Below are 72,089 nucleotides of genomic sequence, written 5' to 3'. Positions count from 1 at the left end.
CCGCATTCGCAGATTATCCTCTCCAAATAATCATGGTAACCTTACACACAATATACTGTTAATTTTCTTTATATGCATATTCAAGTACATACTTACATTCGATTCTACCTTTAGATCTTGATCGAGTCTTGGATTGTACGGGTTCCTGTCACAAGAGCACACGGGTTTAAGTTCAAGTATTTACCTCCTCATACTTGATTTCTCTCAAACCGGGGCTCTGATACCAACTTGTAAGGTGTAACATTTGTGTTTGTAATCATTAGGAACAGTTCAATTAACAATAAAACAATGTTATTTTATCCCAATGATTGTTTGATTGTGTTTTACATTTTTCATATTTTAACTTTTGTCAATTTCAAACTCTACATCGCTTTCTGGAGAATTATACGCAAACTAGTACGTAAACGTACTCAGTTTAATGCGACAAATACTCCGGAACATCAACATATACTCAACATACCTTAAATAACCTTTACATAACTTAGAAATAAGTTTTGAAGGCTTTGGTATGGCAAAAACAAGTTAATTCGCTTACAGGGACTAAACTTGACAAACTGCGAAAGTATGCCAATTTAAACTGTAACGAACATTCCGGAACATGTCCATAAGTTAAACATACCATAAATATCCTTTACATAGCTTAGAAATAGGCTTTGAGGGGTTTGGTATGCTAAAACAAACTTTTGGATCACTCAGGGGCTAAAAGTGTCAAAAAGTGCACAAGTTTGCACTTTCGCGCATAACTTACGTTCTGAATACATCCGGACATCCAATAATTTATGTAAGCATCCTAGTATTATGCCTTAGTGTTTGGCATGATAAAAATCCATTCGTCGCGCAATTTGGACCGTCTTTCGCGCTTATGCGCATTCCGTCGTAATTAACCGAACATCGCGACCGTACGGCCAAACGAACCGACATATTTTTGAGCACATTTTCAGTTCCCTATACTTTAACATCATTTTAGAGCTTTGAAATGAGGTTAACGGGGCTTAAACGTGCCAAAAACGCATCAAATACCAAGTTTTGGTGCTGCAGGGACCAAAACTGTAAATCTGCCAAACTAGGGGCTTACGGACCGTAAGCCAAAGCCCATACGGTCCGTAAGGGGTCCCTGGTACAGCAGAACCCACATTTAATGCTGATTGGCTCTTCAAATGGCGAAAGGTCCAATTGCCTTTTCACCCAATCAAAGGCCAAGGGCCATATTCAGTGAATCTAGTAATGTAACACATGTACGCACAAGATCGTGGCACGATATTCGATAAAACGATCCTAACGGTTCCACTTTTTATAAATACCCCCCCCCCCATTTTGCTCAAAACCCACACAATCTGATCTTAAGGCTCTAGGTTGGAACCATTGTTTCATACCTGAGCCATTTTGGTCTAGATTAGCATTCGGGGACCCTCCGTAAGTATTCTTTCGTTCTTTTATTCGCTTTTCGAGTCCGAAAGTCGACGTTTTGTTGACCTTCTGCATTGACCAGCTTATGGTCGATGCGAAGTTCATTAGAACTTCATAACGTGAGCGTGATCACGATGGTTATAGTCCGTAGTGACTATACCTACTGATCACCACGTTATCTAGGCTCAGTGACGAGTCGTAGTTTCGGCCAAAATGTGCATTCTTGCATATTTTGTAACCAAACTACTCTTGAGCATCAAAACCGTTTGCTTTGATGCCAAACCTGTTTTCTAAACTTAGTTAAGCATGTTCTAACATGCTTAGCTCGTCACTTTTAGTTTAGTGCGTATATAGGGTCGTAAGGTAAGCGATCTAAACCATCGCTTATACTTTCGAACCCGACCCACTTGGTCGATCATTAGGATCCAACCAAACACATTAGGTGACCATAGCTATAACCTTCCGAGGTTATACCTTGTGGTCACGATGTTAGGCGTTCCAGACACGTTCTACGCGAACGACGCGTAAGGTAGCATAAGCTACCTAAACGGGTCGTGATGGGTCGCAAGCACTTAGGTTAGGTTTCATTTTAGTATGTAGGCTTTGTTAAACCATGTTACACGAGTCTCTATGCTCGTTTGGTTTACGAACCCGCATACTATCCGATCCTTCCGATTTGGTCCGGTATATTGACATAGCTACCTATTAGGTGCCGTTTGATATTCCGTGATTTTTAGCATTATCTGGTTTTTATACAAGAACTCCAAAGCAATCTTAGGTGAGTACATAGAACCCCATCTTTTACTGTTTTCCAAACTGTTTTGGGGTGAAACACATGTGCCTATCTGTTACTTTCATGCTTTCCATGTTTTCACATCATATGCCTGCTATGTTGTTAGTACATTATAGTACACGATTTCATTACATTTCATGCTACGTATGCCCATTGTGTGCGTACTTAGTACATTTGATTTACATTACATTTCTGTTGCATATGTTTACTCAGCATATGGACACATTGATTTACATGAACATTTCTGTTGCATATGTTTACTCAGCATATGGACACATTGATTTACATGAACATTTCTGTTGCATATGTTTACTCAGCATATGGACACATTGATTTACATTACATTTCTGTTGCATATGTTTACTCAGCATATGGACACATTGATTTACATGAACATTTCTGTTGCATATGTTTACTCAGCATATGGACACATTGATTTACATGAATATTTGATGTGTGTAAAATGCAACATATAAATCACATCAATTAAGGCATAAAACTAACCCTTTTTAAGTACTAATGTTGGAAAAAGAGTGTTTTTGTCTTCCTTTTGTATTTTCAGGATGAAATGAGCTCAAAATCACAAAAGAAGCAAAAAGACTACTAATTCTACCATAAATACAAGAAAAGGAACAAAAGTGGACTGCCCGGACCCTCAACGGCACCTCCCAAGGCAAAGGAGAAGAAACAGAGTCTGAACACGCCCCGTGTCCAGCGAACACGGGGGCGTGCCCAGGAAGCAGCAGAAAAGACAAACCAGTAGAAGCTTCCATTGCCCACCACGGGGCCGTGTCCAGCGGGCACGGGGGCGTGGTGAAAGTACAGCAGGCGCATTAATTGTAATTCGCAATTACAATTAATGAAGAGAGAGAGTGTCAGGCGGGCACGGGGCCGTGTCCAGCGGACACGGGGCCGTGTCCAGCCTTCTGTTCAGCCTATAAATAGAGGAGCTTGGCTTCATTCTCTCTCATCCCTTGGCACACCACCTCTCTCACACTTCATCCACCACCCACCACCACCATAACACCATCATCCACCACCATCATCCATTGTCCATCGTAGAGTGTGTGAGTCGTCTCGGGATCCAAGATTGATCGTAAGAGTTCTTGACAATCAAGGCCATGTTTGCCTAAGTCTCTTACATGTACAAGTGTTTAGTATAATACTTTTTATTTTTAATCTTTTGCACTTTTTATTTGGTTTTGTATTAATGACTTTAATAACTAGTTACTTATGTTGAAGGTGATCTTTCCTTATCGTTTGTCCGTGGTGTCTTGGCATTATTTTACTGTCTATATAAAATAAAAGATTTTCACCATTCATATCTCCACGGTCTATATGGAGGTATGTTGGCTACCTGGTCGGGGGTTAAGGGAACGGTTTGGTAAGGGTCTTGCCCTTGTTCAGCGTTTAGAGGTCCTGCTTGGGACCTGGGTCAAATTTAGTAGGATCTCCTTCAATACCCATAGGTATTGGATGGCGGGGATCCAAACTCTTTGACCCCCTCATAAGTTAACTACTATTAATACTATAACCCGGCTATTTAGGACTGTATCCCTGCTGACTCAGACTACTTAGCCGAGGGTAACGTCACCGCCAAAAGCGGGGCCTACCATAATTTGCATTAATAACTTAATTCATTATCTTTCAATAATCCGACCCTTTAGGATTGTATCCTTGCTGACTCAAACTACTGGGTTGAGGGTAACGTCGCCTTCAAAAGAGGGGCCTACTACAATAACTAAGATAATCTCTTAAACAAGTGCAAAAGTGCGAAAATAATCAAAGGTTATACTAACACACGTGTCGGATCCAAGTGATTCATCTTGTCTATCTGTTTTTTATTTTATTTTTATTTTCAGCATTTAGTTAGTTTTTATTTTTCTTAGTTTAAAACATTTTTCTAACCTTTTGATTTGATTAGACGTTGAGGATAAACCGGTATTAAAAGCTCTTGTGTCCTTGGACGACCTCGGTATCTTACCAACACTATACTACGTCCACGATGGGTGCACTTGCCCATATGCGTGTTTAGTGTTAGTGAATATCGTGTTTTATAAATTTAAAACTTGGCAAAAAGTGTAAAAAGGGCTTAAATATATATATAAAATATATACACACTGACACGCATCAAGTTTTTGGCGCCGCTGCCGGGGACACAAGGATTTTAAGAAAGTTAGGAATCAACGGCCTAATCATATTTTTATTTTTCTTTAATTTTTTTTAGGATTTTCTTAGATTTTTAGCTTCTGCAGAGCTCAGCACGGGGCCGTGCCTGGTCGGACACGGGCCGTGCTCAGCAACGTTACTGGCAGTTTTTTGTTTTTCAAGTTACAGAAGGCTGACCACGGGTCCGTGCCGGTGCAACACGGGGCCGTGTCCAACTTCCAGTAACTGGGATCTGAAAAACAATCACTGTGATTCCGACCACGGGGCCGTGTTCGCTCAACACGGGGCCGTGGTGAACCTTCTGACCAACGTTCTTTTCTGTTTTTATTGCAGGACTTGGAACCCGACGCCGTCCTCACGTAGTGTATGAGCTCCAGTTCCAATAAAGACATAAAGGAACCGCTAGAAGAACCCGAACGCTTTCTCAGAAAAAGGTTAAAAGCCAAAAACCAAGAGAAGGTTTCGGGTGATCCACCCCCAATGGCGGACCAACGTACCCTTATGGATTATCTACGGCCCACCGTAGGTAATCTAGGCGCCGCTATCAATGCTCCGAATGTCGAAGCCAATAACTTCGAACTTCGACCGCATTTGATACAAATGCTCCAAAACTCCGCAACCTTCCACGGGCTTGCGGACGAGGATCCTCATCTACATATAACTAATTTCTTAGAAATATGTGATACCTTTCGGATCAATGGAGCATCAAACGACGCCATCCGCCTCCGTATGTTTCCATTCTCACTAAAAGACCGAGCGAAAGCTTGGCTCAACACCCTCCCAGCTGGATCGGTAAACACCTGGGATGAACTAGCCCAAAAGTTTCTATATAAGTATTCCCCTCCTTCTAAAACTGCTAAATTAATGGCTGAAATTAATACATACTCGCAAGAGGACGGGGAATCCTTATATGAAACATGGGAAAGGTTCAAGGAGCTATTACGCAAGTGTCCCCATCACGGCCTCGCAATATGGCAACAAGTATCCACTTACTACAATGGATTGTTGCCACACACTAGGCAGACACTTGATTCTAGCTCCGGGGGACTTTTAGGTAATCGACGCCCACACGAAATATATAATCAGATTGAGGAAATTGCTCAAACCAATTTTCAATGGCACACTCCCCGGGGAAATAAATCTATCGCCCCAGGCGCCCATAAGGTCGACGAAAGCACCTCTTTACAAGCCCAAATCGAGGCCCTTTCTTCAAAAATAAAAAAATTGGAAATGACAAAAACAGTCTCGGTTATGGCTTGTGAAGGGTGTGGTGGGTCGCATGAAAATTGGAGTTGCATGAAAGAAACGGACGATCAACAAGAAATGGTAAACTACATTGATAATAGACCTAGGCCGTCGGGTCCTCCAACGGGAACTTACAACCAAGGATGGCGAAACCACCCAAACCTTGGTTGGAGGGAAACCGGCAATAGTAGTAACCAACAAACCCAACGAACAAACTTTCAGCAATCAAGAAACGAGTCACAAAATTTCACTCAACAACAAGGTGGACGAGAAAGGCTCGAAGATACTATATCTCGCCTCGTCTCCGACACTGATAAGAAAAACTCGGAAAGATTTCTACAATCAGAATCTAATTTTAGGAATCAACAAGCTAGCATTCAAAACATAGAAAAACAAATAAATCAACTAGCACAAAATTTTTCCGAGAGACCGCAAGGCGCATTACTTAGCAATACCGAAACAAACCCAAAGGCGCAAGTTCACCTCATCACACTACGAAACCGCACCGTGGGGCCTGCAGAAGTACCTCCACCAACGGAAGAATCAATGCCAACACATCTGCAGGAAAAGAACTCTCCCCCATCACCAGAGCCTACCAAGGCTCCTCGAGTTCCGTACCCCGGTAGGTTAATTCGTCAAAAGACCAATGAGCAATTCGCAAAATTCGAAAGTCTGTTAAAACAATTGCATGTCAATATTCCTTTTATCGAAGTCCTAACCCAAATGCCCAAATACTCTAAATTTATGAGGGACTTCCTTACACATAAAAAGAAAATTGAAAATTTGCAATTAGTTAATTTAGGCGAAGAATGCTCTGCCCTCGTACTCAATAAACTACCCCAAAAGAAAATCGATCCCGGGAGTTTCACGATTCCATGCTCAATAGGGGAATCACCCGTTCGCAATGCCTTGGCCGACTTAGGGGCTAGCATTAACCTCATGCCCTCATCGATGTTCAAAAGGCTTGGCTTGGGAACCACGAGCCCTACAAAAATAAGCATACAACTCGCTGATCGATCAGTCAAGTTCCCACAAGGTGTCATCGAGAATGTCTTGGTAAGGGTAAGCAAATTCGTTTATCCTGTTGACTTTGTCATACTCGACATGGAGGAAGACACCGAGGTCCCCCTTATCCTAGGGAGACCCTTCCTTGCCACAGCACAAGCAGTGGTAGACATGAATGAAGGGATACTAACTTTGAGGTATGGGGACGATGAGGTGAAGTTCGGAGTTGGGAAGAAAATAGAGGACGAAGACCCAGTCAATTACATGAAGGTTATTGATTCAAGCTTGGATGCCGCTCTCCGACGGTGTAACTTGGGAAGCAAGGCACTCCACTCAGAAGATATATAACCGGGAATCGGGTCTAGCCAAGGACCCTTATAAACGTGGCGCACCACGGAGGCATTCCGCGGATCTATCCTTAGTTTAGTTTAGTTTAATCTTTTAGTTTTTGCAGAATAAAACACACTCATGGTGGTAATGGATGAAAAAGGGAAGGAGAAAAATGGAACCATGCACAAAGAACAGAGCAACCCGACAAAAATCTCCATCACAGAAGGCTCAACACGGGCCGTGCCCAACCAACACGGCCCCGTGCTGAGCCCCTGCAGAAAATCACCCAGTTCAGGTAACTGGACACGGGCCGTGTTCAGCGGACACGCCCCCGTGTCCAGGCTTCTGTTTCAATTCTGTAATTTTTGTTACTGGCACTTGACCACGGGGCCGTGCCCGGTCAACACGGGGCCGTGTCCAGGATGCCAGTAACACAAATCTTTGCTTTTTAACCCACTTTTATACATTCTAATCAACCAAAAACATTATTTTTGGACACATTGAGGACAATGTGTAATTTAAGTGTGGGGGGAGGGGATGCTAAAACACTTGAAATTTTGCAAAATCCTAAACACAAGCCTTACACAAAACTCTATTGGAACCGCTAAACACCCCAAATTTTTTCAAAAACTTTTTCATTTTTTTATTTACTTGTCATAGTTTAAGTTGGGAATAACAAGTTCTAAAAAGGTTATATTTTTATAAGTTTACAACCGATAGCGTCGTGATAAAAAAAGGAACCAACATAAGAAAATTATGAAACAGTATAACAAGTCTAGTTAAAAATTCGATTATATATGCTTGGTCACATTAAAAACCCATTCCCACAAAAGTGAGTTTTGAGCCTTTATTGAGCACAAAAATACACATATTTAGATTAAATGCTCATTTTTCGTTTCTTGTGTGAATAGCCGCTCGGTCCTTACAAATCTAGAACTTGCCACGACGATACATTCCCGGTCCTTACCAACTTAAACCCAAGTAAGTAAATGATGGAGGCATTAGGACTAACCATTTTTTCTTTCAAAACCATTATTTTTCATTTTTTTTACCTACCCAAAATCCCCCTAGATAGCCCCTTTGAGCCTAAACCTTGCATTTCATTACCCCTAAACCTTTATTTTTTTTTTAGTAACAAGTTCGTTTTTTCGTAAACTCACCTTTTTATGTGACGATCAAAAAAAAATAAAAAATGATGAAGTCAAAAACAAACAAAAGCTATAAAAGCTTGTTTGGAGAAATACTTCAAAATAAAAAGTCACTAAAAAACAAGGTACTTCACGAAAACCGACGCTTGTTACGATTTTCGCCCTTTTTACTAACCACTAACCAACCACCCACCTTTAAACCCAAGCCTTCACCCCAAAAGTCCTCTTGATATTTACAAAGGTAAAAAGTTAAAAAGGAGGAGGATTGATTGCTTGGCAAGCCTATGGAAGAAGTAAGTTCCGTGCCGCTCTCGAGTGATTCACTAAAATATACACCTTCGGCCGAGTGTTGAGTGATCTCCCGTGAGGTATGTGAACTTGTATATAAATGGAATTTTAATAAAGCATGCTATGCCAAATAAGTAATTCATCTTATGAAAAGTTCAAAATAAATCATGACGAATAGGATTGTAAATAAATAAAAACAAAACCTATAAAAACCTTGGACTCCCGACACTCTAGGACAAGCTAAAAAACTTCTCTTCTACCTGTTCCATTTGGGAGTGTAAGCCACATTTAAAGAGTTTTGCTTGAGGACAAGCAAAAGTTCAAGTGTGGGGGTATTTGATGTGTGTAAAATGCAACATATAAATCACATCAATTAAGGCATAAAACTAACCCTTTTTAAGTACTAATGTTGGAAAAAGAGTGTTTTTGTCTTCCTTTTGTATTTTCAGGATGAAATGAGCTCAAAATCACAAAAGAAGCAAAAAGACTACTAATTCTACCATAAATACAAGAAAAGGAACAAAAGTGGACTGCCCGGACCCTCAACGGCACCTCCCAAGGCAAAGGAGAAGAAACAGAGTCTGAACACGCCCCGTGTCCAGCGAACACGGGGGCGTGCCCAGGAAGCAGCAGAAAAGACAAACCAGTAGAAGCTTCCATTGCCCACCACGGGGCCGTGTCCAGCGGGCACGGGGGCGTGGTGAAAGTACAGCAGGCGCATTAATTGTAATTCGCAATTACAATTAATGAAGAGAGAGAGTGTCAGGCGGGCACGGGGCCGTGTCCAGCGGACACGGGGCCGTTTCCAGCCTTCTGTTCAGCCTATAAATAGAGGAGCTTGGCTTCATTCTCTCTCATCCCTTGGCACACCACCTCTCTCACACTTCATCCACCACCCACCACCACCATAACACCATCATCCACCACCATCATCCATTGTCCATCGTAGAGTGTGTGAGTCGTCTCGGGATCCAAGATTGATCGTAAGAGTTCTTGACAATCAAGGCCATGTTTGCCTAAGTCTCTTACATCACTTGGTGAAGACAAGTGTTTAGTATAATACTTTTTATTTTTAATCTTTTGCACTTTTTATTTGGTTTTGTATTAATGACTTTAATAACTAGTTACTTATGTTGAAGGTGATCTTTCCTTATCGTTTGTCCGTGGTGTCTTGGCATTATTTTACTGTCTATATAAAATAAAAGATTTTCACCATTCATATCTCCACGGTCTATATGGAGGTATGTTGGCTACCTGGTCGGGGGTTAAGGGAACGGTTTGGTAAGGGTCTTGCCCTTGTTCAGCGTTTAGAGGTCCTGCTTGGGACCTGGGTCAAATTTAGTAGGATCTCCTTCAATACCCATAGGTATTGGATGGCGGGGATCCAAACTCTTTGACCCCCTCATAAGTTAACTACTATTAATACTATAACCCGGCTATTTAGGACTGTATCCCTGCTGACTCAGACTACTTAGCCGAGGGTAACGTCACCGCCAAAAGCGGGGCCTACCATAATTTGCATTAATAACTTAATTCATTATCTTTCAATAATCCGACCCTTTAGGATTGTATCCTTGCTGACTCAAACTACTGGGTTGAGGGTAACGTCGCCTTCAAAAGAGGGGCCTACTACAATAACTAAGATAATCTCTTAAACAAGTGCAAAAGTGCGAAAATAATCAAAGGTTATACTAACACACGTGTCGGATCCAAGTGATTCATCTTGTCTATCTGTTTTTTATTTTATTTTTATTTTCAGCATTTAGTTAGTTTTTATTTTTCTTAGTTTAAAACATTTTTCTAACCTTTTGATTTGATTAGACGTTGAGGATAAACCGGTATTAAAAGCTCTTGTGTCCTTGGACGACCTCGGTATCTTACCAACACTATACTACGTCCACGATGGGTGCACTTGCCCATATGTGTGTTTAGTGTTAGTGAATATCGTGTTTTATAAATTTAAAACTTGGCAAAAAGTGTAAAAAGGGCTTAAATATATATATAAAATATATACACACTGACACACATCAATATTTCTGTTGCATATGTTTACTCAGCATATGGACACACTGATTTACATAAACATTTCTGTTGCATATGTTTACTCAGCATATGGACACATTGATTTACATAAACATTTCTGCTTCGTATGTTTACTTAGCATACTTAGTACAATTGTTTACATCACATGCCTTCATTTTGTTATGACATTTGGTTTGTTTAACATGGGACAATACATTCATTAACATTAGCTACGCCGTTCGTTAGTAGGTAGTGGTACCATAGGAATTGACAACTCCCATTCCTGAAGTCCTGGGTTTGATAGGACTGGAAGGAGTGACCGAATTCGATATACATAACTTAGATGAACCTTTAATTTGTTTAAGGGTTTATCGCCGCAGTCTCAAGGCTTGGATGTATGCATAGTTTACAATACCGCATAAATGTTAATATCAATAGAGCATGCATTTTTCCACAGAACATAACGTTGATTTAAACCACGTTTTACTTCAACGACTTGTTTTGTGCATTTTACATATGGTTTAAGTTGATACATTTCGCTTACCATACATGATACATTTTGGGATACACATTACATGATTTACATTGAACATAAACACGTTGACATTGACATACACATTTGGTGGTTTTCATTGCACATAAACATTTAACATGGTTTACACAATAACACTTGACATTTGGTTTATACATGAACAATTTACATGGTGGATTGGTTCGGGTAAATGGTTTGAGTAACGTGGAGTATGTAATATGATGCAAACATGGTGGATACGCCGCTGGTACTTCCTATATATAAATGTTTGTATAATATTACATATCTTAGCGTTATCTAAATCATTTCAGTTTAGACATATAACATTTTATACAAATAACATACTTTTCATAAAACATTGTCTTACAAAACAACTTATCTTATTCAACTCATTTTACTTGGTTACTCGTTTAACCTTGCACTTATCCATACATATCATCTGATATTATCGTTTTTCAAATGGTTTACAAAGCAAGACAAATTACAAGGTTCATGACTGACTGTTATTAAACATTCTTTAAAACTCAAGTCATGAATCCCACTTTCACAAAACCTATGTATCTCACAGGCATTTTTATGCTGACGTACCTACTTTCACATGTGTTTTCAGGAGCTGTTCCATAGGATGTTGATCACGATACTAGGGCGGACCTGTGCCTTAGAGACTAAAACTGAAGATAGACTTAGTTAACTATGTTATAAACTCTTTATTTTCCTGTCTAAGACAATGTACAACCCTTGTTTAATAAATAAAATGTAACTTTAATTTCCATGGTTGTATAACAATTAATTCTGTCCACAACACTCCCCGACGTTTTCCGCCGCGGTTGCATGTTATACGCGGTCGGGGTGTGACAGAAGAGTTGGTATCAGAGCCATTGGTTATAGGGAATTAGGTTATTAGTAATGCTTTGACCTAGACTATAACTTTCTAGGACCCTAACACAAGTTATCTTGTGTTTAGAGTTTAAAACATGCACATCACCTATCCTTAGGTGATAACCACAACGGGAACTTCGGTTCCGAATCCGCTTTGAAAATTAGTCATCTGTTCTAGGATGATTGATTACTAGGTTTTGAACCCTCTGTTATAAGGTTTTGAACCCTCTGTTATAAGGTTTTGAACCCTCTGTTATATGGTTTTGAACCTCTTTGGATTTCAAAAATCCCGTCAAAGTTTTGGGTTAATAGTGTGAACACGTGCGAACTGGAAGAGTGAATGCCTGTACCCTGGGTTTTCTGTCTAAGGCTAGAGTGTTCGTACAAATCCACTTAATCGGACCAGTCACTCTTACCTGGGAACTCTTGGGGTGAGTGTTCAGTTATAGGCGAGCATGTCTTCGCGATACACTAATTCTGACCCATATGCTTTGACTAAACATTTCATGTCGCTTGTTTGCTTTGCGATGCATAACCGCCATCTTTGCTTTTGTTGATTTTGCTTCATCTCGTTCTCTTCATCCAATCATCTCACTCGTTTCATTTCATGTTTTTCTCTTCTAGAATGCCTCCTCGACGCGACAACCAGATAGCTACTGCCGAGCTGGCGGAGATTATTGCGCAGCAGATGGCTGCTCAATTCCCAAATCTCTTCGCTCAATGGAACCAAGCCAACAACAACAACAATGGTATATGCAAATACAAGGATTTTAACTCGGCTAAGCCACTCAAGTTCAGTGGTTCTGAAGGAGCAACTGGGCTTCTTCAGTGGTTCGAGAGCATCGAGAACACTTTTCGCCACGTGCAGTGTACGGATAATCGCAAGGTCGAGTTTTCTTCAAGCGTGTTTCAGAAGAGGGCTCTTACATGGTGGAATGGGGTTATGAGAGATCAAGGTGCAGAAGTTGCTCTAGCTCAGACATGGGCTGAACTGAGAGCTCTTATGATGAGGGAGTTTTGTGCTCGTCATGAACAGCGAGCGTTGGAGAAAGAATTTGATGTTTTGAAGCAAGATAGTGGCGAGCACAGGGCTTATACCGATAGGTTTGAGGAGTTGAGTCTGCTTTGCCTGACTATGGTTACCCCACTCGATAAGGCTATCGAAAGGTACATCGACGGCCTACCTGACTCAGTACAAGACATCCTTACTGGTAGCAACCCTACCACACTCCGTCAGGCAATCGAGTTATCAGCGACACTGACTGAGTCACAGATTCGAAAGAATAAGCTACACAGGAAGGGCGACAAGGGCAAGAAACAGTCGGCTGAAAAGGAAGATAGCAAGAAAGGTCAAAACAAGAAGGGAAAGGATTCTGGTTCCTCAAGGGGGTCAAGGAAGCGTAAGGCTTCCCAAAACTATGCTGTCACTGCCCAAGCTAACCAGGCAGCTCCCAACCAGCCTCCAGCAAAGAAACCCTATTCAGGAAGTGCACCTTTGTGCAATCAATGCAACAGTCACCATCAGCCGCAATATCAGTGCCGTTTCTGTACTAACTGTGGGAAGTCGGGTCATCTTGCCGATGTTTGTTCAGAACCCTGCTCAACAAGTTGCTCAGCAACAGGGTCCGGTTGCACGACCAAACTACCCACCAGGTGCTTGTTATAACTATGGGGATCTGACCCACTACAGAAATCGGTGTCCAAGACTAGTCAACCAGAACCAGAATGCAAACCAGAATTAGGCACAGGCTCGAGGTCGAGTCTTCAACATGAATGCACAAGAAGCACAAACAGACAACGAGGTGGTGAACGGTATGTTCTTTATTAATAATCAGCCAGCATCTGTTCTTTTTGATTCGGGTGCCGACAAGAGCTTTGTGTCATTGTCTTTTGAGACAATGCTTCGCGTGTCTAGAACGAAACTAGGTAAACCTTTGACAGTAGAGGTTGCCAGTGGTGAACCCAATGTTCTAAATTCTGTTCTACGCAACTGCCAGTTAAACCTTAACGACCATATTTTTCCTATTGACCTCACGCCAATGCAACTTGGAAGCTTCGACGTTATAGTGGGAATGGATTGGTTATCCAAGCATCGCGCAGAGATACTTTGTTCTGAGAAGATTGTTCGTGTACCGCTGTCGACAGGCGAGATCCTACAGGTTCGTGGTGAGAAGCCTGCCGGTGGTCTCAAACTCATGTCATGTTTTAAAGCTCGGAAATATCTGCGAAAGCACTATGTGGCTTTCTTAGCACATGTCACAGCAGATAAAGGCAAGGGTAAGACTATTTCAGATATTCCTGTCGTTCGGGATTATTCTGAAGTTTTTCCTGAAGAGTTACCTGGTCTACCCCCAGCACGCCAAGTCGAGTTCCGTATTGATCTTGTACCTGGTGCAAGTCCCATTGCCAGAGCTCCATACCGTCTTGCACCATCAGAAATGCAAGAATTATCTAAACAGCTACAGGAGCTCTCCGACAAAGGTTTTATCCGTCCTAGCTTTTCACCTTGGGGTGCTCCCGTTCTTTTTGTCAAGAAGAAGGATGGATCTTTTAGGATGTGTATCGATTATCGTGAGCTTAACAAGCTTACCATCAAGAATCGATATCCCCTACCTCGCATTGATAATCTCTTTGATCAATTGCAAGGCGCTTCTTACTTTTCAAAGATTGATCTACGATCTGGATATCATCAACTTCGGGTGCATGAAGAAGATATTCCCAAGACAGCGTTCCGTACTCGTTATGGACATTATGAGTTCACAGTCATGCCATTCGGTTTGACTAATGCTCCTGCTGTTTTCATGGACTTGATGAATAGGGTCTGCAAACCTTATTTGGATAAGTTCATCATCGTTTTCATTGATGACATCTTAATATATTCTAAGACTCGAGCTGATCATGAACAACATCTTCGTCTTACTTTGGAACTCCTAAAGAAAGAGCAACTTTTCGCCAAATTCTCCAAGTGTGAATTCTGGCTTAAAGAGGTTCAATTCTTAGGACATATTGTCAACGAACAAGGTATTCATGTAGATCCCTCCAAGATCAGTGCCATTAAGGATTGGAATACGCCTACTACTCCTACTGAAGTTCGTTCTTTCCTTGGTCTGGCGGGTTATTACCGCCGCTTCATTGAGAATTTCTCAAAGATTGCAGTTCCTCTAACTGCTCTAACTCAGAAGAACAAGCCATTTAATTGGGGAGTCAAACAAGAGGAAGCGTTTCTGACTTTGAAACAAAAGCTTTGCGACGCGCCTGTCCTAACATTGCCTGAGGGCAATGATGATTTCGTCGTTTATTGCGATGCATCTAAATTGGGTCTTGGCTGCGTCCTGATGCAAAGAAACAAAGTCATAGCATACGCATCAAGGCAGTTGAAGATACATGAGAAAAACTACACCACTCATGATCTTGAGTTGGGTGCAGTTGTCTTCGCTCTTAAGATCTGGAGACACTATTTGTACGGTACAAAATGTGTGGTTTTCACTGACCACAAAAGTCTTCAACATATCTTCAATCAAAAGGAACTCAACATGAGGCAAAGACGTTGGGTTGAACTTCTAAACGACTACGACTGCGAGATCCGCTACCATCCTGGTAAGGCGAATGTCGTAGCCGATGCATTGAGTCGCAAGGAACGTACTAAGCTTCATTGTGTACGTGTCCAATCTGTTATTCAAACTGATATACAAGCCCGTATTTCTCAGGCTCAACAAGCTTGTGTTTCACAAGGCTTGATGGATAAGGAATTTCCTTATCACATAACACCTGCTCTTGAACTGAAGGACAATGGATCATATTACTTCATGGACCGTTTGTGGGTCCCAAGCCAAGATAATCTTCGTATCTTGCTTATGGATGAAGCCCATAAGTCTCGTTATTCCATTCATCCTGGCTCAGATAAGATGTATAAGGATCTTCGTATTCAGTATTGGTGGCCTGGTATGAAGAAAGACATTGCCTTATACGTATCAAAATGCCTTACTTGTCTTAAGGTTAAGGCTGAACATCAGCGTCCTTCTGGTTTATTGGAGCAACCAGAGATCCCAGTTTGGAAGTGGGAAAACATTACCATGGATCTCATTACTAAACTTCCACGCACAAAGAAAGGTTACGATGCCATCTGGGTAGTCGTTGATCGTCTTACCAAGTCAGCGCATTTCTTGCCAATCCGTGAGGATTTTTCGGCTGACAAACTTGCTCAAATCTACGTAGATGAAATTGTAGCTCGACATGGTGTTCCTTTGAACATCATTTCTGACAGAGATGCTCGTTTCACTTCTCATTTTTGGAGAACCATGCAATCTGCTATGGGGTCCCAACTTAATCTGAGCACGGCCTATCATCCGCAAACGGATGGTCAATCTGAAAGAACAATCCAGACACTGGAGGATATGCTTAGAGCTTGTGTGATCGATTTTGGTGGTAGTTGGGATTCACATCTTCCATTGATTGAATTCTCCTACAACAACAGTTATCACTCCAGCATCAACATGGCTCCTTTCGAGGCTCTCTATGGTCGAAAATGTCGTTCACCAGTCTGCTGGAATGAGATCGGCGAGGCTCAGCTTACTGGACCTGCCCTCGTTTTAGAGACAACAGATAAGGTTAAGAAAGTTCGTGATAACCTTCAGATAGCTAGAAGCCGTCAAAAGAGTTACGCGGACCTAAAACGCAAACCCTTGGATTTTCAAGTCGGTGATCGTGTATTACTTAAGGTCTCACCTTGGAAAGGTGTGATCAGATTTGGAAAGAAAGGAAAACTTGCACCTAGATACGTTGGACCATTCAAGATCATCGAAAGAATCGGTAAGGTAGCCTACAGACTTGAGTTACCTCCTGAACTTGGAAATGTTCATCCAACTTTTCACGTGTCCAATCTCAAGAGGTGTTTAGCTGATGAGAACCTCCACATACCGCTTGACGAAATTCGTGTTGATAAAACCCTGAAATTTGTTGAGAAACCGGTAGAAATCATGGAACGTGAAGTCAAGTGGCTTAAACGCAAGCGCATTCCTTTGGTCAAGGTTCGCTGGGAATCTAAGCGTGGACCCGAGTTTACTTGGGAACGTGAAGATCAAATGAAGGCAAAATATCCGCATCTTTTTCCACGAGTTTCCTCTAAATAAATTTCGGGACGAAATTTCCACAAGTAGGGGAGACTGGAACATTTGTGTTTGTAATCATTATGAACAGTTCAATTATCAATAAAACAATGTTATTTTATCCTAATGATTGTTTGATTGTGTTTTACATTTTTCATATTTTAACTTTTGTCAATTTCAAACTCTACATCCCTTTCTGGAGAATTATACGCAAACTAGTACGTAAACGTACTCAGTTTAATGCGACAAATACTCCGGAACATCAACATATACTCAACATACCTTAAATAACCTTTACATAACTTAGAAATAAGTTTTGAAGGCTTTGGTATGGCAAAAACAAGTTAATTCGCTTACAGGGACTAAACTTGACAAACTGCGAAAGTATGCCAATTTAAACTGTAACGAACATTCCAGAACATGTCCATAAGTTAAACATACCATAAATATCCTTTACATAGCTTAGAAATAGGCTTTGAGGGGTTTGGTATGCTAAAACAAACTTTTGGATCATTCAGGGGCTAAAAGTGTCAACAAGTGCACAAGTTTGCACTTTCGCGCATAACTTACGTTCTGAATACATCCGGACATCCAATCATTTATGTAAGCATCCTAGTATTATGCCTTAGTGTTTGCATGAGAAAAATCCATTCGTCGCGCAATTTGGATCGTCTTTCGCGCTTATGCGCATTCCGTCGTAATTAACCGAACATCGCGACCGTACGGCCAAACGAACCGACATCCGACATATTTTTGAGCACATTTTCAGTTCCCTATACTTTAACATCATTTTAGAGCTTTGAAATAAGGTTAACGGGGCTTAAACGTGCCAAAAACGCATCAAATACCAAGTTTTGGTGCTGCAGGGACCAAAACTGTAAATCTGCCAAACTAGGGGCTTACGGACCGTAAGCCAAAGCCCATACGGTCCGTAAGGGGTCCCCAGTATAGCAGAACCCACATTTAATGCTGATTGGCTCTTCAAATGGCGAAAGGTCCAATTGCCTTTTCACCCAATCAAAGGCCAATGGCCATATTCAGTGAATCTAGTAATGTAACACATGTACGCACAAGATCGTGGCACGATATTCGATAAAACGATCCTAACAGTTCCACTTTTCCTATAAATACCCCCCCCCATTTTGCTCAAAACCCACACAATCTGATCTTAAGGCTCTAAGTTGGAACCATTGTTTCATACCTGAGCTATTTTGGTCTAGATTAGCATTCGGGGACCCTCCGTAAGTATTCTTTCGTTCTTTTATTCGCTTTTCGAGTCCGAAAGTCGACGTTTTGTTGACCTTCTGCATTGACCAGCTTATGGTCGATGCGAAGTTCATTAGAACTTCATAACGTGAGCGTGATCACGATGGTTATAGTCCGTAGTAACTACACCTACTGATCACCACGTTATCTAGGCTCAGTGACGAGTCGTAGTTTCGGCCAAAATGTGCATTCTTGCATATTTTGTAACCAAACTACTCTTGAGCATCAAAGCCGTTTGCTTTGATGCCAAACCTGTTTTCTAAACTTAGTTAAGCATGTTCTAAGATGCTTAGCTCGTCACTTTTAGTTTAGTGCGTATATAGGGTCGTAAGGTAAGCGATCTAAACCATCGCTTATACTTTCGAACCCGACCCATTTGGTCGATCATTAGGATCCGACCAAACACATTAGGTGACCATAGCTATAACCTTCCGAGGTTATACCTTGTGGTCACGATGTTAGGCGTTCCAGGCGCGTTCTACGCGAACGACGCGTAAGGTAGCATAAGCTACCTAAACGGGTCGTGATGGGTCGCAAGCACTTAGGTTAGGTTTCATTTTAGTATGTAGGCTTTGTTAAACCATGTTACACGAGTCTCTATGCTCGTTTGGTTTACGAACCCGCATACTATCCGATCCTTCCGATTTGGTCCGGTATATTGACATAGCTACCTATTAGGTGCCGTTTGATATTCCGTGATCTTTAGCGTTATCTGGTTTTTATACAAGAACTCCAAAGCAATCTCAGGTGAGTACATAGAACCCCGTCTTTTACTGTTTTCCAAACTGTTTTGGGGTGAAACACATATGCCTATCTGTTACTTTCATGCTTTCCATGTTTTCACATCATATGCCTGCTATGTTGTTAGTACATTATAGTACACGATTTCATTACATTTCATGCTACGTATGCCCATTGTGTGTGTACTTAGTGCATTTGATTTACATTACATTTCTGTTGCATATGTTTACTCAGCATATGGACACATTGATTTACATGAACATTTCTGTTGCATATGTTTACTCAGCATATGGACACATTGATTTACATGAACATTTCTGTTGCATATGTTTACTCAGCATATGGACACATTGATTTACATTACATTTCTGTTGCATATGTTTACTCAGCATATGGACACATTGATTTACATGAACATTTCTGTTGCATATGTTTACTCAGCATATGGACACATTGATTTACATGAATATTTCTGTTGCATATGTTTACTCAGCATATGGACACATTGATTTACATAAACATTTCTGTTGCATATGTTTACTCAGCATATGGACACATTGATTTACATAAACATTTCTGCTTCGTATGTTTACTTAGCATACTTAGTACAATTGTTTACATCACATGCCTTCATTTTGTTATGACATTTGGTTTGTTTAACATGGGACAATACATTCATTAACATTAGCTACGCCGTTCGTTAGTAGGTAGTGGTACCATAGGAATTGACAACTCCCATTCCTGAAGTCCTGGGTTTGATAGGACTGGAAGGAGTGACCGAATTCGATATACATAACTTAGATGAACCTTTAATTTGTTTAAGGGTTTATCGCCGCAGTCTCAAGGCTTGGATGTATGCATAGTTTACAATACCGCATAAATGTTAATATCAATAGAGCATGCATTTTTCCACAGAACATAACGTTGATTTAAACCACGTTTTACTTCAACGACTTGTTTTGTGCATTTTACATATGGTTTAAGTTGATACATTTCGCTTACCATACATGATACATTTTGGGATACACATTACATGATTTACATTAAACATAAACACGTTGACATTGACATACACATTTGGTGGTTTTCATTGCACATAAACATTTAACATGGTTTACACAATAACACTTGACATTTGGTTTATACATGAACAATTTACATGGTGGATTGGTTCGGGTAAATGGTTTGAGTAACGTGGAGTATGTAATATGATGCAAACATGGTGGATACGCCGCTGGTACTTCCTATATATAAATGTTTGTATAATATTACATATCTTAGCGTTATCTAAATCATTTCAGTTTAGACATATAACATTTTATACAAATAACATACTTTTCATAAAACATTGTCTTACAAAACAACTTATCTTATTCAACTCATTTTACTTGGTTACTCGTTTAACCTTGCACTTATCCATACATATCATCTGATATTATCGTTTTTCAAATGGTTTACAAAGCAAGACAAATTACAAGGTTCATGACTGACTGTTATTAAACATTCTTTAAAACTCAAGTCATGAATCCCACTTTCACAAAACCTATGTATCTCACAGGCATTTTTATGCTGACGTACCTACTTTCACATGTGTTTTCAGGAGCTGTTCCATAGGATGTTGATCACGATACTAGGGCGGACCTGTGCCTTAGAGACTAAAACTGAAGATAGACTTAGTTAACTATGTTATAAACTCTTTATTTTCCTGTCTAAGACAATGTACAACCCTTGTTTAATAAATAAAATGTAACTTTAATTTCCATGGTTTTATAACAATTAATTCTGTCCACAACACTCCCCGACGTTTTCCGCCGCGGTTGCATGTTATACGCGGTCGGGGTGTGACATAAGGCCCTAATACGTATTTAACAAAAAGTCACAGCGGAAATTCGTGCCATAAAATTCTTTCATTACAAACGTCTTGACTTACTTGAAAGTTCGTTTTAATATGTATCTTTTACAAAAATAAAGTATAAGTCCTGTTAACTAAAGTACATACTCAATTATTCCCGTACAATCTATCTTGTGACTCGGTCTTCGATCTCTATTCTTCGTGATAACCGCCCGTGATTCGTACAACCTGCACTCACCACATACATTCATAACATTAGTACACAATACATAAACAAGATTCAATCTCGTACACTTCCCATTTCATTATCTTTCTAACTTTAAGCATTTCATCCGTGTATCCATATCCTGGTGAGGCTTCAATAATGTACCTGCATTACTTTTCATTCTCAAGGCACACTATTAATAACGTATTACTCGACGTATCTAAATGATGCATACATACATTCTTACATGCATACATACACATCTACATACGTACATACCTTCCTATATCTCTACATACATGTATACACTCACACGTACCTTCATATATACCATATACACATCTACATACGCACATACATCACTACGCCTCTACATACGTACATATACACATACGTATCTTCACATATACATAATTACACGTCTACATACTTACATACATTACTACGTCTCTACTTACTTGCATACACTCATACGTGCCTTCATATATACTTAAATACACGTCTACATATGTACATACACCCTTACGTACATGTTCAAGATCTTATATACCTCTTATATATCCATACATTAATTACATGGTACTTAGACTTAGATTTATAGCCCATAAACATCAAAGGAACGATCAAAATCATGTTTGGGAGGCCCGTCGTGGTCCACGGATAACAAACCGAAGCCTACTATACCCAAATCAACTTAGATAACAAATTTCAGGTTTTTGAACATGGGGAGGCCGTCGGTGACGGCCCTTGCAATTGCCCGTAGCCCAAAACTTCCGTAGACAGTCAAATAACCCATCAGCCAAAAACTGAGTTTGTAGAGCCCGTCGGCGACGTCCTTAAGGCCGTCGGCGACGCCCTTTAGATATTGCATTTTTCTGCAGCTCCGTTTCGTCGTCCGTACGCACTAAAACGCGCATAACTTTTGAACCGTTTACCCGTTTAACCTCCCGTTTCTTCCTACATGCTTGTAAATTCACATTCTATCCTATGAACTTGAAATCCAATATCCGGTTTAAGGAAAATATCCATTTAAAGCTCTCGGCTTTATATACCCGCTTCACTTATTCGACCCGTTCATGTTTTCGTCAAACTACTCATTTGTTTTAACCCAAAACTTACATAAACGTTATAACTATAATACTTTTACATTATCCAGGGTTCGTACTTGGGATTTATGCACCCGATACCCGGTATACGTTAAACCTATTCATGTCATTCATTTATACGAAAGCAAACTTTGTTAATACAATTTCAAATGCGAAATTGTTTGTCTATTAACCATGACTCACAACCGAGTCTTTAGACTATTAATCCGCGTCTCCGATTCTTGGTTAGCGTACTTATGTACAATTCTACCCATACCCGGTTATAGTACCGTAATCAATTACTTATACAACCCTTCCGATATAGTAATAAAACCACATTTTTGACCCATTCGGCCTATTTATCGTAGATCATCAATTTCATACAACCCTTCTTATTTGACTTCAATTATCTTGCCTAATTAACTAGAACATAACCTTACTTAACAAACTAAGAAGTGATTCGGAAATCACTTACCTTGTGCATCCGTGTCTGTATCCACTTCCTTGCCTCCTCTTGACCCGTTAGCCTTTCATGCTTGAGTCCATCTTGATATGATTCCTCTACTTTCATGCCACCAATTCACATTCTCGTTAGCATACACAATTGTACATGTTAAAGATCATATCAATTGCATATTCACATTTGACTTTCATTAGTCAATTATAACAAGCATAAGACATATACCCAATTTCACATCCTTTCAAACTCATACAATTTACCATGTCATTTTATATAACGCGTATAGATGTAACATGTACCATACGACTTTCTAATATCCTACCTTTATAACAACAAGTCAAATTATGCTTCCTATGCGTAGTTGACTTTCAGAAGTCAACGGTTTATCATATGTACTTCCGACTTATTCACCTATATTCGTAACATCATTTATGCTATATCAAAGACACTATATACATTTCTTACTCACCATGCAAATATGCTTACAATCACATGATCACCTAGTGATATTAAACACAATGTACAAGTCCTTAATGCATAGTCTTGACCAAAACATACATTCAACCCGAATTCTTGTATAAGTTCCATCTAAATCACATTCTTCAAGTTAGTATACTACTAATTACATCATTACTTCATCTCATTCATATATATATATCAAGCCATTTCATACAATCTCATATCTTAACTTCACTTAGACATTTCATCATACACTTGGTGTGCGTACACCATTTAGTGCACATTGTACAACCAATTAAAGCACATTCTTCCTAGTTCATCCATGAATTAACATAATCTTTCACAAATCCTTATCATAACCAAGCATCATATGTTTTTATATCAAATTATCCATCTAACTACTTTCTATAACGCTACTCTAACATCAACGTTACACAATTCATCATAAATCTTCACTAGACTTCATCTTCCTTCAAATTCTAAGTGGGTTTTATCCCAACTCATCAATACAATCAAAATTAAGCACAATCCAACTTTACATGTTGTTGTATTCATGCTCAATTTCATTGAACATTCACGGATTACACATAACCCACTTCATCAAAATCACCAAAACAAGAAATTAAACTTACTTGATGTCGGGCACACTTAGCTAATCAAAGTTCATGCCTCATGCATTCGATTAATCTTTGATTTCTCTTTCAATTTGAGGGATTTAGGGATGTTAGGGTTTTGAAGGGAAATGTTTCCCCTGGCCTCATCTCACGATCGCACATACACACATATGAAGCACTGGCCATTTTTTGTTAAGTGTTTTGATGACATATTTTTCCTTTTAACCCCCTCATCTTTTCATAACATGTCACTTTCCCCCATTTCTACATACTAACCTAGTAAACCTTCATGTATACATAAGAATTTTAGATTTACTAAAATTTGTAAAACTTTAATAATGGTAGAATTCTATGTTTACCATTTCTTTTCGTCAAAATTTTGCGATTAAAACATTATAATATGTCTTACGAAATTTGGGGTGTTACAGATGCGCATGATCTGCTTCACTTTTTTAGTACACCAGAATGTCATCGATAAACACAATTACCGACTTATCCAACATCGGCTTACAAACTTGGTTCATGAGGTCCATGAAAGCCGCGGGTGCATTTGTCAGCCCGAATGACATTACGAGGAACTCGTAGTGTCCGTATCACGTGCGGAAAGCCGTATTCGGTACATCCTCTTCTTTGACTTTTAATTGGTGATACCCCGTTCTAAGGTCGATTTTCGAAAACCAATTCACACCTTTTAATTGGTCGAATAGATCGTCATTCCTCGGAAGCGGGTATCGATTCTTTACCATGAGTTTGTTCAACTCCCGGTAATCGATACACATTCGCATGCTTCCGTCCTTCTTTTTCACAAATAATACCGGTGCGCCCCAAGAAGACACGCTCGGCCTTATAAATCCCTTGTTAAGCAAGTCTTGAATTTGCAACATTAATTCTTGTAACTTCGATGGCGCGAGTCGGTACGGCGCTTTTGCTAAGGGTTTCGCGTCCGGAACCAATTCGATTCCGAACTCTACCTCCCGTTTGGGCGGTATCCCCGGTAGATCTTCCAGAAACACATCTTCGAAGTCACGTACCACTGGTACGTCTCCAATCTTCAGTGATTCTTTCTCGGGCTCATTCGCGTATATCATAAACGCCTTACATCCATGCTTCATAAGCTTGTAAGCTTTCAACATCGAGCATATTTTAGGATTGCCTCCTTTTTCGCCAAAGATGGTGACGTGTTTTCCGCTCGGAGATGTTAGCTTTATCTCCTTACGGAAACACACGCCCTTTGCGTGGTGTCGAGATAGCCAAACCATCCCAACAACTACTTGAAACTCTCCCATTGACATCGGGATTAGATCTATCAAGTACTCCTCGTCATCGATACTTAATTTACAGCCTTGACAAACATCACAAACTATGAAACTTTTGTTGTCCCCTATTTCAGCTTCTAAGGGCACAGATAATTTTGTTAATACAAATGAAGGATGTCGAATAAATCCATGTGAAATAAAGGATTTATTCGCACCCGTATCAAATAATACACGTGCAGGAATCGAGTTTATTGCGAATATACCTGAGACCACATCGGGTTCTGTTTTCGCTTCAGCCGTTGTAAGTTGGAATGACCTGGCGTTCGCCTTTGGAGCTTCTGTTGGATATTCTTTAGTGTCTCTCTTTCCAACTAAGTCTGGACATTCAGACTTTTTATGGCCGAGCTGATAACATTTGTAGCAAACCGAGACTTTACCCGGACATAGAGATGTCGTGTGCCCCGTTTTCCCGCATATGGGGCACGGTTTGTCTTTGAAACGGCACTCACCCTTGTGACCTTTCCCACACACTTTACAACTTGGCTACCCGCCTTTAACATGCATCTTTCGTGTTGTTTCTGCTGTTTTCGCATTCTTTGTAGGGCTTGGATTCACATCCTGCGCCCTTCGTTCGCCCCTCTCAATCTGCTTCTTCAACTCGATCTCCCGCTCCCGGGCGGTGTTAATGATCTCCGTGAGGGTTTCATACTTTGATGGAGTCATGAACTCCCGATATTCAGCACTTAACATATTATAATAATAATATATCTTCTGCTCCTTCGTAGTCACTAACTCATCACAGAATCTCAGCTTATCCATAAAGATGCACGTGATTTTACCAATTGTTTCACCCTTTTGTCTTAACTGGATGAACTCTTCCTTGATCCTGTTGATGACCGCCTTGGGACTATGGTGTTTAAGGAATGGCACCTTAAACTTGTCCCATGTCATGATCCTTGCCGCCTCGGCTCCCATCTCTTTCTTTTTATTGTCCCACCAATCCTTGGCTTGACCCCTTAATTGACCTGTTCCGTAAGCAACAAAATGACTCACGTCACAGTGGGTCCTTTCAAACACCCCTTCTACGTCACTTAGCCATCTTTGGCATATTATCGGGTCGACCTCCCCGTTGTAAATTGGCGGCTTACACGCCATAAACTCCTTATACGAACACCCTTTGCGTTCTCTGGATTTTTCCCTCATAAGGTTGACATTATCTTCCAACCTTTTAACTCGTTCTTCGACTAATGATAACACCGTGTTTTGAATTTTTTCTATGAAACCGGATAGACTACCCTCAATTGCCTTCCCCACTTCTTTGGCAATTAACTCTTTCATTTGTTCGGTGCTTGTCGGCACCGGATCATCATCCTTTCTTTCCGTCATCTTGAAACTGAAATGTTTACATCAATCATTAAACATTTCATTTATAACATGGCTTTGTTTGCTTCGATTTAGCCAAGTTCGTAACTTGCTTTAACCGTTCACATTTGGTGCACTTTCCGGGTTTGAGTGTGTTAACACGCTCTTCCCATGCACATTAATTCACATCTCATTCTTACATAAGATAAGATCTACTAAAATAATTAATTAATTCTTACCGGACGATCGATCAAGCTTGAACCGAACACTTTGTTGACAACCTTGAGCTCTGATTACCAACTTGTAAGAACCGTCTAATTAATATTTAGTTTTAATGAAATAGTGTAGGATTTTATAATAAAAGTACCTTACTTTTTAAACTAAGTACAAAATCAAAGGTTCTAAGTCGTTACATACTAGTCAACTATCAACTAGTTTTAAAATTCACACATGATTAACAAATTGTTTACAACAAAAACATTGTCTAAACAAGGTTAAACTAACGCGGAAGCTTCAAAAGTTCGTGTTCGGTTCTTCAACACACTTGATCGCCATCCGGAAAGTCCCCATTGTCACCTAATGGTCAAAACCACTTAAAATATTAGTTTTGACGTTAGTATAGTGCGTATAAACAAGTTCTAGCATCGAATCATGAGAAATAAAATAAAATTTCAAAACTTGTCCTGTCGCATGTCGCGCCAGGTACCGCTTATTCTGTCGCGTGTCGCGTCATCTCTCGCGTGTCACGCCGGATCAAGGTGATCCTGTCGCGTGGCGCGGGGGATACCATTTTCCAGCGGGTGCAGGTTTTTGACCTGCATTTTCTGCCAGCTCCGAAAATTCCAAGTTTAAACTTTAAAAGGTCATAACTTTTGATCCGTAGGTCCGTTTTAGGTGATTCTTTTTCCTACACGACTGTAATTTAATTACCGACACGTCTATTATGATTATTATACCGAAAATTTGGTTTACGGATCAAATAACTAAAAATCACTATACAATTATTTGACCCATTCTATTTACACTCATTTTGCTACCTTTTTAATAGTAAACATAAGGCGCCTTTTTACCCAACTTCCGGGGCTTATTATCACCGGCATTTCATTACCAATCTTATGGCTTCATGCTCTTGTGATTGGTATCGCCAATGCTAACTATTAAAAACGCAAACACTACTAATTACACCATTATTCGACCCGTTTGGCTCATCTATCGAATCCTCCATTATAATGACTACCAAACGACCTCTAGCCAATTCTTAACCTATTAATTCAAGTAACGAACATTGTCGCTTCAATCAATTCAGCTTTTATTCTACAACACAACTATACATATTCTAGTTATCAAATTACTCAATGTAACGAATCAAGTTACATACCTTCAAAGCATGCCTTTCAAACGCAAGTCGCCACCGGCTTGTCCACTTGACGCTCCAGTATCCTTTCCTATAGAGTTCAATCATGGCATGTTTAGAACTCTTTTCAAGTCATATATCGCATAGTTTGCCGAAACATGACAAATATGCGTTTTAACTTTAAATTTCAGTTTTAAGCCTTCTTTGAGGCATTTCTACAAACACTTTAAGGGCAGAATTCTACATGATTTAATAACAAGTTCATAACTTGTCATATAGCCCAAATTTACATTAATCAAACTATCTTACATAAATGTTAGCCTCTATAATTCTGAAATCACTTCACAAATGTCAAATTACACTAGAGCAACCCCCAATTTCCTAGTGTTTAACAAGTTCTACATAACCTACTAATCACCTACAATGGTGTTCATGGATTTTACTAAAATTGAGCATGATTTCAACACGTACTTGTCTAGGGTTTACTCCTAGACACTACAATGTTCCTGTTTCATCTATATAACACACATGCATCATTAGATTTCGAATTCCCTAAGTTCATGAGAATTTCAAGTAGAGAATTTTTTATCAAATTTCATATACCTTATGATCTCCTTACAATGGGGATCACTAATCCAGGCTGGAATTTCGTTTTGGGACTGATCTTGACCTTCAATTTGTGGGATTTATGAGAGTTTAGGATTTGAAGGGGAGCTCTATGTCGCCCCTGTGTTTCAGTCGACCAGACACACACTTTTGTGTGTGTTTGGTGTGTTTTGTTTAATAAATTGAATCAAGTTTCAATTTTAACACCTTCAGTCCCTCCAATTTCGTTTTAATCTTATTTTAACTTTTTAACCCAGTCATAAATCACTATCTAACTAGGTTAGTGTCATTCCTAGTTAGTTTATTTTACTTATTTATCTACAACATATTTGTAATATAAAATTTGTATTTTCGGGGTGTTACAGTTCTGCTTTTCCCAATATTGTTTTATTTTTGGGGTTTAAGATTTTTTGCGTTAACCAAATTCAATAATTAATGGCGTTTAATGGTTTCATCGTATTAACGTTTTGGCGTTTATGGCGGTTTTCAAATCGTATGCCATTGGAACCCCAGGGGGATCAGGAAATCTTCTTAACGGCGTTTTTTCAAGACTTTTTAAACTAGATGGCCCATTGTTCTATTATTTTTTATATACATTTTGGCGTTTGTGGTATATTGGCATTTTACAATTGTAAAATTGTATTACAACCACAGGGAAAAAATAGAAGCGAAAAAAGTAAATTAAAAATCATAATCGGATCTCTCTTCACAATTTTCACTGTCATCAGCCTCTCTCTTCTTTAATAGTACAAGAACTATCACCAAATATATAGCGTTTTATGTAAAACTTAACAAACCCATCAGTTTGATTATTTTTCCTGCTCGTCTGTTGAAGTGGCTTTTTCTGGATGTTTGGGGACATAGATCTATGACGTGTGGGTGGGTTTTTCGCTTTTTCTTCATCTTGATCTTCATCTTTATAATCATCCCACTCTTCAGTGTCATTGATCTCTTTTCCTCATCCAAGCCTTATTCAAGAACAAAGAACACAAAATGACATTCGATTGTCACCAGTATCTTTTTCTTAAACATTTTTCCATCTCATGCAGCAAAATCTTTTTGAGTTACTCCTCTCAGCTAACAATCCATTCAGTGAAACTTCACGAAGAACAATACTGAATATCCAAGATAGCAAATTAGCCATCTTTGATTTTTTTTTTTTAATTTTTTGGTGTTTTACATTGAGTGGTATTTAGTAGTATTTGGCGTTTGTTTTTTTTGGTTTGATTAAATGGAAGGTGCTGAGAGTTATTATTTTATAGGATTTCTTTTGGCGGCGTAGGTTAGGCAGTGCATTATTATAATAAAGTATTCGTCGTTTCAGTTACTGTTTGTAATTATTGTTTTTGATAAGTTTTTTTCTCTGAAGTCTATAACACGTCCCGTCTTTCAAATTTGGTGTTTTAGATTCTAATATAATAAATTTTCCGTCTCTTCATTTTTACTGTTTTGTAGTTACTGTTTCTAGTTACATTTTCAAGTTTGATTTTTATTTTTTTTATTTTTTGGGTTTTTTATAATACTTTTCCAAAGTAATTTAATTATAGTTTGGGAGTTTTGGGGGGCGTTTTACGGCATGATATCGTTTTAACAAGCATTTTGGTTGTCTGGCGTTTTCATTATATATGGCGTTTTATTATATAACAATCAACTGAAAAAAAAATTAAAAAAAAAGAATATATAAACAATTGATCTTCCAAATCTTCACTGTCACCAGTCTCTTTCTTCTTTTTTGAATCATCTTAACTGGCTGGTTCGACTTTCGTATAATTCATTTTGTTTTTTTGTTTTTCAAGTAGTTTTTTTGTGGCTGTTTGGAACCACAGAGTCTGACATCAGCATCTTTTTCTTGAAGGTTTATCCATCTCATTCAGCAAAATGTTATTGAGTTTAGACCCTTTCAGCCAACAATCTTGAATTTTCCAATGAACGATGTTTGATTTTTTTAATTTTGGCGTTTTACCGATAAAAAGAACGGCACCAAATAAAAGCACCTTAAACTGCAAAATTTGATCATGCTAAAATAAATAATGTTTTGTTGTATGAGATGGACCACATTGTTAATCCTCGGTTAAGAAAGATAACTGACAATGTTGTATGAGATGGACCACATTGTTAACCTCAATAATGTTTTTTTATGTTTTGGCGTTATAAATTGGATGGAAGTTGAGGATAAGTCAATAAGATTTTACTCAATGAGATGGACAATATCCTCACTTAATGATTTTGTCCATTACATTGAGCGAAAGCTTACAGACAACCAAACTGAATTTCAAAAAACGTTTTGGTTTAGAAGATATTTGATGTTTGGGTTTTTTGGCGTTTCTAAGACGAATGGTATATATTAAATATGGCGTTTGGGGTTTTGTGTGTGTTTTTAACTGAAGGTCTGAGATGTTGTATATATAGGATTTTTTTGGCGGTTTTTTTAGGCGGGATTTTATTATAATTAAGTTTGACATTTTATATCTAATGGTGTTTTTAGTTAGAATGGTGTGTGATTTTTGTTTTGCCGTTTTATTTTCATGAGATGGCGTTTTGTGTGGAGAAGTCAAAAGACCCTTTTACCCTTAATGAAGCGTGTCCACGTAATAAAATTGATGTTATTTACGAAAACGCCACCGCGCCAATCTAGTCCATAGATTGTTTTGATCGGACGATCCATAAGCGTTCTCACCATTCTCACACTTTCTACCGTTTTCTCTAAATCCCGACCCTATATATATATATATATATATATATATATATATATATATATATATATATATATATATATATATATATATATAGTGAGAGAGAGAGAGAGAGTTGTTAACATACATTATGACTAATCGTACTTAATGTACGGGACAATCCTGACCGTCAGATCAGGGGATTAAAAGCGTGATTAATTAGATGATGAGAAGCGGGGTCAAAAGCGTAATTACGGTAACTAAAGGTTAAAATCATCAATTTACTATACCTATATACCTGGCTAAATCTCTCTCTCAAATCCAAAACCATAATTAAACCCCAAAATTGACGGTGAGGTTGAAGGCGATTACGACCAGGAGAACGACGACAACAACGGTGAACAACAAACGAGCATCGATTTGAAGTGAGGATGACGAATACGGCATTAAGAGGTATCGATTAAATCATCTTCTCATCCGTTTATTTTCTTCTTCAATCACAAGGTTTTAATTGAAGAAATTGTCATACTAATCGGTGGTTTCATTGTATGGTGAACAAAAATTGAAGCTAAACGAGAGAGAAGGAGCAAGAAACGAAACGATCCGGTGCACACTAGCGGCATAAATCCATGTATCTTCTAAAAAATCCGGTTTGATTAACTAGCGTTATTTGATATGAACTAGCGTAATTTGATGTTGATTCATTGATATGAACTAGCGGTATTAGCATGATTGATATTAGACGATTGTTTGACATGAACTAGACGTATTAGATTGTTCATCCCCAGCCACTTTATTATTAGGTTAAATTGTGAAATTGGGGATTTTGAGCTAACTTTCCATTTTGTTTAAAAAAAGTATCGAATGTTTTATTAGGTTAAATTTTGATATTGGGGCTTCTGATCTAACTTGCCCTTTGTTTTCATCTGTTTTTAAAGCAAAATTTTTGATTTAGCAGGATGAAAATAATAACGCATCCAAAGAACATATTTACGCTTGGTGTATAAGATTAGTTGAGCACCAACAAGTGAAAATATGTTAGTATGCATTCTGTAATACAGGTACTAACATGTCAAAATGGGTCTTAAGATTAGAATTAGTTAGTTTTGGTGGGGAAATCATTGAAATTGATGCAAAGATGGACATCATGTGGCTTGTTTTTGTCCACTAAACAACTTCTGTTATGAAAAAAAATTGTTGGCAAAAATAATAACGCCTATTGTATAATATTTGTTGAGCAAAACCAATGAAAATAATAACGCAAGTTGTATAAGATTTGTTAAGCACAACCAATAAAATAATAACGCCTGTTATTATATGAAAAAGCTAAATTGCTTGATTTAATTTGTTTTGAAATATGAATGTAGGGGTTGCTGATGATGATGATGATTTTGAGCCCCCCATTCAGCCAATGATAACAAACCAACCTCGCAAGTTAAATGTAAAGAAAAAGCAAAAAAAAATAAAATTAAATCTTCAAGATGATGATGATGATTTTGAAGTACCGATTAAAGACTTGATAGGCAAAAGGGCCGAAAACACAAAAAAGAGGCCAAAGACTTCAACTGACCAAGATGATGATGACTTTGAGCCAGTAAAAAAGAAACCATCGAAAGAAGACAAGCAGATGGATATTAGAAAGGGGAAACAGACGACTACCGAAGCGGAACCAATTAGGACGGAACCAAGACCGTACTATGAATATCATCATGATGTAATAAGCCTACGGTGTAGTCCTTCAGGTTTCGTAGATACAGTAAAACAATTTTCAGAAGCACAGGTAGCGGATGTGAAAAGCATTGGATTTGGTGATGTGCTTGATATAAAGCTTAATCATATAAGCACACGTCTAGGTTATTGGCCCGTACGAAACTATGTCGAGCAATACAGCACACTAAGCATATGAAATCATAAGATAGAAATCACCCGAGATTCAGTACATGATGTGTTTGGTATTCCAAAAGGGCATGTTATAGTACGGGAAAAAAATAAGCCTCGGAAAGGAGCTATAGTCGAAAAAAATACTGCTACTCAAGGGGCCGAAACAACTATTGATGAGTTCAAAAACCAGTGGCCAGACACCAACAAAATTACTCATACATTAGTTGCAAAAGCAATGAAAAAACAAACAAATGGCGGCAGATTATTCAAGTTAAATTTTCTAGCCTACTGGAACACTTTGTTTGTAGAGATAACAAAGTCAACAACGGTTAAACAAAATTTTCTACTTGCCATTGACAAAGAGGAAGACATTTCAAAGCTGGATTGGTGCTCCTTTGTTTTAGAATCGCTCAAACCAACTGGACTCACAATACAATGGACCAATTGCATTTCTAACGGTATGTTTTGTAGACATCTTTAAAATTTATGCTAATACAATATTGGTAGTAGTAATTTGGTTTTTTTTCAAACAACTATATGCAGCTTCTATACAGCCATTATTTCAACTCCAGGCACAAAATTTTCGATGAAGTTGTCAAACTGCCTATCATAAAGTATATAACATCGGGTATGATAGATGACGTGGAAGAATATTTATACAACAATGGGCCGCTGAATGTTGAAGATTGTAATGAAGTTGACAAAGATGAAGAAACGCATGACAATCGCCAGGATCAACAACATGTAACTGCCTCGGACATCAATGACGATGATCATCAAAATGAAGAGCCTCCGACAACGCCAATCAAAATCGTAAATCAACAAACTTCGACGTTATTCACGAAATTGTTCGCTGACAACATCCCATTACACGAGGCAGCTGCGGTACAAGAAAACCTCACCGCCTTCGATACTTTAGATCAGCCTAGGACAGATACGGATGACTTCACAATACCACCAGTGGATACCACACATGTCTACAAAAGAAGAAACCTGGCTGGTGAAGATTCGATTGACGAATGTTACATACCATCAAGTACCGATTGGTTTGAGGGCTGGAATCCTAGTGAACATATTTCAGATTTGAACCTAGAAGAAATGGGCATAGGGACACAAACACAAAAAGAGCTTGACTACTGCAACACTCCGCTTCAACTAACCGGGGTGATCTATGATCACGCTGCGCGGGAAGCCTCAAACAAAAATAAGAAGGTAAACTGGATTTTTGTTTATGATATTATGAATAACGCATGCTTTAAGAACCTTGTAATACAGTATAATACTTGTTTATGATGTTAGAAAAATAACGCATGTACATCTAGAAAAATGACGCTGGTTAAAAAAATTAATAACGCATGTTAGTTTAACAAATTAATACCGCATGATTTGAGTCACTCTTTTGTATTAATACCGCATGATTTGAGTCACTCTTGTGCCGCTTAGAAGCCATCTTGAGACTAGGTGTTTACTGGTGGATAAATCTGGGTATAACGGGCCAGGTTTGGGCTGGTTTGGGGCGTCTAAATTTGTTCAGATGGGTTTCAAATTGGACGTATGCTACTGCTGGTTACAAGACCTGGGCTTGGACAGCTACTGTAACTGGGTCACAATTTAGATTAAGAAATTAATAAGCCTGCACTAAGCCCAAATATATATGACTGGCACAAGAGGCCCATTAGCATAAGTCTTGATGTCATAAATAGTGCAATGGGCTTCTAATGATATCGACTACCCACTAGATTAACATGTTGGGCCAATTTACTAGGAGAAACATTGCCCTGTTCAAGCCCATGATTAACAACAAAAATGGACAAGAACATAAATAAAAATTATGCTAATTGCTAAAAATGAAAATTACGCTTCTTAGATAGATAATAACGCATGATATTGATAAAACTCCAATTATGCAGCTGTTGTTGAAAACAATGGACATGAATATAAATAAATATATTTCTCTGGTTACAGAAATGAGTAATCACGTTACGAGCGTAAAGGAAAAGTGTTTCTAGGATCCAGAAATAATGAGAATGTGTAAAAGATGGGATGATGCGGTTAAAAATACCGTGCCAATGAGAACTGATCAAGTTAGCTCTGGAGGTGATGAGGCGTTTCAAAACAAGGTTGGTGAGGGTGGCGATACAATTCAAGAGTTAGGAGGGGATGGAGATGCAACCGTGGAATATGAAAACACAGGAAAAACAAAAGGTAGATAAGAATTTGTGTTATTTCTTAAGATTTACGGGAATTTATGTTTAATAATAACGAAAATGTTTGTGATTTTATAGGATGTCATGATGTTGATAATATGACATATGACGATGGGGGTATTTCAGACTCATGCCTGGTTGCATTACAAACCATCGAACCAGATGTATACAAGCAGACGACAGAAGGTAACAAATACGATCATTGCTAAATTATTAATCGTATTCTAACTTGTGTTTACAAAAAATTAACCTACTCGAACATACAAACAGTGACACAAGCAGATGTGGTACACCAAATGGACCAAGCTGTAAATTTAGCAGAGTGCAGTCAGCAAAAAGCACAAAGTCAGAATACAATAACCGAGTCGATGTTGAATGAGCTTGAAAAGATAAACCCTGACGTCTATGGTAAAGAAATGCCTCCGACCACATCCACTGAAGAAACTGATGAAGTGAGAGATGCAGAAATGCAGTCGGTGGAGAGGCTTTTAAAATTGGCTCCCATCCTACAAACATCAAATGAAAGTAAGCAAAACACTCCCGTGTCTGCGAACACAAAGAAAACGAATGACGAGAGACATAGACAACTAACGGATGACGAGAGACATACACAACTAGTGAGAACGCGTCTCAAAATGTTGAGGGAAAAGAACGAAAAACGAATGGCAGAATTAGGTGACGCATACAGATCACCTTACTGCAACAGGATAACCAACTTATACGAGCCACTTTTGGATCGTGACCAAACGATCATCTGTTATCTCTTAGCTCCGGTCGAAGATATTGGGTAAGATGTTTTGTCTCTTATAAACAGCCTAAAATTTTCATCTCTTTTTAAACTGTACTTTTTGGTTTTAAACAACAGGACATTGATATACAAGTCTGAAAGTGGAGTCGAAACACTAAAAATCATTTTTGAAAGCTTTCACCCATCTCAATACATAGCTTCAAGTGGAGTGGACGCGTTTGTAGATGTGTTAAACTTTGAAGAGAAAAAAAGGGACAAAAAATCATCACCCTACAGGCTATTCTTGCCAAGTACAATATTTGCAAGTTTTTTCCCAATAATCACGCATGTATGAATTATACTATTAATCACGCATGTTTGAACTTTTATGTGTTACCCACACATATTGAAATGTAATCACGCATGTTAAGGTTGTTAACCAATCATACTATATGATAATCACGCATGTTTAAAAGTTAATGCACATAATATGTTAAGGTTAACCAAGCCTGCTATATGATAATCACGCATGTTGAAAGTTAAATGAACACATGTTTAAGGTTAACGAGGCATTCTATATGATAATCACGCTTGTTTAAGATTAATGGACCGATGGAATTTAATGAAAAAATCACCATAATTTGTGCAGCAAGACGAAATGTTTGGGCCAAAATACACAGACAAAGATCGATTGAAAGTATTTGCACCAAGCGTAGACGATATACTGTGTAAGTATCAGGTGAAGAAAGTTGACACATTGGATCTAATCTTCATTCCAGTACTACTATCTGATCATTTCTGGTGCCTATGCTTTCACTTGAAAAATGGCGAAATCGAGTTAATTGATAACTCTAGGTTTGACGAACCGTTTAGCAAACGCTACCGTGGGCGCCCCAAAAAGCTGGTAATTCTAAGAAGCTTTATATTACTACAATGAATAGATACTAATATGATTTTTTTCGTGATTATAGTGAAGAGTTCTAGTACTATACCTAAAAGACAAGATTCGACAAAAAGAGTGGATAACAAACTTGGAAACAGCAAGCATAATTCGAAAGGAAATGGATTGGAGAACTCTTCAAACGGTTGTGACTGTGGTGTCTTCACTATGAGACATATGGAGACATACAAAGGAAAATCTCCATGAAATCCAGGGTTTGAGAACGAAGATAAAAAGAAGATTCAAGATTCACAACTTCGATTCTTGCGGTACCGATATCTTAGTAAGATTGTATTGTCCCACTACAATCTTATAAGGAAAGAAGTATTCGACAAAGCTAAGGAATTTACGAAGAAAGCGAGCACCGTAGATGTTTTGCGCGATTTAGATAACAAAATTAAGGACCGATTGGATCAGTTCTTTAACCTTAAAAATGTGAAACAAAATGCTAAGTCGTAAAACTACTTTGTTGATGTTCTTTGTTGCAAACATCTTAGACATGTTGGTTTTTTAATTTTATTTTTAATTCTTAAATTTTCTGATTAATCATAAACTAATGGGACAGTTTCCTTATTCAACACACAATTTCCATACAAAATAAAACACTTAGATAAACAAAAAAAACACATGATTTCACTACCCAAATGATTGATGATACATAATAACCATCAGAAATAGGACTCCAAAAACTTGATCTTCGTGTCCATAGAGCATCCTAAGACGGTTATTGCATCCGCAAGCTCCTTTAACTATTTCTCATCCCGCTTGCCAAGATCAACCATAAACATCATAGCCACCTATTTGACACTTGAATCTGTCATACCAGACAACAAATTGAAAATCTCTTCTCGCCTTTTCATGTTCTCTCTGACCCTAGAAATGTTAGTTTCCAACAAGTCTTTACAAGACTTGTCCTCAGCTATTTGATCCTCGATCCTCTTTTTAAGATAAACACGCATAGCGTATGATGAAGAAGAACCACATGATGAATTACAAGAATCTGCCATCTTTAAGATAATATTTGAATGGTCTTCCAATGATATATAAAAGGAAATAGCAAACAAGAGGACAACTAAAATTATTAACCATGACAACTGTATGGTTCAGGAATCATCCTAGCTGTTTTTTTTTTTTAGAGTTTTCTTGGTCCAGTACAGATATTATGTAACAAAAATCACACATTTACAAATTATCACGCTATTATAACAAATCACGCATGTATTAAAAATGACGCATGTAACAACTTATCACGCATGGATATAAGCATTATTAAAAATGACGCACGTATCAACTTATCACTGAAATAATCACGCATGTACTAAATAATCACGCATGTGTTTAATCACGGTGCATTATGTAAGCTACTGAGATTTGTTAAAAATATTAAACAATATTCAGGATACAAGTTGATATAAAATATAATTATTCCTAATAATAATGAAACCTACACATAGACTCTTAAATCGATATGACTAGTCATTATGTAAGATATCTAATTTTACTTACCAAATCTCTCTCAACTACCATATTAATTCACAATCTATATACATATATCATTCCCCCCTATTAGATTTATGCAAAAAAATAACACCTCTCTTCAAAGAAAACAACAATGTCTACCGATCCCTCAAGCGAAGCAATCAAGGAGCTCCTGTCAACCCGTAGGTTGACAAAGCTTGCTTCTAGTGTTAACTCTTCTAACAGTATTCTGGATGTGCAGGGGAGGATCTTAGAACAGCAAAAGAAGACCCAGGAAGTCTGGGGGAAACTCCTAGAAGAACCAAAATCTTCATTGAGGGACAATGGCATAGAGAGGATGAAGGATCAGTCATCTGCAGATAACTTGGTTTACTCATATCTGAAAGATGCAGTGGAGACGATTAAAGAGAAGATGGAGACGACTGAGAAGGAGCTTGGGAAGATATTCACACCGAACTAAGTGGTATGGCTGATTAATCCACTTTTTTTGTTGATTTTTGGGATGTCCTAATGTTGTTGGTATTTTGAACTATGGTGGTTTTTGGTGTATTAAACTCATATGTGGGTATATTTAGGGAAATCATCCAGGGCTTAATTATAACATGCTTTCAGACCTTTTTGAGGCATCTATGAATGTTGTTTTAGCATTATTAATATGAAAAATGCATGTTAATTATTATTACGTATGTGTCTTTTTTTATGACGCTAGTTATGATGATGAAAATCTGTGTTTGGGTATGTTTTGGGTGGAGATCGTTGTGAACAAAGGTTAAGACAGGTTATGCAAATATGTTAGAGAGGGGTCTAATGGTCATTTGAGATCTCCATTTCAGATAGTCCTGTATAGTTATGATTAATCACGCATCTGCATATCGAAAAGGGGTAAAAAAGAATCAAATGAGATATTTAATCACCCATATCATGGTAAAATGTTGTGAATGTCACAGATTTCATAAAGTTGTGTCTTAATAAAATCATGAAATATGGAATGTTTAAATGAATGCAATTATGGTTCAAAAATTACTCGTCTTCCCATTCAGAATCACTATCATCTGCTTCGTTAACCTCCTCATACTCCTCCTCTTCCTCACCAGTTTCTACCTCCTCGTCCTCTTCGTCAAGTAAACCAGAATCATTCTCTAACTGAATTGCTCTTCTTTTCCTCCCCTTCTTATTGGCATTCTTATCGGCAGCACTAGCTTTACCCTTTAAAACCTCGCAAGTTCGAATATCATGACCTTTGATATTGCAAACACTGCATGTCCGACTTCTCTTGCCTTTTAGACTAATAATTTTCTCCTTTTTTGATTTAATCCGCTTATGTGAACCGCGCCCTTTGTTTCTAATACCGATTGGCACACGGACTGTAGGAGGAGCATCAGTGTTCGGTTTCTCGTAACCGATTAACCTTGAATATCTATCAAACTTAGGGTCGATGGGCTTGGTTATGCGAAGTTCATCAACCATTTCTTTCATCTCCCTCATCCGATCCCTGACTATAAGTAGATGATCGAAATCTTTCATCAAGTTACCAATAAGATACTCTCCGGTCTGCATAATCTCATACGCAACCTCTTTGGCCTTTTTATGTGCATCATTATCATCAACACTTAAATCAAATGTATTATTTAGATCATTCGGTACCACGTCTTTGGTCCATCTTCTCATAATGTACTTGTTGGGAATTTCTTTCACTTTGAACATCTTGAACACAAAATATATATGTTTGCACAACAATCCATATTGTTCAAACCTGCGACATCTGCATGATGCAATTACATCCTCCCCCTTCTTGAAACAAACCTAAACAAAAACAATTGAAAATTAAAAATCAAATAAAAAAGGCACGTTGTTATGTAATAACGCATGTTAGCTGTTCTAAATAGTGTTACCTCTAGTAAACCGTTGCCGTGGGCTTTCCAATCCTTCATACTTATCTTCAAAAATGGTTCCTCAATTTTAGTCTCCATAGGAAGGCACTCGGACAGTGTTCCTTGTAACTCTGACTGTTGATCAGCAAAAATTGACCTGGTGTAAATTTTCATAGCATCATCCTCTAAAGTAGATTCAGAAAAGTTATCTGGGGTTGTATTTCTAGATATATGGTCATTCTTCCGATGGTTGAATCTTTGCACGTCCATTGCACCATCAAAATGGTTAAAGAACTCAACAAGGGTAAGTTGAGAATTCGCCACTTGACAGAAAAAATGGTTTTCGCTCTCTGATCTGGAGGGGGTTCGCATAAGCCCAGACATAGGCTCATAACGATAGAAAGCTGGAATCCACGAAGATCTCATGCCAAACATATCATCAATCCATTTATTCTCGGTTAGACCAAATTCAATCATTATCAGCTTCCATTCTCTCTCAAACGTTTCTGGCGCAATCGAATCAGTCCATACAATGTCACACATACGTCTCTTGATCTCTTCGTTGTTACACAACTTATGTCCCACCTATTAAAACAAAGAATTGGAACTTATTGAACAAGGGCAAGTAAAAAAATGAATGTAGGAAATAATAACGCATGATGAACTTTTTTTGTACTACAGGCAAATAAAAATCAGAAATCAATATAGTTATTACGCAGGTTGTAATAATAATCACGCAGGTTGTAGTTGAGCCTAACCTTATCAGCAAGTTTCTTCATTATGTGCCACATACATAATCTGTGCCTACTCTTATCGAACACTGCTTCGATAGCTTGTTTCATCACGGGATCCTGATCAGTGACGACCACCTTCGGCTGCTTACCAAATGAGTCGAAAAATGATTGTAAAAGCCACTTGTATGATTCAATGCTTTCGGATGCTAGCAAACCGGCTCCAAGCTTCACATTCCGATAGTGGTTATCAATACCAGTGAAAGGTACAAAAACCATTTTATACCTTCAAAATATGGATTAAAAAATGAATAAAAAACAAGAAGATTATACAAAAAATAAAATAACAGGAACAACATTGAAGTGAGGACTAACTTGTTGGTTTTAAATGTAGCATCAAATGATATGACATCTCCAAACTCAGCATAGTCACGTTTGCACAAACCATCGGCCCAGAACAGACCAGTTAATCGTTTGTTTTCATCGACTGAATGAACGAATGAATAATCAACCATAAACTGTTTTTTATCGGTCAACCTATTGATAACCATATCTGCATCATACTCTCCGATATAGCTATATATCCCAGCTCTAAAATTCTTGCAATCGTCTTTAGTTGCGCCAACATTTTCAAAACCTTCGTATATTTGTCACATTATATTGAAGGCTTTCACTGGCCCAAGATTCAATGTACCAAGCTCCCATATCATCTCTTCTTGTGTTTCGGAAAGATGTCTATAAGCTGGTAATAAATGCATATCTTTGGGGCACACGAATGAATGATTATGCGACTGAACAAACTTATCAACCTTATACAACACCCCATCCGTCGAACAAAGCTTAATTTGAGCTTTACAGCCGGTTCGAATAGTCGGTATGTTCCTACGTTTATATTGCTTAGACAACTTCGAATAAGGATCATCAAATTCCTGTGGTTTATGCCCCTCCTTTGAACACAAAAAGTATTTAGTCTTGATAATACCACCAACATGATGTTCACCTCCTTTTCGAGCAGAGAACCCTGCCTTCTTGGCATATGTCTGATAAAAAACATATGCTTGCTCTATGGAAGAGAATTCCATTCCGATAACAGGAACACATGATGAAGCTACCTCCAGAATATACAATCTTTCATCTACACATTTTAAAAATGACAAAAAAAATTATAAACATGACCTCTAACCAAAGACACACAGGGAAAGAACAAATCACGCAAGTTGCATAAAAAATAATAACGCATCAAAAATAATACCGCAGGAAGGAAAAAAAGCATCTAGTAATGTATACTACATAATAATAACGCATGGTTAGTGAAATTACACAGGTCTTCTTCAATACATAGCTTATAAACATGCGTGATTATATTACATTTCAAAAAAACTAATAATCAAAGAATGATGCACGAGCAAAAACAACACATCATACAATAATAATTTGGTTGAATTCTGGTAAATTGAAACCATTTAATTGACAACTTACTGGTCTGATCGTCTAATAGAACGTGGTTGTCTGATGTCGGATTCTTATATTGCTCTGCAGCATCATGACCGGCATTGACCTCAGCATCTTCAAATTCAATATCATCTATGTTTCGAGCATTACTACTCTGTGGATCCATTACAAACAATAAGTGATGGAAACCCTAATCGCCCACAAATAACCGCTAATTTGATAATTTGAAAAACGGAAATTATTTGAAACTGATACGAATCGTAATTACCGGAATGCAGGAGATAACGAACTCGCATAATTTCCTTGATGTTAGTAAATGTCTGAATTACCCTGGTTCAAGAACGAAAAATGTCTAATTTGCCCTTAATGAAAAATCTTAATCGCTGCGACGCGTTAATTGTTTAAAATTAATCACGCTTTAATCACAAAGATCTGATGGTCAGGATAGTTGCGTACGTGAAGTATGATTAGGGCTTTTGTACATTATACTTTCTCTTATATATGTATATATATATATATAGCTAGAGGATCCTGTAAAACAGGCCTAAAGTGTGGGAAGGGTAAGAAAGTATCTCAGCCATTAGATCTTTTGATCTAATGGTTGAGATCAATAGGGACCAAATTGTAAAATATTTTCATTAATTTGGACTGATTTGAAATATCTAGGGGCAATATAGTCTTTTAAACCCACTAGAAATTAGGTAATGCACATGTAACTTCCCTCCGTCTTTTTTAAACGACAATAACTTTTTATACATAACTTTTTTTTTTAAAAAATTACACCATATGAATGAGCGTTTTTTTATCTTTAATATGAGTACCATATTGCTATACTTATATAGAGAAAAAAAAATGTTTTGATCAGATGTTTAGTCAATGAATGGTGTTATATACTTGCTGAATGGTTTATATACTTACTAAATGGTGTTATATACTTGCTGAATGGTGTTATATATACTTACTGAATGGTGTTATATACTTGCTGAATGCTGAATGGTGTTATATACTTGCTGAATGGTGTTATATACTTCCTATAATTAAGGTGGCGGTTATGGGAAGTTTTTAATTAATTGAATTAATGATAAAATTACTTGTTTACCCTTTTCAATTAATTTAGATCTAATGGCTGAGATTCTTTCTTACTTTTCTCACACTTTTGGTCCTTTTTACAATAACCTTACCTTATATATATATATATATATATATATATATATATATATATATATATATATATATATATATATATATATATATATATATGTTGTGAAGAGTTCAAATAAGAAGAAATTTTTTGTAAGAAGAAGAAAGAAGAATTTTTAATCAATAAGAATACTTTATTTTGGTTCATTTAATATTTGTATTTAATATTATTGTAAGGGTATATTAGTAAATTTAAATAGATCATTAATTAGTAGTCTTCCTTTTTAATTAAACATTAAATTTGTAACTTCTTTTCAAAAAAATATATATTTAAAAAAATAATAATTTAGAATGTAGGATAAGTTATGAGATGTGTAGGATAAATTTCGAAATGTGTAGAATACATTTTGATGTGTGTAGGCAAAAATTTTTATTGTGGAGGATGATAGTTTTTATGACTAATTAATTAGTCAAAGATAATAATAAATAAGATGGAAAAAGTATTCGATGTTTTACAATTTTACCCTTTGTTCTTTTTCTTTTAATTAATTTTTCTTCTCAAAAGAACCTCCCCCTATATATATATATATATATATATATATATATATATATATATATATAGGGGCTGGTTAACGTACAAATGCGCTTATCGTACATTACGTACGCTACAATCTCAGCCGTCAGATCATCTTCCCGCATTGAAAATCGCATGTTTTTTTGTAACAATTTCGCATGTTGGTTTTTTAACATGCGATTTCTTCAAAATTACCACATGCGAAATTGTTACAAAAACCAACATGCTATTTCATCAAAATTATCACATGCGAAATTGAATTACCACATGCGAAATTGTTAAAAAAAACAACCTGCTATTTCATCAAAATTATTACATGCGAAATTGAATTACCACATGTGAAATTGTTACAAAAAACCAACCTTCTATTTCATCAAAATTATCACATGCGAAATTGTTACAAAAAAACACCTGCTATTTCATCAAATTTATCACATGCGAAAATATTACAAAAAAAACATGCGATTTTCATTGCGGGAAGATGATCTGACGGCTGAGATTGTAGCGTACGTAATGTACGATAAGGGAATTTGTACAGTACCCTTTAACTATACATATATATATATATATATAGGGGATGGGTTTAAATGATAACGCTAAATATCGTGAGAACAAATGAAAAGAACTTGGTCAAAAACAATTCAAATTCAAAATTTCTTTTACATTTATCATTATTGTTCGAATACAATGTTATAAATTAAATTTACACGTTTAAATTTACGTGAATTCGTAAATAAAGAAAATTTACACATGTGTAAATTTGTTATATTTACACATGCGTAAAAAATCTAGTAACATTGATTTTGAGACGAGAAATGAATTATTTGATGTTGTATTTTTTGATCTAGTAACATCAAATTAATTCTTATTTGATGTTGTAAATTTTTTTTGATTTGTTTTTTCATTCGTTCTCACGATTCTCGCAATATTTAACGTTCTCAAAATAACCCTCCCCTATATATATATATATATATATATATATATATATATATATATATATATATATATATATATATATATATATATATATATATATACAGGGGAAAGATAAATCGAAAACCCATGTGAGTTGAGAAAACCCAAATAAACCCTATGTAACATTTTTATTTTTTTCTAGAAAAAATAGGGAATGTAATATAAATGTACACGGACCTATTTATAAAAAAAATGAAAAAAACGCTTACTTGTTTTTTTTTAAATGTTGAAAATTTGTATGTTACATTTTTTTTTTGGACATATATATTATGTAACCTGAAATTTGTAACATTTTTTTAAGAAAAAAAAACTACTCGGGGTTTTTTTGTGTTTCTTTTTTAAAGATGTTCAAATATATGTATATTACATTTCCTATTTTTTTTTTAGAAATGTTTCTTGAGTTTACTTGGGTTTTTTACAAAGGTTTTCTGAGTTTTCTCAACTCAAGTGGGTTTTCGATTTATCCTTCCCCTATATATATATATATATATATATATATATATATATATATATATATATATATATATATATATATATATATATATATATATATATATATATATATATATATATATATATATATATATATATATATGTGTGTGTGTGTGTGTGTGTGTGTGTGTGTGTGTGTAGGGAGGGTTTAAATGAGGGTTTAAATGAGAACGCTAAATATATATAAGGGAGGGTTTAAATGAGAACGCTAAATATCGTGAGAACCATGAGAACGAATGAAAAAACCGCGAGAACTTTGTCAAAAACAATTCAAATTCAAAATTTCTTTTTACACTTATCATTATTATTTAAATACAATGTTATAAATTTCATTTATACGTTTAAATTTACGTGTATTCGTAAATAAAGAAAATTTACACATGTGTAAGTTTGCCATTTACGCATGTGTAAATTTGTTATATTTACACGTGTGTAAAAATTTTAATTAAAGTGATATTGTGAGGAGAAATGAATTATTTGATGTTGTAAATTCTTTTTTTGACGTTGTATTTTAATTACAATGAGGTTTGTATTAAAAAAATTGGTTTTGGTTGGTTTTTTTATCCGTTCTCATGGTTCTCGCAATATTTAACGTTCTCAAGATAACCCTCCCTTATATATATATATATATATATATATATAGTAGGGATATGGTAAAAAGTGTCTAAAATGTAAGAAGGGTAAGAAGTGTTTTAAACCATTGGATATTTGATCTAATGGTTGAGATCAATAGGGTATAAAAATGTAAATTGTGTTTTAATTAGAGAGACCTTATGTAAAATTGAAGGGCAATAGTGTATTTTTCAATGTTTCAAATATGGTAACCGTATCCTACACAACCAAAAACACCTACATTCACTCCTTTTTCCTTAAAAATCGGAATTAATAATCAATATCTAAATCGGAAGCCTCTGTGTTTTATATAAGATTCAAGGCGTGGTGTTTTACGTTTAGAAGAACTGTAAACAGATTCATGGCGTGGTGTTTTAAAACATCTGGATAAATTGACTATGATTCAAGTCATGGTGTTTTATCTGGAATCCAGAAAACACCATGACTTGAATCATAGTGTTTTATCTGGAGACATTATTCAATACAAAACATGACTATGATTCAATACAAAACATTCCCAGATTTTAAAACACCATGACTATGATTCAAGTCATGGTAAAACACCATGACTATGATTCAAGTCATGGTGTTTTATCTGGACATCAATACAAAACATTCCCAGATTTTAAAACACTATGACTATGATTCAAGTTATGGTGTTTTATCTGGAGACATTGTTCATGGCGTGGTGTTTTAAACATCTGGAGACATTGACTATGATTCAAGTCATGGTGTTTTATCTGGAATTCAAGTCAGATGTATTTCCGAGCGGGAAACACGTCACCATTTATGGCGAAAAAGGAGGTAACCCTATAGTGTGCTCAATGTTGAAAGCTCACAAGCTTATGAAGTGAGGATGCAAGGCATTCATGATATACGCAAATGAGCCCGAGAAAGAATTACCAAGAATTGGAGACGTACCCGTAGTGCGTGACTTTGAAGATGTATTTCCGGATGATTTACCGGGAATGCCGCCCGAGCGGGAGGTGGAGTTCGGAATTGAGTTGATTCCGGGCGCAAAACCCGTAGCTAAAGCACCGTACCGACTCGCGCCGTCGGAATTACAAGAGTTGATGTCCCAAATTCAAGACCTGCTTGACAAGGGATTTATAAGGCCGAGTGTGTCTCCTTGGGGCGCACCGGTACTGTTCATGAAAAAGAAGGACGGAAGCATGAGGATGTGTATAGATTACCGGGAGTTAAACAAACTCACGGTAAAGAACCGATACCCGCTTCCGAGGATAGATGATTTATTCGACCAATTACAAGGTGCGAACTGGTTTTCAAAAATTGACCTTAGATCTGGGTATCACCAACTAAAGGTCAAAGAAGAAGATGTACCGAAGACGGCATTCCGCACGAGATACGGACATTACAAATTCCTCGTGATGTCATTTGGGCTAACAAATGCACCCGCGGCTTTCATGGACCTCATGAACCGGGTTTGCAAGCCAATGTTGGATAAGTCAGTCATCGTGTTTATCGATGATATTTTGGTGTATTCGAAAAGTGAAGCTGAACACGCACACCACTTACAAGAAGTGTTAGAGACACTTAGACGAGAAAGGCTGTATGCGAAATTCTCTAAGTGTGCCTTTTGGTTACGAGAGGTACAATTTCTTGGCCACGTCATAAGTGCCAACGGAGTATTGGTGGATCCGTCCAAGATCGAGGCTGTATCAAAATGGAATCCCCCGAAGAACCCTTCGGAAATTAGAAGCTTTTTGGGGCTCGCGGGATACTATAGGAGGTTCATTCAAGATTTCTCCAAGATTGCGTCACCACTAACAAAGCTAACCCGGAAGGAAGAAAAATTCGTTTGGGGTGTCGATCAAGAAAGAGCGTTTCAAACGCTAAAAGAGAAGTTAATACAAGCTCCGGTACTGACATTGCCGGACGGGGTTGAAAATTTGGTAGTTTATTCTGATGCTTCACTATCGGGGCTCGGATGTGTTTTGATGCAACGGGGCAAAGTTATAGCTTATGCCTCGAGGCAATTGAAGATACACGAGAAGAAATATCCCACGCACGATCTTGAGTTGGCTGCGGTGGTATTTGCCTTAAAAATATGGAGGCACTACTTATATGGGGTAAAGTGCACCATATTCACCGATCACAAGAGCTTAAAATACTTCTTCGATCAGAAGGAGTTAAATATGCGACAACGGCGATGGTTAGAAACAGTGAAAGATTTCGACTGTGAAATACATTACCACCCCGGAAAGGCAAATGTGGTAGCGGATGCTCTGAGCAGAAAAGCGGACTATGTCCCAATACGAGTAAGGTCGATGCAGCTCGTGGTGACCTCGAGTATACTTGAACGTATTCAAGAAGCAAAATTAGAAGCAGTGAAAGAGGAGAATTGGAAGATAGAAAGAATAATCGGCCAGTTGAAAGATTTGTCGGATAGGAATGACGGGTTGAAGACTCGATCCGGAAGGATATGGGTTCCAAATACTTGTGGGGTAAAGACGCTTCTACTGAATGAAGCTCATAAATCCCGGTATTCAATCCATCCGGGGGCGACCAAGATGTATAATGATTTAAAACAAAATTATTGGTGGCCCGGGATGAAAAGAGATATTGTGAAATATGTGGAGAAGTGTTTGACCTGCTTGCAAGTCAAAGCGGAGCACCAGAAGCCATATGGTAAGTTACAACCGTTGGACATCCCAGTTTGGAAATGGGAACAAATCACCATGGATTTGTTGACCAAATTGCCCAAAACTAACCGTGGGTTCGATGCTATATGGGTAGTCGTAGACAGATTGACGAAAAGTGCTCACTTTATTCCGATACGTGAGACTTATACATCTGAGAAAATGACGGAGGTGTATACCAATGAAATCATAGCACGCCATGGAATACCGATATCCATAGTGTCGGACCAAGATACTCTGTTTACTTCAAATTTTTGGCATGAATTCCAAGAACAAATGGGGACCAAGCTGTTTATTAGCACCGCTTACCATCCACAAACGGTTTACTTCAAATTTCATATAACAATAGCTATCACGCAAGCATTAAGATGGCCCCGTATGAGATGTTATATGGTAGAAAGTGTCGAACTCCGGTATGTTGGGGAGAAGTGGGCCCACGAGGACTAGCACCTACGGATATGATCCGAAGCACTAATGAGAAAATCGAGGTAGTGCGGGCCCATTTGAAAGCGGCCCAAGATAGACAAAAGTCTTATGCCGACAAAAGACGAAGACCGATTGAGTTTCAGCTAGGTGATATGGTTATGCTAAAGGTTTCCCCATGGAAGGGTGTTATCAGATTTAGAAAAAAGGGGAAAACTAAGCCCGAGGTTTATTGGGCCATTTAAAATCATCGAACGGGTTGGCAAGGTGGCTTATCGCTTGGAGTTGCCAGAAGAATTGAATGGAATACATGGCACGTTTCACGTGTCGCAATTGCGAAAGTGTCTAGCGGACGAAACGGCTTATATCCATTACGATGATATCGAAGTGGATAATAGCCTGAATTATGCGGTGAGACCGGCGGAGATTTTAGATCGAAAGGTCAAACACTTACGAAATAAACAAATCGATCAAGTCAAAATCAAATGGGAGCATAGGAAAGGTTCGGACACTATGTGGGAGTCCGAAGAGGAGATGCGACGTCTCCACCCTACATTATTTGGTCCGTACTTCGGTTTCGGGGACGAAACCCTTTTAAGGGGGGTGGACTTGTAACACCCCGAAAATATAAAACTTTATATTAGAATTATAAAGTATAAATAAACAAAGAATTTACTAACTAGAAATTTTAACCTAGTTAGTTACAAGTCTAGAAATAACTTATAGTAGGGTTAAGTGCAACTAAATTTAATGTTGATCAAAATGGAGGGGCTTAAGTTGTTAAAATTGAAACTTAAATTGATAAAACAAAAAAAAAATAAACCAAACACCCATTTTGGGAAGTCTGGTCGTACAAGAACAAGCGGGGGCGATCCCCACTCTCTCAAAACCCTAACTTCACAAATTTGATCAATTGAAGGCTAATCTTTGTCCCAAATCGAAATCTGAACATAGATTCGTGATCCTCATCACAAGGGGGTTACAAGGTATGTAAAATTTCATGAAAAACCCTCAACTTGAAATTCTCATGTAATTGGGAAAATCTGAATTGTTAATTGCATGTGTGTCTTTTGATGATTTAGGAACAACTATAGTGTCTAAGGACAAACCCTAGACAAACACAAGCTGAAATTATGTGAAATTTTAATGGAAACTATGATCACCATTATAGGTGATTAGTGAAGTTATGTGTAATTTGATAAACACTAGGAAATAGAGTGTTGATCTAGTATAATTTGACTATTTTGAAGTGATTCCAGAAAATTAGAAGTTATCAATCATGTAAAAAAGATTGAATGATGTGAAATTAGGGCTAAATGATAAACTAGGTATTTGATGTTTAATCATGTAAAAATCTGCTCATGAAGTGTTTGTTGAAATGCCTCTATGAAGGCTTAAAACTGAAATTCCAAGTTTAAACGCATAATCATAATGTTTGGTGTATTATGCGAATTATGATTTAAAGAGAGTTCTAAACATATCATAAATGAACTCTATAGGAACGGGCGCAGGAGCGTCAAGCGGACAAGCGGGTGGCGAACCACGTTTAAAAGGCCTACTTTGAAGGTACGTAACTTGATTGGTTACATTAAGCGAGTTGTTGATAAGTTTTGTAAATCTTATTATTGAATCGAAATCTGCGTTGAATTTATATTGATTGTGGTTGGAATGTGAATTGATAGACTTAGTATAGTCGACGAACCATTTGGTAGTCATCATAAGTGGATGGTTCCACAAGATGAGCCAATGGACCTATTAGTTGTGAAAATTGTAGTTTTAAACGTTCTAGTAGTCGATAATGGCGATAATAATCACAAAGACATTAAACCCCGAAATTGGTAAGAAATGTGGGTGATAATAAGCCCCGGATGTTGGGCATAAGGTGCCATAGGTTTATTAGTTAAATGGTAGTAAAATGAGTAAGGTTTGAATGGGTCGAATAATTACATAGTGCTATATGGTCTTTCGGTCCGTAAATAAAATTTTCGGTATGATGATCGTAATAGGCACGTCGGTAATGAATTTACAGACGTATAGGAAAAAGAAGCACCTAAAACGGACTTACGAGTCAAAAGATATGCACATTTGAAGTTGAAATCTGAGTTTTCCGGAGCTGGCAGAAAATGCAGCTCAATAAACATAAGCTGCTGGAAAACCTGTTCCCCCACGCCACGCGGAAGAAGACCCGGCAGACGCCGCGACACGCGAAGGATTCTCGCGGCCCGCGTAACACCTCTCGCGGGGCGCGAGCGACCTTGTTCCGGAAATTTTTATTGTTTTCAATTGTTTTGATGCTAGATTTCAATTATACGTGTTTTATTATTGTCAAAACTAATCCTTGATGTGGTTTTGACATTAGGTGACGTTGGTGAACTTACGGATGGCGATCAAGCAAATGATGAAGAACCGAACACTACATTTTGAAGCTTCCGCAATGCTTTAAATCTTTAATAGTCTTTGTGTATGGGTTGTAAACAATTTCTAAACAACTTTTGGAACGTTTTAACTTAGTCTTTAGTTGACTAAGGTTGATACTACTTATGAACTTCTTTAATGAAAGTTGTGTTACTTAAGTAATATTTTATTTGAAATGGGCTGATTTATTATTAAAATCAAGTAAAATTAGACGGGTGTTACAAGTTGGTAATCAGAGCTTAAGGTTGTCAACAAAGTGTTCGGTTCAAGCTTGATCGATCGTCCGGTAAGAATTAACTTATTATGTTAATAAATTATGTCTTATGTAAGGAATGAGAAACGAGTTGATATGCATGGGAATAGCGTGTTAACACACTCAAACCCGGAAAGTGCATTAAATGTGAACGATTAAAGCAAGTTAGGAACTTGGCTAAACCGAAACAAACGAAGCAATGTTATGAATGAAATGTTTAACGTTTGATGTAAACATTTCAGTTTCAAGATGTCGAAAGGGAGCAATAATGATCCGGTGCCGACGAGTACCGAACAAATAAGAGAAATAATTGCCGAAGAGGTAGGAAAGGCAATTGAAGGAAGTCTATCCGGGTTTATAGACAAGATTCAAAGCACGGTGTTGTCGCTTATCGAAGAGCGAGTTAAAAGGTTGGAGGATACTGTCAACCTTATGAAAGACAAAACTGGAGAACGTAAAGGGTGCTCATATAAGGAATTCATGGCGTGTAAACCGCCAATCTATAACGGGGAAGTCGACCCGATAATTTGCCAAAGATGGTTGAGTGACGTCGAAGGAGTGTTTGAACGAACCCACTGTGACGTAGGTGACTTTGTTGCTTACGGAACCGGCCAATTGAGAAATCAAGCCAAGGATTGGTGGGACAATAAAAAGAAGATCGGAGCCGAAGCGGCAAGGGTTATGACTTGGGATGAGTTTAAGGTGCCGTTCCTTAAACACCATAGTCCCAAGGCAGTTATCAACAGGATCAAAGAGGAATTTATCCAGTTAAGACAAAAGGGGGAATCAATTGATAAGAATACGAGCATCTTCATGGATAAGCTGAGGTTTTGTGACGAGTTAGTCACCACAGAAGAGCAGAAGATATATTATTATTACAACATGTTAAGTGCTGAATATAGGGAGTTTATGACTCCTTCAAAATACGAGACTCTTACCGAAATCATTAACGTTGCTCGGGAACGGGAAATCGAGTTGAAGAAGCAAGTCGAAAGAGGTGAGCGAAGGGCACATGATGTGAATCCAAGCCCTACAAAGAAAGCCCGAACTGGAGAATCGGGAAAGAAGGTGGATACTAAAGGTGGGTCGCCAAGTTGTAAAGTGTGCGGGAAGGGACACAAAGGGGAATGTCGGTTCAGAGACAAGCCATGCCCCATATGCAATAAGACGGGGCACACGGCCTCGCTATGCCCGGGAAAAGTCTCTGTTTGCTACAAATGTTATCAACCCGGCCACAAAAAGTCCGAGTGTCCGGACTTAGTTGGAAAGAGAGATGTTAAAGAATCCCCAACAGAAGCTCCCAAAGCGAAGGCTAGGTCCTTCCAACTCACCGCGGCTGAAGCGAAGACAGAACCCGATGTGGTTTCAGGTATATTCACAACTAACTCAATTCCAGCACGTGTATTGTTTGATACGGGTGCAAATAAATCCTTCATTTCGCATGGATTTATTCGACATCCTTCATTTGTATTGACGAAATTACCTGTGCCCTTATAAGTTGAAATAGGGGACAACAAAAGTTTTATAGTTTGTGATGTTTGTCGAGGCTGCAAATTAAGCATCGACGATGAGGAATACTTGATAGACCTAATCCCGATGTCAATGGGGGAATTCCAAGTAGTCGTTGGGATGGATTGGCTAGCCCAGCACCATGCAAAAGTCGTGTGTTTTCGTAAAGAGATAAAACTAACATCTCCGAGCGGGAAACACGTCACCATTTATGGCGAAAAAGGAGGTAACCCTATAGTGTGCTCAATGTTGAAAGCTCACAAGCTTATGAAGCGAGGATGCAAGGCATTCATGATATACGCAAATGAGCCCGAGAAAGAATTACCAAGAATTGGAGACGTACCCGTAGTGCGTGACTTTGAAGATGTATTTCCGGATGATTTACCGGGAATGCCGCCCGAGCGGGAGGTGGAGTTCGGAATTAAGTTGATTCCGGGCGCAAAACCCGTAGCTAAAGCACCGTACCGACTCGCGACGTCGGAATTACAAGAGTTGATGTCCCAAATTCAAGACCTGCTTGACAAGGGATTTATAAGGCCGAGTGTGTCTCCTTGGGGCGCACCGGTACTGTTCGTGAAAAAGAAGGACGGAAGCATGAGAATGTGTATAGATTACCGGGAGTTAAACAAACTCACGGTAAAGAACCGATACCCGCTTTCGAGGATAGATGATTTATTCGACCAATTACAAGGTGCGAACTGGTTTTCAAAAATTGACCTTAGATCTGGGTATCACCAACTAAAGGTCAAAGAAGAAGATGTACCGAAGACGGCTTTCCGCACGAGATACGGACATTACGAATTCCTCGTGATGTCATTTGGGCTAACAAATGCACCCGCGGCTTTCATGGACCTCATGAACCGGGTTTGCAAGCCAATGTTGGATAAGTCAGTCATCGTGTTTATCGATGATATTTTGGTGTATTCGAAAAGTGAAGCTGAACACGCACACCACTTACAAGAAGTGTTAGAGACACTTAGACGAGAAAGGCTGTATGCGAAATTCTCTAAGTGTGCCTTTTGGTTACGAGAGGTACAATTTCTTGGCCACGTCATAAGTGCCGACGGAGTATTGGTGGATCCGTCCAAGATCGAGGCTGTATCAAAATGGAATCCCCCGAAGAACCCTTCGGAAATTAGAAGCTTTTTGGGGCTCGCGGGATACTATAGGAGGTTCATTCAAGATTTCTCCAAGATTGCGTCACCACTAACAAAGCTAACCCGGAAGGAAGAAAAGTTCGTTTGGGGTGTCGATCAAGAAAGAGCGTTTCAAACGCTAAAAGAGAAGTTAACACAAGCTCCGGTACTGACATTGCCGGACGGGGTTGAAGATTTGGTAGTTTATTCTGATGCTTCACTATCAGGGCACGGATGTGTTTTGATGCAACGGGGCAAAGTTATAGCTTATGCCTCGAGGCAATTGAAGATACACGAGAAGAAATATCCCACGCACGATCTTGAGTTGGCTGCGGTGGTATTTGCCTTAAAAATATGGAGGCACTTCTTATATGGGGTAAAGTGCACCATATTCACCGATCACAAGAGCTTAAAATACTTCTTCGATCAGAAGGAGTTAAATATGCGACAACGGCGATGGTTAGAAACGGTGAAAGATTTCGACTGTGAAATACATTACCACCCCGGAAAGGCAAATGTGGTAGCGAATGCTCTGAGCAGAAAAGCGGACTATGTCCCAATACGAGTAAGGTCGATGCAGCTCGTGGTGACCTCGAGTATACTTGAACGTATTCAAGAAGCACAATTAGAAGCAGTGAAAGAGGAGAATTGGAAGATAGAAAGAATAATCGGCCAGTTGAAAGATTTGTCGGATAGGAATGACGGGTTGAAGACTCGATCCGGAAGGATATGGGTTCCAAATACTTGTGGGGTAAAGACGCTTCTACTGAATGAAGCTCATAAATCCCGATATTCAATCCATCCGGGGGCGACCAAGATGTATAATGATTTAAAACAAAATTATTGGTGGCCCGGGATGAAAAGAGATATTGTGAAATATGTGGAGAAGTGTTTGACCTGCTTGTAAGTCAAAGCGGAGCACCAGAAGCCATATGGTAAGTTACAACCGTTGGACATCCCAGTTTGGAAATGGGAACAAATCACCATGGATTTGTTGACCAAATTGCCCAAAACTAATCGTGGGTTCGATGCTATATGGGTAGTCGTAGACAGACTGACGAAAAGTGCTCACTTTATTCCGATACGTGAGACTTATACATCTGAGAAAATGTCGGAGGTGTATACCAATGAAATCATAGCACGTCATGGAGTACCGATATCCATAGTGTCGGACCAAGTTACTCGGTTTACTTCAAATTTTTGGCATGAATTCCAAGAACAAATGGGGACCAAGCTGTTTATTAGCACCGCTTACCATCCACAAACGGATGGGAAGAGCGAAAGAACAATGCAAACGTTGGAGGATATGCTACGGGCCTGCATTATCGACTTCGGAGGTAGTTGGGATGTCTATCTACCCTTAGTCGAATTTTCATATAACAATAGCTATCACGCAAGCATTAAGATGGCCCCGTATGAGATGTTATATGGTAGAAAGTGTCGAACTCCGGTATGTTGGGGAGAAGTGGGCCCACGAGGACTAGCACCTACGGATATGATCCGAAGCACTAATGAGAAAATCGAGGTAGTGCGGGCCCATTTGAAAGCGGCCCAAGATAGACAAAAGTCTTATGCTGACAAAAGACAAAGACCGATTGAGTTTCAGCTAGGTGATATGGTTATGCTAAAGGTTTCCCCATGGAAGGGTGTTATCAGATTTAGAAAAAGGGGAAAACTAAGCCCGAGGTTTATTGGGCCATTTAAAATCATCGAACGGGTTGGCAAGGTGGCTTATCGCTTGGAGTTGCCGGAAGAATTGAATGGAATACATGGCACGTTTCACGTGTCGCAATTGCGAAAGTGTCTAGCGGACGAAACGGCTTATATCCATTACGATGATATCGAAGTGGATAATAGCCTGAATTATGCGGTGAGACCGGTGGAGATTTTAGATCGAAAGGTCAAACACTTACGAAATAAACAAATCGATCAAGTCAAAATCAAATGGGAGCATAGGAAAGGTTCGGACACTATGTGGGAGTCCGAAGAGGAGATGCGACGTCTCCACCCTACATTATTTGGTACGTACTTCGGTTTCGGGGACGAAACCCTTTTAAGGGGGTGGACTTGTAACACCCCGAAAATATAAAACTTTATATTAGAATTATAAAGTATAAATAAACAAAGAATTTACTAACTAGAAATTTTAACCTAGTTAGTTACAAGTCTAGAAATAACTTATAGTAGGGTTAAGTGCAACTAAATTTAATGTTGATCAAAATAGAGGGGCTTAAGTTGTTAAAATTGAAACTTAAATTGATAAAACAAAAAAAAATAAACCAAACACCCCATTTTGGGAAGTCTGGTCGTACAAGAACAAGCGGGGGCGATCCCCACTCTCTCAAAACCCTAACTTCACAAATTTGATCAATTGAAGGCTAATCTTTGTCCCAAATCGAAATCTGAACATAGATTCGTGATCCTCATCACAAGGGGGTTACAAGGTATGTAAAATTTCATGAAAAACCCTCAACTTGAAATTCTCATGTAATTGGGAAAATCTGAATTGTTAATTGCATGTGTGTCTTATGATGATTTAGGAACAACTAGAGTGTCTAAGGACAAACCCTAGACAAACACAAGCTGAAATTATGTGAAATTTTAATGGAAACTATGATCACCATTGTAGGTGATTAGTGAAGTTATGTGTAATTTGATAAACACTAGGAAATAGAGTGTTGATCTAGTATAATTTGACTATTTTGAAGTGATTCCAGAAAATTAGAAGTTATCAATCATGTAAAAAAGATTGAATGATGTGAAATTAGGGCTAAATGATAAACTAGGTATTTGATGTTTAATCATGTAAAAATCTGCTCATGAAGTGTTTGTTGAAATGCCTCTATGAAGGCTTAAAACTGAAATTCCAAGTTTAAACACATAATCATAATGTTTGGTGTATTATGCGAATTATGATTTAAAGAGAGTTCTAAACATATCATAAATGAACTCTATAGGAACGGGCGCAGGAGCGTCAAGCGGACAAGCGGGTGGCGAACCACGTTTAAAAGGCCTACTTTGAAGGTACGTAACTTGATTGGTTACATTAAGCGAGTTGTTGATAAGTTTTGTAAATCTTATTATTGAATCGAAATCTGCGTTGAATTTATATTGATTGTGGTTGGAATGTGAATTGATAGACTTAGTATAGTCAACGAACCATTTGGTAGTCATCATAAGTGGATGGTTCCACAAGATGAGCCAATGGACCTATTAGTTGTGAAAATTGTAGTTTTAAACGTTCTAGTAGTCGATAATGGCGATAATAATCACAAAGACATTAAACCCCGAAATTGGTAAGAAATGTGGGTGATAATAAGCCCCGGATGTTGGGCATAAGGTGCCATAGGTTTATTAGTTAAATGGTAGTAAAATGAGTAAGGTTTGAATGGGTCGAATAATTACATAGTGCTATATGGTCTTTCGGTCCGTAAATAAAATTTTCGGTATGATGATCGTAATAGGCACGTCGGTAATGAATTTACAGACGTATAGGAAAAAGAAGCACCTAAAACGGACTTACGAGTCAAAAGATATGCACATTTGAAGTTGAAATCTGAGTTTTCCGGAGCTGGCAGAAAATGCAGCTCAATAAACATAAGCTGCTGGAAAACCTGTTCCCCTGCGCCACGCGGAAGAAGACCCGGCAGACGCCGCGACACGCGAAGGATTCTCGCGGCCCGCGTAACACCTCTCGCGGGGCGCGAGCGACCTTGTTCCGGAAATTTTTATTGTTTTCAATTGTTTTGATGCTAGATTTCAATTATACGTGTTTTATTATTGTCAAAACTAATCCTTGACGTGGTTTTGACATTAGGTGACTGTCACACCCCGATTTCCACGTGTCTCACCGGTGGGCCCGGTGGGGGATTACAGTGACGATGTTGGCAACAATATAGTCAAACCACACAATTATATAATGCACAGCGGAAGCTTAAAGATAAATAAATATATTTCAACCTCTGATTGTAATATCAAATGTATTACAGAAGTCAAATGTATCCACAGCGGATCAAAATAAATAAATATTGTTCATTCAGATGCAGCATCGAGTTTGCGAGACTATGTACGATGCTTAGGAAGCTAATACCAGCCCATTTCGTTCAGTACCTGCACTTAATCTTTTTGGGGAAAATACGTCAGCTTACACTGGTAAATACATTCAACTGACACATTTGAAAATGTTTATTAAAATTGATTTGAATGCACAAGGCACAAACTCTTTTATAACTTGGGAAAATTATAATAAAATCTTGTGAACGTTTTACATGTTCTTTTATGCGTTCAGTAGCCCGGGTCGTGCCGGGTTAAAGATTTATAGACACACCACATTGCGTAAAACCGTAGTATAAAAACCAACGGCTACGTCTTTTAATTTAATGTCGACACTATATACCGGGTGTACGCCTACACCGGGATGTCGAAGGTCGTGGCCATTTCGTAAAATGATGCCAAGGATATCCGGGACAACGGTCATTAAACCCCCCAAAGGCTTTTAAGCAACAAAACTGTTTAAATGAGCCGATCATATTATTTAATTAACCACCTAAGCGATGGATGAATATAATGCTCAATCAAGCGGTATTAATATACCGTAACCCAAGCCCATATAGGGGAAATAAGTTAAAGTATTTACCTTTGCAAGTATATTTCCTTAATTTGGATTAAATCACCGATAGCTTTTACTGGGGCTCCTAATCTGGAACGAAGGTTTTAATTAACCTCTTAGAATCCTAACGAGTCGTTATAGTGGCCGTAGCCTAGACCGGTTGGTTCCGATATATATAGATATGGTTTAATCGCGCGAAAAGGCGAAAACCGAGAATGGAGTGTGATTCTGACCCAACAAGTTCAGAGACTTGTTTTATATGGGTTAATGGTTCACACTCTGGATTTTGGGGTTCAAATAATATAATTTGACCCGTATCGGCTAATTTATGAAAACTAGTTTCATAAGCCGAACCGTGCGCGCAATAGGCGAAACGGTTAACCATGAGAGTCGTACGCTTATTTCCTAAGTCAATATGCCTTAAAATGGGTCGTGGTATCAGTAGGATACCTTCCGTGACGCCCGTAACGAGTTTAAGTTAATATTATGCCCCGTAGGGGCTTTTCGGTCATTTTAAAGACTTTTAAAAGGGCTTTTCGAGTTCTACAGGAAGTCTGAGTTTCCCGAACAGCTTATACAGCTTAAAATACTTTATTTATTATTTAAAACCAGTAGCAACTGGAATCGGGTCAAAAGACCTTGTAGAACTCATGTTTTGGCCGAAAAGGGCATATTCGGTATTTACCGAACCGTAGTCATAACCGTAGGTTATGAGCGAGGTAAAAATTATTAAAAATCTTTAAAATTCCCAAAATATTATTTCAATACAGTGGGTAAAAGTTTTGGTGACGAAATCTTGGTTTAGATAGGTGTTATGCTAATTGCGCCGTTAATTAATAAAGTTTACTTTAAATGCGCCATTTAGCATAACTCTCATTCTAGACCTCGGATTGACGTGAAACTTTAAGGACATGCTTATAATTTAGTAAGCAAGGTTCTGGTCCGTTCACGCGTCCGAAATACTCGTTTTATTTTCAAAATGGCGTTACGGTCAACTTTTAGGCGAATGACGGAAATGCGCAAAAGACTCGGATAACTCATGAACCGATCACAGAGGTTTGTACCGACATGTGACCTGGTCCTAAGAGAGTCCTAAGGTATATTTATACCTCACTAAAACGGGTCAGAACTGAAGTCAAAGCAAAAGTCAAACTTTTGCGACATTCGGCTCCGAACCGGTTCAATATAGCAAATGGTCGATTCAAACGAGCGCAAACAAGTTTATATACTTAATATCATGTTTTATAAGTGTCAAAACAGGTTTCATAACATATACTTTACAGATTATGCATAAATCGCTAAAATAGCTTTCTGTTGACTTTTTAACCGCACGTTTGACTCGATATTTGACATAGTTAGAGTGGAGATCAGGGGGAACCCTTTTAGAGGTTTATTACCCACATAATTACCTACTCAAAACTACTTTTGATCCGTCGTAAGACTGAACCATTTGCAAGTTATTGTAATGACAACCGTTAGTTACGATGGTTGTGTTTATAAGCTATATCTATGGAAATGTATGACCAAAATGGTTATGAACGACTTACAGAAGTGTGTTCTTGCTTATAGAGCAGAGAAAAGGACTTGAGAGCTCTTGCAATGACCAGAGATGTGTGTTTTTGGTGTTGTGAATGTTATGTGCATAATGTGGCTATTTATAGCCAATGCCAAGCATCTATGATCATTACAAACACTCACAACAGTCCAGAGATGATGGGTAGGTGTCCCTGAGGGCTATGGGTCGAGTAGGGGGCGCCCATGCTCCATTAATTATGTGTATGATCGTTCACAAGCTCCAAAAGGCAAGAAACTACAACTTTCTGCATCTGGGCACTTCACGCGACCCGCATGGGAGTTCCCATGCACTTTTACGCGGGTCGCCTGAGTTTAAGAAATCAGATGCGTAATTGAGGTGGCTCGCGGCCCGCCTCAACTTAAGTCTAACCTTCACGCGGGTCGCGAGAGGTTGAAATTCCAGAAATCTTAAATCTTTTGAAATGATTACGAAATCCTGGTAATTAATAACGAAATCTTTCGTAATGATTTACCTGACCTTTCGGGTTTGAAGGGGTAACTTTGCGGTTTGGCCCTCGGTTATTTACCGATAGGGGCCTCGTGTTATTTACCCGCGTTGTTAAGTCCCCGGTTAGTTTATTAATTATTCAGAAAGCCTTAAGTTTCATTATTGACGCTTTTAACCCTTCTCATACGAATTCGAGTATAACTCTCTCGTTTTAAGACGGAACTTCGCGGAATTTATATAGTATATTTTAGTGAGTGTATAATACTGTTACGGAGCCTTGGGAACGTTAAAGGGTCACTCAGAGGTAATATTAAACATGTTGACACAGTTAACCCCTGTAGGTCGTAATCTCTCACTTTCTTCCGCGTTTCGCTTCCGCACGATCTATGATTTATTCGTTTGAAGGTTCAAGCATTATTTAGGGTTACTATACAGTATATTTACCCTTGTTGACATTTATAACCCTCGAATTTATATACTTTCAAGGTTTGTCAAAATTAGTCCTTTATTTATTATAGATGCCACGTGTAAACAAATGACACGTGTTAACACATCATTGGACACAAAAATTCGAGGTGTTACATCCTCACCCCCTTAAAATAAATCTCGACCCGAGATTTACTCAAATAAATAGGGGTATTTTTCTTTCTTTGTGTCTTCGACTTCCCACGTATATTCGGGACCTCTACGAGCATCCCATTTGACCTTTACAATCGGTACGTGCTTTCTTCGAAGTTTCTTCACCTGTCGATCTTCAATCGACAAAGGTTTTTCTATAAACTTTAAGCTCTCATCTATATGCACATCTGTATGTGGAATCACCAACGATTCATCGGCGAAACACTTTTTGAGATTGCAGATGTGGAACACATTGTGAATTCCATTGAGCTCTTCAGGCAAGTTCAACTTATAGGCAACTGATCCGACCCGTTCAATGACCTCAAAAGGTCCTATGTATCTCGGACTCAGTTTGCCTTTCTTGCCGAAACGCATCACCCCCTTCCAGGGTGATACCTTAAGCAACACTTTTTCACCTACTTCGAAGTGAAGATCCTTACGTTTTGGATCAGCGTAGCTCTTCTGCCTATCGCGGGCAGCCTTGAGACGTTCCCGGATCTGGACAATCTTGTCCGTTGTCTGGAAAACAATCTCTGGTCCTGATAATTGGACCTCTCCTACTTCCGCCCAACAAACAGGCGATCTACATTTCCTACCGTATAATGCCTCGAAAGGCGCAGCCTTTATGCTGGTGTGGTAGCTATTATTGTAGGAGAATTCGATCAGGGGTAGGTTCTTATCCCAGTTACCACCTAAATCGATCGCACATGCACGAAGCATGTCTTCTAGCGTTTGGATAGTACGCTCACTCTGACCGTCCGTCTGTGGATGGTAAGCCGTACTAAAGTTCAAACGCGTGCCCAAGGATTGCTGGAAACTTTTCCAGAAATGAGACGTGTATCTAGTATCCCTGTCGGAGATAATAGACACAGGTATGCCGTGTAAGGCTACAATCTTATCAACATAAAGTTGGGCTAACATATCGGAGCTATACGTCTCCTTGATGGGTAGAAAATGAGCTGATTTAGTCAGCCTATCGACTATGACCCATATTGTATCGTTTCCTTTCCTGGTTTTGGGTAACTTGGTTATGAAGTCCATAGTTACGCATTCCCACTTCCACTCGGGAAGTTCAGGCTGTTGTAGCAAGCCAGACGGTTTTTGGTGCTCGGCTTTGACCTGAGCACAAGTCAAGCACTTTGCTACATGGGCGGCTACAGACTTTTTCAAGCCTATCCACCAATAATTTGCCTTTAAGTCTTGGTACATCTTGTCAGCACCAGGATGGACTGAGTATTTGGAACTATGGGCTTCCTGGAGGATAACATCTCGTAGTCCTCCATAAATTGGAACCCATATACGTCCGTTCAATCTAAGGATTCCATCCTTGCTAAGAGTCAACTGCTCCTCAGTTACTCCCAGCTTTTCATTAGGATAATTAGCTTCCAACAAAGCCTCTCGCTGTGCAGCTAATATCTTTTCAATTAGATTGTTCTTGACTTCAATGCTCTTGGCATTGATTCGAATGGGTTTTACCCTTTCCTTTCTGCTCAAGGCATCGGCGACTACATTCGCCTTGCCGGGATGGTACCTGATCTCGCAGTCATAATCATTCAGGGTCTCCATCCAACGGCGCTGTCTCATGTTTAACTCTTTCTGGTTGAACAGGTGCTGGAGGCTTTTGTGATCAGAATAAATCACAAATTTAATACCATAAAGGTAGTGCCTCCACAACTTCAGTGCAAATACAACGGCACCCAACTCCAAATCATGGGTGGTGTAATTCTTTTCGTGCACTTTTAATTGCCTTGAAGCATAGCCAATCACCTTGCCCTTCTGCATAAGCACACATCCCATGCCCGTGTGTGATGCATCGCAGTAAACTACGAATTCATCTGTACCTTCTGGTAATGTCAGCACAGGTGCGTTGCTTAGCTTCTGCTTCAGTATTTCAAAGGACTCTTGCTGCTTTGGGCCCCAAATGTACTTTTCTTTCTTCTTGGTCAAGGAAGTCAAGGGCGCAGCAATCCTCGAAAAATTTTCAATAAACCTCCGGTAGTATCCTGCTAACCCCAGGAAACTACGAATTTCGGTAGGCGTCTTTGGCTCTTGCCAGTTCATGACTGCCTCTACCTTAGCGGGATCCACTTGGATACCACGCTCACTCACAACGTGCCCTAAAAATTGAACCTCTCGTAGCCAGAATTCACATTTCGAGAATTTGGCGTAGAGTTTCTCACGCTGTAGTAATTCGAGAATGCAACGGAGGTGCTTCTCGTGGTCAGCTTGGTTTTTGGAATATATAAGGATATCGTCGATGAAGACTATGACAAATTTGTCCAAATACGGCTTGCAGACGCGATTCATGAGATCCATGAACGCAGCCGGTGCATTTGTGAGCCCAAAAGGCATCACTAGGAACTCGTAATGACCATAGCGAGTCCTGAATGCTGTCTTATGTACATCTTCATCTCTGACCTTTAGTTGATGATAACCCGACCTTAAGTCGATCTTCGAGAAGTAGCTTGCTCCTTGCAGCTGATCGAATAGATCATCGATCCTTGGTAAAGGATATCTATTCTTTATGGTAACTTTATTTAGCTCTCGATAGTCAATGCACAACCGCATTGATCCGTCCTTCTTCTTTACAAACAGGACAGGAGCTCCCCAGGGAGATGAACTAGGTCTGATAAAACCTTTCGCCAACAGTTCATCCAACTGGGTCCTCAGTTCTTTCATTTCCGTCGGAGCTAATCTGTAAGGTGCTCTTGCTATCGGAGCAGCTCCAGGAATGATGTCTATTCTGAACTCCACTTGTCTATCTGGTGGCAAACCAGGTAGTTCTTCGGGAAAAATCTCGGGGTATTCAGAAATGACAGGAAGATCCTCTATCTTCGGCTTAGGTTCTTCAATTATCACCTGAGCCATGTAAATTACGCAGCCTCTGTTCAAACACCTTGAAGCTTTCAGCATAGATACGTCTTCGGGTAACCCGTACTGCGTATCTCCTCGGATGGTGAGTGAATCACCACTCGGAGTCCTTACTACTATGTGCCTCTTGCCGCAAATGATTTGGGCCTGATTACGAGATAACCAGTCCATGCCTAGCACAATGTCAAAACCCGCTAATTTGAAAGGAAGTGGAGATAAAGGAAAAGAATGGTTCCTAATGGACATTTCACATCCTTCTAGAACAGTAGAGACAGTTTCTATCGTGTCGTCTGCTAACTCTACTTCGTATTTCGCATCAAGGGTTTTGATAGGCATATTTAGTAGTTGGCAAAATTTCTGGTCTACAAAGGATTTATCAGCGCCAGAATCGAATAGTACTCTTGCAAATATATTATTTACGAGAAAAGTACCTGTAAGCACGTTGTCGTTCTGGACCGCTTCCTTTGCATCCATGCGAAAAACTCTCGCATTTGACTTCTTTGTTTCTTCCGCCTTCTTGGCATACTTAGGGCAGTTACTCTTGATATGCCCCTTTTCATTACAACCATAGCAGGTTGCATCCTTGATCTTCTTGCACTCCACAGTCTTATGATCCTTGGACTTGCATAGTCCACAGGAAGAAGTCTTTGATTGCGACTGTGAGTTTGATGCAAATCTGCATTTCCCAGAGTGGGGTTTCTTGCAGATCTTGCAGTTGGGCCTTTCACCAGTTTGCCCATCCTTCTTTGCCTCCGACCCTCTTTTGCCTTCACCGTTTCCACGGTGCTTCTTCCCTGATCTTCGTGAGGTATCATCCTCACGTTTTCTCTTCTCAGCCTCCTTGTTCCTTAGTGTCCTCAGACGGACAGCGTCTAAGGTAAGAGACAAGGAAAGGTCAGTAACTGACCTGAAGGTCGTCGGCCGAGAGGCCTTTACGCTCGCCTTTATTGCGGGCTCTAAGCCCCCAATAAAACGGGCGATTCTTCGGGGTTCTGGTGTCACAAGGTATGGGACCAGACGAGACATGGTATTGAAACTCGTCAAATACGCCTGGCAGTCCAGGTTCGTCATCACCAGTGACACAAAGTCAGCCTCGATCTTCTCAACCTCATGCTGAGGGCAGTAGTTTTCTTTAATGAGAGCAATAAATTCCTCCCATGTCATCTTGTACAAAGCAGACTTACCAGATGCCTGCACCAACGCCCTCCACCATGCCAGGGCCTCGCCCTTAAATGACTGGGACACATATTTCACCACATCCCTCGCTGCACACCTGCTGATGTCCACTATAGTGTCCATCTCATCCAGCCAGGTGATACAATCAACAGCACCTTTCTCCCCTGTAAATTCCCGGGGCTTACACGATACAAAGTATTTGTAGGTGCAACCCTTAGCATTTGATGCATCAGTATATTCTCTATCGCGATGAACGCTGTTCTCTGTGGACGAGTGTTTGTCGTCCTCTTTCTTGGGTTCAGAGGGTGGTTTGGAGTGTGTCTTTGGTTTAGAGGGTGGTTTCGACACGGTTCTGCCTTGGGACTCAGTATATTGACGATCAAGAGCTGCCTGAACAACATTGTCAATCAGAGCCTTCAGTTGTGCGCCTGTCAAATGTACTGGCGTATTGTCGTATTCATCATCATTAGTATGGCTATTCTCTCCGTTGGGATCCGCCATTGTAACTTGAATCTGTTACAAAAGATAACAAAATTTTATTCAGGAGGTTATTATATAATTGTCGTTTATGACAATTTGTCAACCATGGTACAGAGACCATATTTGGTTAACTTATTATTTCATTACATATTAGGATTTGAATATACCCTATTTCAGCTATATAAATAGTATTGGCGGCATAAAGCCTGATCATGATGATGTTTTATAATATTAGCCGAGATTTCAGAGAATCAAAGGCATAGAGAGTTGAACCGTAGTTCTTTTATCTCTTTCTGACAGGGAGTCATAGACCACCACTGCCTTTTGTCATTATAAGACAATTATTTCGGCCCATAGGCACTACACCTCTAATGGATGTTTTTAATATGGTTGGCCCGTAGGCACTACATCTCTAATGGATGTTTTAATAAGGTTGGCCCGTAGGCACTACATCTCTAATGGATGTTTTAATAAGGTTGGCCCGTAGGCACTACATCACTAATGGATGTTTTAATAAGGTTGGCCCGTAGGCACTACATCTCTAATGGATGTTTTAGTAATATTGGCCCGTAGGCACTACATCACTAATGGATGTTTTAATAAGGTTGGCCCGTAGGCACTACATCACTAATGGATGTTTTTAATAACATTGATCACCTTCATTGGTGATCTAACCCACGATTTATAAATCATTTAGTTGGGTTTTGAAATCCTTAAAGGATTATTGTATAAGAGTGACGTGCGCGATTTTAACGAATCACATCTGCCATGATTGTTAACATGCGTACAGAGGTTAACAGGGAATCAGAATCTTTTCAACTAGGTCGTACCATCTTGACTGGATCCTAAAAGACACCAAGCTAGGTTTCACCCCTTTAAGATTCTTTATTTAGGCAGATCAATATAAAAGGAATGGTTTTGATTTATTTTATACCTATTAAAACAAAACTCATAACATACATTCCAAAATCTCAAATACAATTACATATTGCCCTAAACGGGTCTTTCAAATAGTACATACCTCCACAGAGGTTTTAAAATAAGGGACAAGTCCACGCAGGGACTAATACAAGATAGGTGTCCATGCAAGGACTAAAGATAAGTCCACGTAGGGACTGAAATACGATAAGTTGTCCACACAGGGACTTATTTAAAAATAGAAATTACATTAGTACAACTATTAAGGGCTAGTGGTCACGTTTCTTCTTTTTGCCCTTTAGTAGGTTCGCCAAGCCTTTGAGAAATCCTCGGTGGCTTTTCTTCTCTTCCTCGAACTCTCTCTCCACACGATCTAGTCGATGGAGTATTTCTTCCTGTTCAGGAGGAGAGAAACGTGGTTGTGGCGCTTGATGCGGAACTGGAGGTCTGGGAGGTATTGGATACCCATGAGCTGAGTAGTCCGGTGGTCCCATGTTTCCATGTGCTCCGTCAGGGTAGCGCGCATTATATCTTGCCGACACCACATATGGGTCGCGCTCATAGCCGTAGTTGTATTGAGCTTGTGACGGTTCAAACGGGTTGTAAGCCGTTGGACCCGTGTAAGCAGGTATGGGTTGGTCATACCCAAACGGTGGCGAATTTTGTGCAGCTGGTGCGGAGTTCGCCTCCTGTATAGGACTTGAAGGTCCTTCTTCTTGTAGTGGCGGATAGTGGCTACTACTAGAATGTCGAGGAGTGCTGAAGTGGATACCCCCTCCTCCTCGTGTAGACATACGAGCATTTGTCCTCCTACGCCTTGGCGGATCAGGTATTACTGGTTGCGCCGGTGGCGGAGGTGGTGGCGTAACTGCCTCAAAGCGTGAATCCTCAGAGGGATCCTGTGGATGTCGCGGTTGTTGAGATGTCTGTTGAGGTGGCGTGTAGTACCACTCATGTCGGTCAAACAACGCTTGGAAACTGTCTGGTCCCTGATAAGGTGTGCCATGGAAGGATGACCCATCAGAGACTTCTATCGGATGCGTGAGCGTACCACGAGCTGGTTCAGTAGGATCCTCATCTTCCTCCATGGGATCTTCAGAAAAGTGGTCTTGTGGCCCTAGTGGAACAAAACCTGAAGGTTCCTGTATGTAGTCAGCCGGATTAAACTGACCTATGTAGTATGGAGTAGGGTCGTCATAATTCCGGGTCGATACCGAACGTTGTAGAGGTATGAAGGAAGGTTGTGGGTTGTTGGGATCATTCTCTGAGTTTGGTCCAAAGGAGTGCCGGTAGGATGGCGTCGAGCTGTGCGAGGTGGAATGCCTCGCGGGTTCGTAAAGATCTCTTCGTCGTTGTGGCTCTTCGCTCCGTGTCATCGAAGGATGTCTTGTACCAGATGGTCCAGCTTCGTTATCGTGATGTGTCACGATTTCTCCTCTGCCTCTTCGTCCCCTTCCTCTTCCTCGGAATATAACAGGTGGCATTTTCCTGCTCCAAAACTTATTTAAAAATCGAATGGAAAATAAAGACAAAAAGGAGTATCAATCCGAATTTGTCCTAAGTTCTTGTCTAGACTCAAGTATGTGCAATTGTGTCATTGAGATTAAACACAATAGGATAGTGTTTAATTCACTCAATGTTGGCTCTGATACCAACCTGTCACACCCTGATTTCCACGTGTCTCACCGGTGGGCCCGGTGGGGGATTACAGTGACGATGTTGGCAACAATATAGTCAAACCACACAATTATATAATGCACAGCGGAAGCTTAAAGATAAATAAATATATTTCAACCTCTGATTGTAATATCAAATATATTACAGAAGTCGAATGTATCCACAGCGGATCAAAATAAATAAATATTGTTCATTCAGATGCAGCATCGAGTTTGCGAGACTATGTACGATGCTTAGGAAGCTAATACCAGCCCATTTCGTTCAGTACCTGCACTTAATCTTTTTGGGGAAAATACGTCAGCTTACACTGGTAAATACATTCAACTGACACATTTGAAAATGTTTATTAAAATTGATTTGAATGCACAAGGCACAAACTCTTTTATAACTTGGGAAAATTATAATAAAATCTTGTGAACGTTTTACATGTTCTTTTATGCGTTCAGTAGCCCGGGTCGTGCCGGGTTAAAGATTTATAGACACACCACATTGCGTAAAACCGTAGTATAAAAACCAACGGCTACGTCTTTTAATTTAATGTCGACACTATATACCGGGTGTACGCCTACACCGGGATGTCGAAGGTCGTGGCCATTTCGTAAAATGATGCCAAGGATATCCGGGACAACGGTCATTAAACCCCCCAAAGGCTTTTAAGCAACAAAACTGTTTAAATGAGCCGATCATATTATTTAATTAACCACCTAAGCGATGGATGAATATAATGCTCAATCAAGCGGTATTAATATACCGTAACCCAAGCCCATATAGGGGAAATAAGTTAAAGTATTTACCTTTGCAAGTATATTTCCTTAATTTGGATTAAATCACCGATAGCTTTTACTGGGGCTCCTAATCTGGAACGAAGGTTTTAATTAACCTCTTAGAATCCTAACGAGTCGTTATAGTGGCCGTAGCCTAGACCGGTTGGTTCCGATATATATAGATATGGTTTAATCGCGCGAAAAGGCGAAAACCGAGAATGGAGTGTGATTCTGACCCAACAAGTTCAGAGACTTGTTTTATATGGGTTAATGGTTCACACTCTGGATTTTGGGGTTCAAATAATATAATTTGACCCGTATCGGCTAATTTATGAAAACTAGTTTCATAAGCCGAACCGTGCGCGCAATAGGCGAAACGGTTAACCATGAGAGTCGTACGCTTATTTCCTAACTCAATATGCCTTAAAATGGGTCGTGGTATCAGTAGGATACCTTCCGTGACGCCCGTAACGAGTTTAAGTTAATATTATGCCCCGTAGGGGCTTTTCGGTCATTTTAAAGACTTTTAAAAGGGCTTTTCGAGTTCTACAAGAAGTCTGAGTTTCCCGAACAGCTTATACAGCTTAAAATACTTTATTTATTATTTAAAACCAGTAGCAACTGGAATCGGGTCAAAAGACCTTGTAGAACTCATGTTTTGGCCGAAAAGGGCATATTCGGTATTTACCGAACCGTAGCCATAACCGTAGGTTATGAGCGAGGTAAAAATTATTAAAAATCTTTAAAATTCCAAAAATATTATTTCAATACAGTGGGTAAAAGTTTTGGTGACGAAATCTTGGTTTAGATAGGTGTTATGCTAATTGCGCCGTTAATTAATAAAGTTTACTTTAAATGCGCCATTTAGCATAACTCTCATTCTAGACCTCGGATTGACGTGAAACTTTAAGGACATGCTTATAATTTAGTAAGCAAGGTTCTGGTCCGTTCATGCGTCCGAAATACTCGTTTTATTTTCAAAATGGCGTTACGGTCAACTTTTAGGCGAATGACGGAAATGCGCAAAAGACTCGGATAACTCATGAACTGATCACAGAGGTTTGTACCGACATGTGACCTGGTCCTAAGAGAGTCCTAAGGTATATTTATACCTCACTAAAACGGGTCAGAACTGAAGTCAAAGCAAAAGTCAAACTTTTGCGACATTCGGCTCCGAACCGGTTCAATATAGCAAATGGTCGATTCAAACGAGCGCAAACAAGTTTATATACTTAATATCATGTTTTATAAGTGTCAAAACAGGTTTCATAACATATACTTTACAGATTATGCATAAATCGCTAAAATAGCTTTCTGTTGACTTTTTAACCGCACGTTTGACTCGATATTTGACATAGTTAGAGTGGAGATCAGGGGGAACCCTTTTAGAGGTTTATTACCCACATAATTACCTACTCAAAACTACTTTTGATCCGTCGTAAGACTGAACCATTTGCAAGTTATTGTAATGACAACCGTTAGTTACGATGGTTGTGTTTATAAGCTATATCTATGGAAATGTATGACCAAAATGGTTATGAACGACTTACAGAAGTGTGTTCTTGCTTATAGAGCAGAGAAAAGGACTTGAGAGCTCTTGCAATGACCAGAGATGTGTGTTTTTGGTGTTGTGAATGTTATGTGCATAATGTGGCTATTTATAGCCAATGCCAAGCATCTATGATCATTACAAACACTCACAACAGTCCAGAGATGATGGGTAGGTGTCCCTGAGGGCTATGTATCGAGTAGGGGGCGCCCATGCTCCATTAATTATGTGTATGATCGTTCACAAGCTCCAAAAGGCAAGAAACTACAACTTTCTGCATCTGGGCACTTCACGCGACCCGCATGGGAGTTCCCATGCACTTTTACGCGGGTCGCCTGAGTTTAAGAAATCAGATGCGTAATTGAGGTGGCTCGCGGCCCGCCTCAACTTAAGTCTAACCTTCACGCGGGTCGCGAGAGGTTGAAATTCCAGAAATCTTAAATCTTTTGAAATGATTACGAAATCCTGGTAATTAATAACGAAATCTTTCGTAATGATTTACCTGACCTTTCGGGTTTGAAGGGGTAACTTTGCGGTTTGGCCCTCGGTTATTTACCGATAGGGGCCTCGTGTTATTTACCCGCGTTGTTAAGTCCCCGGTTAGTTTATTAATTATTCAGAAAGCCTTAACTTTCATTATTGACGCTTTTAACCCTTCTCATACGAATTCGAGTATAACTCTCTCGTTTTAAGACGGAACTTCGCGGAATTTATATAGTATATTTTAGTGAGTGTATAATACTGTTACGGAGCCTTGGGAACGTTAAAGGGTCACTCAGAGGTAATATTAAACATGTTGACACAGTTAACCCCTGTAGGTCGTAATCTCTCACTTTCTTCCGCGTTTCGCTTCCGCACGATCTATGATTTATTCGTTTGAAGGTTCAAGCATTATTTAGGGTTACTATACAGTATATTTACCCTTGTTGACATTTATAACCCTCGAATTTATATACTTTCAAGGTTTGTCAAAATTAGTCCTTTATTTATTATAGATGCCACGTGTAAACAAATGACACGTGTTAACACATCATTGGACACAAAAATTCGAGGTGTTACAGTGACGTTGGTG

General features: G+C 38.9%; 1 protein-coding gene and 1 non-coding gene across 2 annotated transcripts; both read right to left on the bottom strand.

The window, feature by feature from the left end:
* Positions 1–5,227: 5,227 nt before the first annotated feature.
* On the bottom strand, positions 5,228–5,334 carry LOC118483029. Its single transcript, XR_004869484.1, has one exon. It is a non-coding gene; the product is annotated as a small nucleolar RNA R71 (small nucleolar RNA).
* A 33,559-nt stretch (positions 5,335–38,893) lies between these two features.
* Positions 38,894–42,309, bottom strand: LOC110931191 (protein FAR1-RELATED SEQUENCE 5-like). The gene is made up of 7 exons (XM_022174597.1): positions 42,171–42,309; positions 41,386–41,826; positions 41,067–41,328; positions 40,719–40,977; positions 39,982–40,545; positions 39,114–39,892; positions 38,894–38,954 (listed from the first exon to the last, which is right to left on the bottom strand). Exons 1-7 carry the CDS (start codon positions 42,307–42,309, stop codon positions 38,894–38,896), a joined length of 2,505 nt encoding a protein of 834 aa, XP_022030289.1.
* Between the last annotated feature and the right edge of the window lie 29,780 nt (positions 42,310–72,089).

The sequence above is a fragment of the Helianthus annuus genome, chromosome 1 (assembly GCF_002127325.2).
Source record: "Helianthus annuus cultivar XRQ/B chromosome 1, HanXRQr2.0-SUNRISE, whole genome shotgun sequence".
Classification (NCBI taxonomy): Eukaryota; Viridiplantae; Streptophyta; class Magnoliopsida; order Asterales; family Asteraceae; genus Helianthus; species Helianthus annuus.
This window is presented reverse-complemented; position numbering and strand designations above follow the sequence as displayed.

Excerpts from the sequence above, each read along its gene's own strand:
- LOC110931191 (XM_022174597.1), bottom strand. The coding sequence starts at position 42,309 with ATGGATCCACAGAGTAGTAATGCTCGAAACATAGATGATATTGAATTT. Across the intron at positions 41,329-41,385 it reads AGAGATGATATGGGAGCTTG|GTTTTGAAAATGTTGGCGCA; the intron begins GTACATTGAATC and ends AAATATACGAAG. Across the intron at positions 38,955-39,113 it reads GATTCTGAATGGGAAGACGA|ATGCGTGATTAATCATAACT; the intron begins GTAATTTTTGAA and ends TTCGATATGCAG.